Source organism: Brachyhypopomus gauderio, chromosome 1 (genome assembly GCF_052324685.1).
Source record: "Brachyhypopomus gauderio isolate BG-103 chromosome 1, BGAUD_0.2, whole genome shotgun sequence".
Taxonomy (NCBI): Eukaryota; Metazoa; Chordata; class Actinopteri; order Gymnotiformes; family Hypopomidae; genus Brachyhypopomus; species Brachyhypopomus gauderio.
The window spans coordinates 17,534,665-17,606,753 of record NC_135211.1 but is presented as its reverse complement, the minus strand read 5'-3'; the positions used below and the strand labels follow the sequence as shown (position 1 = coordinate 17,606,753).

The 72,089-nt window shown below is 41.3% G+C and overlaps 4 protein-coding genes and 1 pseudogene across 4 annotated transcripts in view; 2 read left to right on the top strand and 3 right to left on the bottom strand.

Annotated features, from left to right (window-relative positions):
• atp6v0d1 (ATPase H+ transporting V0 subunit d1) overlaps positions 1 to 3,530 on the bottom strand; it is a 5,838-nt gene extending 2,308 nt beyond the window's left edge. Inside the window, exons 1-6 of the mRNA XM_077000037.1 lie at positions 3,289 to 3,530; positions 1,934 to 2,105; positions 1,634 to 1,812; positions 1,349 to 1,428; positions 1,158 to 1,235; positions 1 to 11 (exon numbers count right to left, since the gene is read on the bottom strand). The exon at positions 1 to 11 is cut by the window's left edge and continues 166 nt beyond it. Of these exons, the coding sequence (XP_076856152.1) occupies positions 1 to 11; positions 1,158 to 1,235; positions 1,349 to 1,428; positions 1,634 to 1,812; positions 1,934 to 2,105; positions 3,289 to 3,415 (647 nt within the window). The 5' untranslated portion in view covers positions 3,416 to 3,530. The remainder of the gene's footprint in view (positions 12 to 1,157; positions 1,236 to 1,348; positions 1,429 to 1,633; positions 1,813 to 1,933; positions 2,106 to 3,288) is intronic.
• A 3,668-nt stretch (positions 3,531 to 7,198) lies between these two features.
• agrp (agouti related neuropeptide) lies at positions 7,199 to 9,583 on the top strand. Its single transcript, XM_077021547.1, has 3 exons — positions 7,199 to 7,380; positions 7,812 to 7,891; positions 8,603 to 9,583. The coding sequence occupies exons 1-3, from the start codon at positions 7,248 to 7,250 to the stop codon at positions 8,801 to 8,803; spliced, it is 414 nt and encodes a 137-aa protein (XP_076877662.1). The 5' UTR covers positions 7,199 to 7,247; the 3' UTR covers positions 8,804 to 9,583.
• A 2,618-nt stretch (positions 9,584 to 12,201) lies between these two features.
• On the bottom strand, positions 12,202 to 14,977 carry LOC143490533 (uncharacterized; annotated as a pseudogene).
• Positions 14,978 to 30,163: 15,186 nt separating this feature from the next.
• On the top strand, positions 30,164 to 53,009 carry galr1b (galanin receptor 1b). Its single transcript, XM_077000023.1, has 3 exons — positions 30,164 to 31,508; positions 33,628 to 33,693; positions 51,766 to 53,009. Exons 1-3 carry the CDS (start codon positions 30,834 to 30,836, stop codon positions 52,081 to 52,083), a joined length of 1,059 nt encoding a protein of 352 aa, XP_076856138.1. The 5' UTR covers positions 30,164 to 30,833; the 3' UTR covers positions 52,084 to 53,009.
• A 1,283-nt stretch (positions 53,010 to 54,292) lies between these two features.
• On the bottom strand, positions 54,293 to 56,507 carry ddx28 (DEAD (Asp-Glu-Ala-Asp) box polypeptide 28). The gene has a single exon (XM_077000009.1). The coding sequence runs from the start codon at positions 56,215 to 56,217 to the stop codon at positions 54,499 to 54,501; it is 1,719 nt and encodes a 572-aa protein (XP_076856124.1). The 5' UTR covers positions 56,218 to 56,507; the 3' UTR covers positions 54,293 to 54,498.
• Between the last annotated feature and the right edge of the window lie 15,582 nt (positions 56,508 to 72,089).

The following is a 72,089-nucleotide window of genomic DNA, read 5'->3' as shown; positions in this document are numbered from 1 at the left end:
TCAGCCTCAAACTGAGCAGAAACACTCAAAGTGAGCAGGAACACTCAAAGTGAGCAGGAACACAGTCAGCTGGACATCTTAACATTTCCAAAGAATAAAAAGAGGACTGTCACATGATAGGTGATGGGTTTTCACACATGTATTTCCTTAGAAAAATCCACAAGTGTGATTTTTAAAAAATCACGTCATTTTAAATGTAAAATTAGTGATTATAAAACCATGCCCTCTACGCAAAAATGTATAACAATATCTACATGTAGCTCCTACGTGCACCATGTTGTTCATCTACAGGTATATGTAGATTAACTCTTATGCTTGGCTGTTACTTTTGATAACTTTGAATTTTCCCAAATTTGCCCAACAGAACAACATATTGTGGTATCATCAGTACTTTGTATACCTCCATGGCATCAACATCTGGGTTGCTATACAGATATCTTCTTCTCACAGAACTAGGGCAGTTTTGTGTTCCTTTGTTTTGTTGAGTTTGAAAAACTCAAAAAAACCTGTGCACTTAATTTCAATACAGCTGCATAAATCATCATGAAGCAGCAATGACAGGAGTTTTGTTCTCAGAACACATAAGTGACAATTTCCTTTTAGCATACAAAATATTTTTTCCCCATTAAGCCTTTTCTGTCCTGCTCAGCGGGAGTGATTTCACATTGATTAGTTATGAGACATTAGTCATGAATAGTTGTTTTTGCCCATTTTATATTGAACCTTTTTGAAGAATCCTATATGATATGAGTGACTTTCATAAATTTACAAATTGACCATAGAGACTCCATAGAGTTCCAGAGATTTGGTGGACTTGAGTGGCTGGTCGTGCCCCAGAACCACTATTCCAGTGAATTAGAAAACACAGCTACTTGGACTAGTGAATATTTCTGGAAGCTGATCTCAGGTAATGAAGTGGTGCTTGTTAATCCAACATGAGTTCTGTTCCTGTATGCTGGCAGAATTTTAGGGATTTGACAGTACTTGAAAAGTGAGGTATGGCTTTAAAAATGAACCTTACATCACTGACTGCCTCTCACTATGCGAGACAAAAAACGTGTATTCTAAGAATTATAGATCTTGATCTATATCTATATAGATCTGACTAAATTCAGATGAAGAAACATCAGAACTAATGGGAGCAAAGCGCAGCACACCTCCAGAATAGGGCACATAGTGTCAGCTGTGGTTCCACCTAGATTGCTGCAGAACTTGTAGAAGGCTTCGAGATAGGCCTGGGGGAAAAAAGAAGAAGCATATCCAGTTATTTTTATCTTGCGGATTCGTGAAAACTGATCACATCCACTTATTTGAGTGATCTCTTTGTGACAGTCATCACAGTTATTACCTTGTACAAGGTGTTACGAATTATCTCAATGTTCATCTCATCAAGATCCTGTTCTGAGATGCAGTCCTGGAAGAAAGCAGCTACAAACAAAGGAAGAACAGTGATCACAATGCAATCACATTCATAACAAATCAAGAGGTCTGTTCAACAAACTGCATAAATCTCTAAACCACTCAGAACAGAAAAGACAACATCCAAAGCTTCTTTGATCTTAGCTGACTCAAGCATGCATCTGCATATTGTCAACATGAGCCATGAGGCTAACCTACACAGGTAATTTCTCACCGAGGGGAGTGTCCACCAGAATGGCGTTGTAAAGTTCTGCTGGGGTCTGAGCAATGTTCACAGCCTCCATCTGCTCAAAACTTCCCAGCGGGTGGCATTTGGGCACCAGTTCAGAGATGGCTCTCTGGTGCAGAGTACCCGTGATGAGGAGGATAACATTGTCAATCATGTAGCTGTATCTGCAAAACCAAATGAGGAACACTTAGAATGTTGGATATAGCATGTTGATAAGTAGAACATGGCTTACTGAAGAATTTTTTATTTTTTTCAAGTTCAAAGCTAATTTTGTTAAGTGCTCACGTGATGAAATCCATGAAGCTGGCCAGTGGCTCATAGGACTGGTTCCTCATGTGACGAAATTCCACTACCATCTTCTCCTTCAGTTTGTCATCGATGACAGACACAGTGAGGGGGGATGCCTCATTGGCTAGAAAACTTCCATAGTCTGTACTCTGCAGATGCAGCTTCAGATCTAAAGATTCATGAAATGCCAACACCACAATCAAAAATAGAGGTTATTCCAGGTTGAGGATTGTTGAGCATTCAAGCATTCATGCACCCCTTTAGTTAATTTTACATTCGCTCTGGTTGTTAAACTTGACAACGTGAGAGGAAATACTTAGCAGATTAGTCTCGTTTTCCGTCCAAAATTGAGACATAACCGTTTCCAGTTCCTCAAAATGAAAACCAGAAAATTCCCAGCGATTCGGAAAAAAACAGGAAGATACTGGCATACTGGTAAAGATGCAGTGCATCTTAATCAAGCTAACCTAGATTTGATAAGAGTTTATCTAACTTAGATTTCGTCTGCCCGCCATTTTACATTCATTTACTTTAACATGTCTCATGAATCATCATATTTTAATTATTGCCATATAAAAGAGACACTGAAGATTACGGCGCATGAACATCGCAGTGTAAACATATGTAATGTTAGCCGGCTAAGCTACATGACGGTGAGCGTAAAGACTCTTTCAAAGTAGCGGCTGACTGACACTGAAAACAAAGAACAAAATTGAAGCAGAATTTACATATATTCTCGTTTGGTCACACTTGCCAGAAAAATATTTACTAATTTATTTATTTACAGTCAAAGCTGGACATAGTGTGCTGGCTGTCACAGCTGGAGAGGCTTCAATGCTAGCTGTTATGCTAGCTAGTTATCAAACGCAGAAACGACCTGCGAGGTGATTCACAACTTCAACACAACGCAAATTAAGAGTTTCCCAAACAAACAGGGCGGTTAGATGAAAGGTGGTGTCCGCGACACTGGACAATTAAACGACCGTCAGGAAACTAGCTAGTGTTAGCTTGAGCCATAGCGTTGGTCATATCTTTAGCCATAGCGTTAGCTTTAGTCATAGCGTTAGCATTAGCCATAGCGTTAGCATTAGCCATAGCGTTAGCATTAGCCATAGCGTTAGCATTAGCCATAGCGTTAGCATTAGCCATAGCGTTGGCCATCTCAAATTGCGTTAGCTACCTGCTACCAAGCTAGGCAGCTATTCGGTTAACATATAAAGATGTGCACACCGAAACTATCATCAATGTTATTCTTTGGAAACTGCAGAGAAGCGCAGAGTTCGAACAAGCGCTAACGCTAAGTTAGGTTATGCGGCTGGCCCACAGTCTTGGTCAGTCACCATGAAGCTCACCTTCCAGGGTCTCACACTGGACGAGGTTGAGGTAGTCCCCCTGGGTCAGGATACCAGCCTTGAAACCTCGAACCAGCCCTTCCAGATACCCATTATCTACATTAAAGTATAATTCGGAAAATGGCATATTGGGATATCACAAGCTATATTCCTGTATGAAATGTAAACGTCTATCTCGGATGCCCTACACCGCCTAAGGAAGCCAGCTAATACCGGGCTGAGGAGACACTCATGTGACTAACCATCTGATCCCAATGACGTAGACCCAAAAGTCTATTTATATTGACCTTCCCACCATAATAAATCTTTACATCGAAGGAAAGCATACATGGGCCACAGAATAACAAGGCAAACAATAAAAGAATAAAAATAAATAAACACAAACAAAAACTGGACGAATATATCAAATGAATTTATTAGAAGATGGTAGACAGAACTCTAGATGTAAGTATACCATGTATGAGTTTATTGTAAGTATATTTACAAGAGACTCATACGTGCATACAAGTACAGAAGTATGTATATTTGGGGTTTACGTTTCATTCATCATGTATAAATGTAATATCCCCCTGGGGTGATAATATAGCATCATTCAAATATTTGCACCCTGTATTACAAAATAAAAGCAACACGATGTCGTGATTAATATCAAGAAGCTTGTTGAATGCTGAAAAAATAAAAATAATCTCTTTCCCGAAACAATATCACACAAAAAAGTAAATGTTTAAAAGAACAGTTAATGGGAACATTAAGAATTTATTTCAATAATGAATTACTCAAATAAACTTTCAAGTGTAATTAAGACTTTCAAGTATACTTGACCATTTTATGTACACAAAATGTACAACCATATGTCCAGAATTTTTTAATGGGATGTAACCATAAGAGATTCTCCAAAATATATTTTGGTTGAGGGGTGTTTACAGTTAAAAAATGTCAAATATGACATTTGTGATTACAAACATCTATCCCTCAGGTCTACCATACTTTTAGGACCCTTTCAGTAAAAGAAAAATGTGTGACAGGTTCTTAATAACTATATCTTATTTTTTCCTTATCAAGGGATTTGAATACTATACATCAACTTTTGAAAAGAACAAAGAGCTCCTGTGTTATTCATAAGAGCCATCATAAAAATGAGACCCATATCTCCCCAAGACCTAATGTATGTAGTCTTACACCACCACAGAATATCTTGATTATTACAAGTAAGCCAGGTGTGTGAAAAGCAGTGATGTTTAAAAGATCCAAGGCTTGTTTCTGAACATGACACATTACTACATTTCATAGGATGCTTACTACTCTTAAAACTGCATGAGAGTAGAAACCACACATTGGTTAAACACAAAATGAATAAAGTTAAACCATATTTATTTTATGAAAAAAAATGAAGGGAAGTCTCTAATATCAGGTTTACCCTGATGTGTAGATGTGTTTGCTAAATTACAATATGTTTTTTTGTTTTTCAGTGGACATTGTTACTTGGACATTGGACATTGTTCAGTGGACTGTAGCCTAGAATATACATGTTTAACATTCTGCAGCAACTAAAATAATTATGGTGAAACTATGGTTTAACCTTGTCTTACATATCTGCTAACTGAAAATCTTTGATGTGTGAGTTTTCCTAGTGATACACTCCCAATAACAATTTTTAAAACTATTTGTGTCATGTGGATGAATTGCTCCCTGAATCCAAAGCACACAGAAGTACCTCATAAATAAAAAAAAGAACAAGGTCACCCCGCTGAATGACACCTGAGGAAATGTGTGAGATATGAGGTCCCCTCAGGAACCCTGACTGTGTATTTGCAATTACATCTTGCAGACAAATGTTTAACATAATAGTGTAAACTGATGCAAGTAGATTTTAATCACAATTCAGCAAAGTAATTGGATACCAATTATCATGAAGGCATCATTTTTGGAGATAAATTTTGTCGAGACATTGACAGAATGTGTATGTTCCTCTTGATTGAAGTGTTGAAGTGTTTAATTATTTTGGGCTTTTTCTGATTCTTTATGTGTCTGCTCTTTGTATGAAGACATTTTTCAAACCTACTTATAAAAGAAAATTAACCTGAATGTGCCCCCAGTGGTTTTGGTTTGTTTGTTTATATTGAGACAACCTATTTGACGTGGCACTGCCATCTAGTAAGAATTCTACATCAAGAAATGATATTAGGTGACACCCCATTCAACAAAAACAAATTCAGAGTACTTATTATTTTTCCACTGAGCAGGAAATGAATTGAAATCACCTTAATTTAGATGCAGTAAAAGCTTGTTTTGGTTGTATTGGTTGAAAATAGATGTGTGTAGCGCCTGACCTTTACACCTAATGAACTGCAGAGTGACAAACTGGTGCAGTAGAGCGTTGTGTGTGGGGTTGTTTTGAAGAACGCACAGCTGAAATCTGCATATGTTCCTTACAGGTATATCTGTACTCTTTGTTATAATTTTTTTATTTGTCCTGCAGTACACAGTTTATTTAGAAGGATATGGTAAATGCAAATAAATATACAGCACTTTGCAATAAAGGACAATCAAGAAATGATGGTTAAAGTTTTCTTTGGTGACCTAAGTCCTTTTTGGCATTGTTTGATACGTTTTTATAGACTGTTAGATGAAGTAGACAAGTGGCTTTTTATGTGCAACCTCTGACCTTATAAGAAATTCATCGAAATGTAATTCCTTAAAACCTTTTAATGTTATTTTACACAATGTTCACAGTCAAACTAAATATTGCGCATCCATGTCCATTTCCACATATTTCATGTCTATCCCTTGAATTTTTGATAAAAATAAAACTTATGGAGCAGAACTGATTAATGTTTATATGCAGACCCATTATCTCTTAATCCTCCTATTGAAAGCATGGGCACTTTATTACGTCACCCATTAAAGAGACCAGGCAGAGTTACTGTCTTATGGAGGATGTACTAACCACAGTGCTACAGGAAAACACTGAACTGTTTACCCACCAGTAATGAACAAATGGAAGGAAGAAATGAAATGGTCACTCTGTACCCTGCCTGTCTCATATTAGATCACAAACAATTGCATACGTGCGTTCGCGCGCACACACACACACACACACACACACACACACACACACACACACACACACACACACACACACACACACACACACACACACACACACACACACACACACAGGGTACAAAGAGGTAACAGGAAGACATGGAAATTCCACAAAGTGGTCAACACTGTCCTTAAGGGTTAAACACAAATTTCATTAGACTGGTTCAGGATCCTGGAGACCATCGTATTTCTTCCATATTAAAACAGCTCACAGTTGTCATAGAACAGAACCAGATAACTGCAAAGATGAGTAATTTGTAGAGAAAAATTTTGCAAGAAATGTCTTTGTAAATATTTTGATACTTTGCCAATGAATGAAAAGTATCTATGTCGTAAGTATCTAGTCATATAGTTATTCTGTAATGCATATTAACATAATTGGTAAGTTAGGTGTGTGTGTGTGTGTGTGTGTGTGTGTGTGTGTGTGTGTGTGTGTGTGTGTGTGTGTGTGTGTGTGTGTGTGTGTGTGTGTGTGTGTGTGTGTGTTGTGTGTGTATGTTGAGGTGGGGGGCTAGATCTGAGATAAAGAGATAAAGAGAAAGAAAGAGAATATATGAAAGAGAGAGAAACACTAGGGGAAGCCTGGTATGATAAACCACACCCCCACCACTGATTAGCATCATGTGACTTCCCTCCTGCCCCAGGAATCATATAAACCAGACCAGGGTTCACATCGTCAATCATGTTTAAGGAACCCTGCAGGTAAGAGAGACATAAGGATTCTTGTTTTCCTCAAAGAAGTTCTGATATGGGTTACGTCCTACTGGGTTGAAATCTCTCTTTACTTTGTTTGCTTGTATGCAGTCAACTGCATTTGCTGAAAGAGTTGAGGAAACATCTGTGGGTTACTGGCCATGTTGAGTGCTGTCATCTTCTGCTGGTTGACTCTCAGCGTGGTGCAGGTAGCATCAGGTTTTGTCCGCACCAACCGAATGGATTCACAACCAGGCATGAGGAGAACAGACAACTCTTTTGTCTCAGGCATCAGTATGTGATATTTATGGATTTTTATTCAATATTCTTATTTCTCTAATGGTCTTGGAATTACTTGCAGGCATTTTTGAAGTTTGACATTGAGTGGCCTGCTAAAAAGACCCACTCTACTGTTCCAGAACAATGATTCAGTAGAGGTGCTATTTATTTTAGACATTGTTTAAGGATTATTAATACTGCCTTTCCTGTATGTCAGTGATAACTAATGTTGTAAATAATGTTGGTTAAGGAAACTCTAATGCACAATGTTGCAATATTACAATGTTACAGTTTACTAGTCATTATTTTTATTCTTTGAATGACCTTTGTTAAAAAACCAATATGATATTTAAAATATAAACAACTAATGAAGTGATGTTCAAGGATGAAGAATTAGGTTTGATGATGATGATGATGATGATGATATTCTGACTGTTGTTATGTAGCTGTACAAGACTCAGTTCCTGTGGACTTGGCACAACCCAGGATTGATTCAGTGGAAGTGATGGCAGATTCTTATGATGAGGTAGGCTTAGAATGCCATTAGGCTTAGAATTTTTTTACTGGACATTACTTTCCAATAATTCTGCTGAATCAGTATTTATATTATTCGTTTTCTTCAGTTTAAGGGAGGTAATCAAGATTTCATATGGGAAACTACATTTCCAGATTTTTGGGAAGCTGTGTTCTTTTTTGTGAGTTTTCCTCTGTGTGTAGAGTTAGTGAATGGCATAGAATAATGAAACCCACTCTATTGTGGTGTCCAGATGTCCAGATGTCCAGATGGCTTTTCAGTAATCCTGTTATGATCCTATTTTATTCAGTCACAACACATAAAAAGAAATTACATAGGTAAAATTTTCCCTTTTTCATCAAAATGAATTCTGTAAATAATAAATGAAGGCTATTAAGACTCTTTCAGTGTATGGCTCTGTACATAAGCATGTCTGTAAATACAATCAGATTGCTTTGATTGTACTGTAATTAGCTTTGAGTGATTTATTCTGGCATATTAAATGCTCTTCAACATTTAAAACAGATCTTTCATTTATCTTCTGTTTATCTAATCATCATAAATAGTCTTTTCCCAAACATGAAACATGAATGCATGCATTACAACAGAGCACTGAAAACAATATGCACCATTCCTACACCACAGAGCTACAGCATTGGGAAGTGTCTGGGAAGTGCTTTGTTCATAACAGTGCTACACAGCTCAGTGTGATGCATCTTGCAGTACGTGCAGGACGTGACGGACATGGTGCAGCTCCAGAGGAGAGGCTCGCGCTCTCCAGGACGCTGCATCCCGCACCAGCAGTCCTGCCTGGGGCACCAGCTTCCGTGCTGCCACTCCTGTGACACCTGCTACTGCCGCTTCTTCAAGGCGTTCTGTTACTGCCGCAGCATGGACCACACCTGCAGACACGGACATGCCTAGCACTGACCCCCGCCGACCGCAGACCGACCGCCGCTGACCCTGGACCGACCCCTGCCGACCCCCACCGCACCCAGACCCCTGCCAAATCTGCATACAGACCACACGTGGGTGTGAACAGAACATGTGCACAGGTGCTCATGAGGCCACACGTGTGTCAGCCTGCCCACAGGTGTAGTGTCAAACCTCTAAAAGATATTTGTTTATATACACAAAAACAAACTTTTCCTCTACGTTTACCAACAGCACACATATAGTATCATACCTCAGTAATTATTATACTGTATTGTTATATTATAGTGCATTGTTGTCTTTGGTTATTTTGCACATCTATTATTCCATTCTACATTTTTTTCTTTATTTTTGATTTTGTTACAGTTCTTTTGAATTCAATACCTATAGAAAATGTATTTATAATATTAATATAGGATGGTAATGTGAGCGAACTGAAAATTGGCTACATAACTCATAGCACAATGATTCTAAGTCATAACTGGATAATTTGAAGAATTGTATTAATCTTAAATATTTATGAAAATCAGAAAATGTGATCTCAATCTGGCCCTTAAGTAATTTCATTATTTTTTAGTATTATTTTACTTCTATAATTTAATTATTCAAACCTTTTTGGGGGTTAAAACAGGTAGTGCCCTCAAGCAAGCACTGAGTAACCACTCAAACTGATGACATATCCCAGAGTACCTCTTATTGTTAATTATGCTTTTGTACATGCTGCCGCTTGAAATTCTACAAGAGTGTCATGAATAAATAATTGTCAAAGCACATGGCTGTGATTATAGGTTTGTTTGGTTTTGCTTTAAGCATGCATGATTCTGTGGTAATAGTTCAAAAGAAAATAGGACTTAAATTGGGAAGGGGAGGTTACACACTCTATCTCCATAGGGTGCTCTGGAGTGACATTTTTATTATAACAATAAACTCACCAACAGTAAGCTGATATACTCCAGTAACTTTAGTGGTTATGCTGAAGGTCTTCAAGCACCGAAATGTTTCAATGTTGATTCAGTAAGACATATATGTATAAATTTAATTGGGCCTATTGGAGCTAGTTAAGATGTGAAGACTATCTTTTGGACACAGCGCCCTCCCCCCTCAAGGTCTCAGGAGCTGCACATTTTGCAGGTGACAGTGTGCACTCAGCAAAAACCTTGAGGTGACTGTCACCTGTGTTTCTACACATCTGCAGAATTCTCATACATACAGTGGGGAAAATAAGTATTTAGTCAGTCACCAATTGTGCACGTTCTCCCACTTAAAAAGATGAGAGAGGCCGGTAATTGACATCATAGGTAGACCTCAACTATGAGAGACAAAATGTGAAAAAAAATTGAGAAAATCATTTTGTCTGACTTTTAAAGAATTTATTTGCAAATAATGGTGGAAAATAAGTATTTGGTCACCTACAAACAAGCAAGATTTCTGGCTGTCACAGACCTGTCACTTCTTTTTTAAGAGGCTCCTCTTTCCCCCACTCATTACCTGTATTAATGGCACCTATTTGAAGTCGTTAACAGTATAAAAGACACCTGCCCACAACCTCAAACAGTCACACTCCAAACTCCACTATGGTGAAGATGAAAGAGCTGTCGGAGGACACCAGAAACCGAATTGTAGGCTGGGAAGACTGAATATGCAATAGGCAAGCAGCTTGGTGTGAAGAAATCTACTGTGGGAGCAATAATCAGAAAATGGAAGACCTACAAGACCACTACTAATCTCCCTCGATCTGGGGCTCCACGCAAGATCTCAGCCCGTGGGGTCATCATGCTTTGGGGCTGTTTCTCTGCAAAGGGACCAGGACGACTGGTCCGTGTACATGAAAGAATGAATGGGGCCATGTATTGTGAGATTTTGGGTGCAAACCTCCTTCCATCAGCAAGGGCAATAAAGATGAAACGTGAGGAGATCTGCATGGAGGAATGGGCCAACATACCAGCAACAGTGTGTGCCAACCTTGTGAAGACTTACAGAAAACGTTTGACCTCTGTCATTGCCAACAGAGGATATACAACAAAGTATTGAGATGAACTTTTGTTATTGACCAAATACTTATTTTCCACCATTATTTGCAAATAAATTCTTTAAAAGTCAGACAAAATGATTTTCTCAATTTTTTTTTTTTTCACTTTTTGTCTCTCATAGATAAGGTCTACCTATGATGTCAATTACTGGCCTCTCTCATCTTTTTAAGTGGGAGAACTTGCACAATTGGTGACTGACTAAATACTTATTTTCCCCACTGTATCACACCAGTATTCATTACACAGTAGCCTATACAGCCATTTTGGACAAATTTAATTGATATTTTCTCTTCATTCAAGAACTAAACTGGCTCATCAACATTAGACACTTTGAATGACTTCATGCTTATGCCTCTGTTATTTCTTATTCAGGTGTGACTATCACATTTTCAACACAACCACATTGAGATATGTAAAATATGGTCTTCTAGCATCAAATATTAAAATAGGTGGATTTTGTTTAGTGGAAAAGTTTATCAACTTTCTTGTTGATAAAAATACACTAATATTCAGCAAGGTAACTTCAGTTAGCAGCGATGGTCTGGTCCATCCAGGTGTGAAGGTGGAGCAGATGTTGCTACACACACACACACACACACACACACACACACACACACAAACACACACACACACACACACACACACACACACACACACACACACACACACACACACAGGATGTGCAAATAGTTACTGTTAGGAAGGGTTACATTAAAGCAAGACAAAGTAAAGGAGACAACACATAAGTTCAGTTCTCTGAGCAAAACAAAATGTGTTGCTGTAATTGTTTTCTATTATGTAATTTTTGTAGAGACAAACTGAAGCTCAGAAGAAACACAGTCATAGGATAACATCAGGAGTTTTTGTGCTTTGTTTTGTTTTTACTGTCAGCAGAATGATGTACAGTCCTCTGGCCCGTCAGGGGGCTCCACCAGCCCAAAAGCAGATCCAGAATTAACTCAGAAAAAGGATAAATAACAAAATAAGATGAACACTAAAGCATTGCTTTTAGCCCAAGATGTTCTGCACCATATGTTGCTAATTTAATGCGAAGACAAAACAAAGCACGCAAATAGAGATCACAGATGTTTTATTTTAGGAATAGCTTTTATGTGTTTATTTATTTTACGTGTTTGCTTGTTTATTTATTTTGGAAAGCACACCTTCTTGAATTCATAATCCACATGATCTGAACTGAAAATTATGCAGTTGCGTTTCTGTAGAATCTCATCATGAAGTCCTGAACTTTAGAAGTTACTCTAAATTAAAATTTTGAGGCAAAGGTCAGTACAATGTTTTGCTTCTGTCTCATGTTAAACGTATGTGAATGAAAGGTATATTACATCAGAACTGCTATAATCCAGATATCTTCGGCGGTCACTCGAAACAAGTATGACTGCCCTCCATAAATCCATCTATTTGTGGGTCCTAAGATGGCTATAAAGTCCAATCCGGGACCTGCACAATTTGGTGCAGTGAGGGCAGGGGAAGTTGTTGGTGGTGGAGGATGGCGATGGAGCCTTTTTGAGAGGTTCTTTACGGAATTGCCGCTTTGCCTCTGCAACACTCCGGAGGTCCCTCTCATGAGCTGCTGCGCCTTCAAGAACGGTTTTTCTCCACGTGCTCCTATCCATTGCCATATGCTCCCAGTTGTCCAGTGGTATATGAAACATCTTTAGGCTGAACTTGATGTTGTCTTTATAGCGCTTCTTTTGCCCGCCAGGGGTTCACTGGCCTTCCTTCAGCTGGGAGTAGAAGATCTGTTTGGGGAGACGTGTACTAGACATACGGATGACATGGCCAGTTCATCTGAGCTGGTGCTGCCTTATTATGGTGGTGATGCTGCAGATCAGCATACTGTAACTCAATGATGGAGGTGTGACCAACCTTGCTTTTGGCCTTAAATCTGTTGAGGTTAAAGAGTCCGCCATCAGTCCTGTACAGGATTGGAATCCCTTGTGGCAGTTGTTCTTTGCCAATAAGGTAGAGTACAGCAGCAATGAATATGGCAAATAAGCTGGGTGCAATTATGCATCCCTGCTTAACCCCCATCTCCACAGTGAAAGGCTCAGACTTAGTGCCACTGTTACTAAGCACTGTGGCTGCCATTCCATCATGTAGCAGCCTTAGGATTCTGATGTATTTAGCATGGCAGCCAAACCTTGATAATATGCTCCACAGAGCCTGGCGGTCAACAGAGTCAAAGGCCTTTGTCAGATCTATGAAAGCTATATATAATGGCTTTCCTTGTTCTCTACATTTTTCTTGCAGTTGCCGTGCTGCAAAAATCATGTCAGCCGTGCCTCTGGAAGAACGGAAACCGCACTGAGACTCTGGGAGTATTTCCTCAGACAATGGTATCAGTCGGTTTGCGAGGATACGGGCAAGAACTTTACCAGTTGTTGACAGAAGTGAGATGCCTCTGTAGTTCCCACATTCCGCCTTGTCCCCTTTTTTAAAAATGGTGACTATCAGAGCATCCCTGAGCTCTGGAGAGATTTCTTCTTTTTCCCAGACCTTGAGGAGAAGGGTGTGGATGTGACACAAGAGCTCTGGCCCACCTTTCTTTAGGACCTCTGCTGGTATCCCATCAGGGCCTGCAGCCTTGTTGTTCTTTAAGCTCCTGATGGCATCTTGCACTTCCAAAATGCTGGGAGGTTCACCCATATCTTCTCTGATGAGACGCTGAGGTATGAGGTTTATAAATCCTGGATCTATGGTACTATTTTGGTTAAGAAGTTCCTGGAAATGCTCTTTCCATCTAGCATTGATGGACTCATTGTCCTTCAATAGCACTTGTCCATCTTTTGAGCGCAAAGGGGTTGGGCCTCGATAGTTTGGTTTTCCTCTTAAGTTTGATGGACATTGTGCAGCGTACAAGACGATGATCTGTCCAGCAATCATCAGCACCAAACATGGCCCGTGTGATGTTTACATCTTGCCGGTCCCTGGTTCGTACAATAGCATAATCAATTAGATGCCACTGTTTAGAGCGAGGGTGCTTCCATGATGCCTTGTATTTATTTTTCTGCCGGAAAAGTGTGTTGGTGATGGTGAGATCATATTGAGCACATTTGCTGAGAAGAAGAGATCCATTGGAGTTGATGTTCCCAATGCCCTCTTTGCCAATGACACCCTGCCAGAGGATGCTGTCCCGGCCGACCCTTGCATTGAAATCACCAAGGAGTATGATCTTATCCTCCCTGGGGATCTTAGCAAGTGTCTCGCCTAAGCAGGCATAGAAGGTCTCTTTTACTCCCTCTTCAGAGTCCAAAGTAGGGGCATAAGCACTCAGGACTGTAGCCATCCGACAAGCTCATTCTTAATGGCAAAGCCGACTCCATGGATCCTTGGTTCATCAGCAGGTTTTCCTTTCCAAAAGAAAGTGTAACCCCCTTTCTCCTCCTTCACTTGCCCTTCATCTGCCAGACGGGTTTCAGAAAGGGCAGCAGAAAGTGCGGATGTTCCAAGCTCCAAAGTTAAATTTAAAGTTTCTGTATTTTCGACCGTAGGTGGTGATTCCACTGGACACGGTAATCCAGTCAGGGTGTTTGAGGCAGGCTATTTTTAGGGCACCTTTTCTAACCCCTTCCCCAAAAAAAACAGGGTGAGCAGAGTGGATCCTGAAGAGGGCTGCTCAGTCATGGGTGTAGCAGCCGAAGGACTCTTCTGCCTCAGTTCCAAGAGTCCGGCGACTGATCTTGCACCCACCACCTACTGTGCCAGCTCATGACTAAGGGCTTCCAGATTTCACAATCCTGCCCCCGTCGCCATTTGCTGATCGCCAGAGGACTTTAAGCCAGGATGTTGGAAGATCCCATTATCCCTTTATGGAGGGCGCCTGTGCGTGATTTTGTTTAACGTGTAGAGGCTGGTGCACAGACAGCCACCACATGGTTCTTGACAGAGTTCGGGTCAGGGCCCAGTGGCATGGAGACCAAGACGACTGGAGACCCATTTCTGCTGCAGCCTTCTTCCGACGTCCCAGCCGTTGTGATGCCATCCAAAGTAGAAGCCACCATCCTCTGCCTGTCCCACCGTTGAGGTCTTCTTTGGATCGCACTTTGTCTGGAACCTCCCCCTCGACCTTACCGCCATGGGTGACCCTACCAGGAACCTTGATTCCTGACGGCATCGCTCTCAGGTTCATTGGAACACACAAGGTTCTCCACCAACGACAAGGTGGCGATCCATGGAGAACAATCCAGATATAACTGTTAAATGACTTTGTCTTCTCATGTGGTGTGAAAGGGATTTTCTGAGCTGCCTCAGGGACACACTCAGCACATCATCTCTAATCTTCTCTCATGAGGCATTAATCCTGGTCTTTTAATGTTTGTTTCTAAAAGCTGCTGCATGTGCACACTCACTTCTCACTGCAGAAGACGCCATACCAGCCCACCAATCACAGTCCAGGGCATCCCTACTGAAGGTCTGTGTTTAACATTAGTAAGTAATGGAAAATATTTGGAAATTGAGTTTAATTATTATTTCAAAACAAAGCACATTTTTAATAACTTTTAATACTTTTTAATATCTAAAAATATTAGTTTCTAGAAATGTCACTGGTTTCACATAGAGCATGCAAAGAGAAATTCATTAGCCAAACAGTGTAGTTCTCTGGCCAAAACGTCTCAGTCATCACTCTTCATAAAATATTGTAGCCTATACCTGACAGGTTTCGCCCAGACGGGTCCTCAAGACTGGGATTTATATTGTGGTGTGGTGTGCTCCCTAATGAGAAGGCTTAAATCTGCCTAAAGCCTGTGTTCCCGCTCAACCTGTTTCTGAGACGTGGCTCTTCATTGGTCGCCTTTTTGCTGCAGTCTATACTGACCCCTCCCTCCTGTGATCAGACTGTATTTTGGAGAAGACCACTGTAAAAATGAATGGTCTGATTCTTCTTATCCTGCTTCTGTAAGTACAAAATATTAAGATGCATGCTTACAAATAAATAATTTATATAACAGCCAAGTTGACTAAGGGTTTGTAACAATGACATGTTCTATTTTGCTGTATAATTCTCTGCTATACAATCTCAAACTGATTCACTCTTTCTTTTCTCTCTCTCTCTTTTGTTTTATCTCTCTCTGCCCATCTCTTTCATTCTAGGCTGTGGTGGTTGTGCCACCCCCTCTGTGGTGAGTAACTCTGGCTTCATTGTTAGTGGAGACGAGCCTGCACTGCACTCCTGACCCTGGCTGGTCTCTTTACAGGTGTGGGCCTTTACCATGATTCACCTGGACCGACTAACTCTCCCCAATATCAGAAGCATTTTTAAAACATTTATTTATGCATGTACAGAATGAACTGCAAACAGCAGGCTAAAGGCAAGAGTGAAGAGAACGCTCAGACCTTGCACATGGGAGATGTGAGACAGGGGGCATGGGACAGACAGGTGGGACAGGTAAGACAGGTAAGATGGGAGAGAGAGGTGGGACAGGTGAAACAGGTAAGATGGGAGAGAGGTGGTACAGGTAAGACAGGTAAGATGGGAGAGACAGGTGGGACAGGTAAGACAGGTAAGATGGGAGACAGGTGGGACAGGTAAGACAGGTGAGTCTCAGTGAGACTCAGGAACTTTAGCACCAGCAGTTCTAAAGCAGCAGATGGTGCAACAACACTTGGTTTAATGAAGTAATCACAAAGCATTAAACCCATGATTAATGCTCCCATTAATCACCACATGATGCTTTTGTCTAAGGACAAATTCCAGTATGTTTTAGACTTAAAATCTTGTTAAAATACATATGAATAAATAAATATGACAAAACATTGTTACACCTCTTCACAGGTGTTCACCTATCCCAAATTCAGTTACCGAAACATGAACCATAAAATCGAGCTAATCAATTTGCCTCACTCCGTCTCTCTGAATACCCACATTTGCTCTGTGTGTCTGCCTGTTCAACTCTGCTTTAAATGTGTGGTCTCTGGATGGGGCCAGATTTACCCTGATGGCGAGACATTGGACATAACACAAACTTGCAGTCCTGACAAGCTATCCATCTGTCAACAATCACTATATTTCACAACAATCACTATGTGTCAACAATCACTGTCAAAAATTACTCTATATGTCAACAATCACTCTATATGTCAACAATTGCTCTATACGCTCTATAACGTGACAGACCCCCCGACCAAAGCTGCACTCCCCTCCGGACGTGCGGCTTACAGCGGCAGCACACAAAACACAACAAAGGGGCGGGAGGGCGGGGACAAGACAGGGACCCGTTCCCTGCCGTCCTGAGCTGAAACACAAAACACCTAAGCTTCTCGTCATCGGACGCTGACAAGGCAGGGACCCGTTTCCTGCAGTCCTGGAGCTGAAAACATAAAACACACACATACAGGTTAGTTCGCCTCCTGGGCGGGACCCTGGACCCTGTGAGGGCCCTGTGAGGGCCCTGTGACCGACTGGGCTGTCAACAAGACGATAACCACGCCCCAGTCGGTCACAGGGCCCTCACAGGGCCCTCGCGCCCTAACCGGCCTTAGGCCGCTTAAGCCCCACCGCTGTGTGCGGACCGGGAGCACATGGCACAACACACGTCACAGGTGTGGATGTGTGCAGGCCGCCACACTGGGGTCACCCTGCCCATACACCCCAGGCATCCTCTGCCTACATAAAGGGGTACAGGGGCTCCTCCCTGCTCAGGGGTCCCTCCCAAAGGTCAGGTCTCCTGACGTAGCAGTGCCCCCATAGCTCACCCCCAAAAACATATTTAGGGGGGCCCCTCCGGGGAATAACAAAACAAAAAACACAGACACAACATAAAACATATACGCACCTACGATGCCCTCCGTACCACACCCAGTGGCACGGGACCTCAAATGGGCCCCTCCCCACACACAGTGAAGAGGGGCGCAAGAGAGGAATTACACAAAACAAAATCACGCTACACGCTAGAACACGCAAAGACAGAATACAAACAAACGGACAGGACCCACCAATGCGCGCGCTCTGTGGAGCGTGACGCGCCTACTCCAGCTCTCTCTCTCCCTCACCATTTTCGCAATGGGATCCGAAGACATTTGGAGAGAGAGAGCTATACGCGAGCGGCTATGCGTCACGCCCACAGCGACGCGTCTCTCAGGCTCGCAGTCGCTCACCCCCGTCACCACGGGATATCGGGTGAGCGAGGCGAAAAGAGCCGAGAGACTCTCGCGTCTAAAGCCTGGTTTATACTTTCGCGAGCGACCGTAGCGCGCGGCTCCGCCCACCTCGCGCGACCCTGCGCGAGCGGTGTAGGCGTTTATACTTTCGCGAACGTCGCGAGCGTCGCTGCAGTGTTCTCCGAAATGATAGGTGGCGATAGGTGGCAGTGGAGAATAAAAAACCCCTGCAAAAACGGGGAAAGAACATTTTTACCTGACCAGAGACCGTATATATACACATCAGGCATCAAACGTAAATATGGCTTTGCAGTGTTGTCCGAAGCGATACGTTAACAAATACGAGCCTCTTGTAATTCCAGGGCGACACATGAGAGAACGTGAAGACGTTAAGATTGGGCGTTTTGAAAATAAACAACCATAAACGAATGTGATAAAAAAGCGAATTATTTCGATTCATTTCGAGTATATGTATAAATATTTAACTTAATTAAGTTTAACGTGCTGGGAAATATTGAAATGGACCTTTAAAGTGACGTACAAGTGCATTAATTCCACCTTGTATAGGTGTATGAACCCGGCAAACATGACTTTGTCCATCGCGCTGAAGCGCGGCGCGCGCGCGAAGTTACAAAATTCGGGAGGTGCACGACCTCGCGCCGCGACAGCGCGCGAGGCCCTCGCGCACGGGCGGAGCCACCGCGATTACGTCATTTTCGCCGCGCGGACCCTCGCGCCGCTCGCGGCGCGTCGAGTATAAACCAGGCTTAACGCGGTCTAGCGTGCGGCACGCACCGGTGGACCCGTCTACGTACACACATGAACACCACCAGCGAAACACACACACCACTGCACACTCACACACTCGCTCACGTCCGCGTCGTTATTAAAACAAAACACTACAACGTACACACACACACACACACACATATACAGACGATAACGGACAACGGACGAGCGTAATGTGAGGTACCGGTAGTTTCGCTGGGTGAGAGCGGAGTCTACAGGTCTCCAGCTCTAGTCACCACCGTGTTACTTACGGGTCTCAACACAAACAACATGTAAACACGGTGGGACGAGTGGGGACAGACTCAACACACTCTCGGACAAACACGACAAACACACAGCACGTAGACAAACACTTACCACGAGACATGACCACGAACGAAGGAGAAAGTAAAAGAGACTGGCGGCTTCCGAAGGGTGGCTGGTCATTCTGTGACGGGCAGGGTGAGCAACTAAAAAGGAAGCGATCACGCCAAGTCTCAGGGAAATAGGATGGTTTAATAGAAAGTGTGCAAACCAAAAACCCGTGCATTGTTCCAAATGAAGGAAATAATAACCAGCAGTCAACTGGTACAAAGACAAGACATATATAGACGAACAAACGACCCTCAGGTGAGACGGATCACGGGTCCCGCCCACCTGAGGGACGAACATCACGTGACCAAAGACAGGACATCTGCCGCTGTAAACGGGGCGACCGGCAGGGGGCCCCCCCACAACGTGACAATATGTCAATAATCACTCTATATGTCAATAATTATTTTATATGTCAGCGATCTCTCTATATGTCAACAGTCACTCTATGCCAACAATCACTCTACAATATGTTGTCACTCAATGTCAACAATCACTCTATAGTATGTATCACTGTATGTCAGGAATAATTGTATAACACAACAATCACTCTATGCCAACAATCACTCTTTGTTAACAATCATTACATATTAACAACCACTCTATATCAACAATTACTCTGTATTACATCAACAATCACTCCATGCCAATAATCACTCAATGTCAACAGTCATTCTATATCAACAATTGCTCTATAATAAGTCCATCTGTTGTAAGACCTGTTGTAAGGTGGAGTGGGCTTAAATGGGAGCGTGTCCTTGATGAATGCTGTTGTTCTCCCTGACCAGCTTCAGTGGGCCACCATTCTCCTGCTGACCAATGAGCACAGCGGGCACTATTGGGGCATTTGCTCAGGTTTTCTCTCTAGCCCTCTAACTTCCACCATGGTCTTTTGGAGACAGAGGCAGTCTTTGCATAGAGGCGTGGCTAGGCAACTGCCTTGGGCCCCTCAAACTGCAGCCCACTGTAGGGGCCCCCTGATTAACTGACTTATTTCACGCATATTAGTGTTGATGGGCCCCCTAGCTAAATTCGCCCTGAGCCCCCAAATTGCTAAGTCCGCCACTGTTTGGAGAGTGAGCCTTTGTTCCACTAGGCCTGTGTGGACTAAATCCTAGCTGCTAACTAAAGCCTAACTAACTAACATAGGTCAAAGATGCTAAAGGGCAGTGACAAAGTCTCTTATTCTCTGAGCCTCAATGTCCCACTCTTTAAATCCTAAAACACGTTCAAGTTGATTTCTTTACAATGGCAAGTTTCTGACAGATGGGGGCGCTGGTTTTCCATAAGACACTGAATGAAGCATAGGTTAAAAATGTTGTCCTTGGCACAATGCGTGTGCGTGTGCACTATAAATAATTAAATATTTAAATTTAAATTTAGTTTTGACATGGTAGTAAGAACATAATATGGCTCTTCAAGCAAATGTTTCAACTGTGCCATTATTGGTGACAGGTGACAACAGTTATGTGACAGTTTAAATTACATCAGAAAATGCAACTCAAAAAGAATTTTCATGACAGAATTTATTACAGAATTTTCATTAATCCACAAACAAAAGACACTCAACATTTGGTTCAAGGCCTCTCATAAATGTTACATCCCCAGATCATGAGCAAATTCAAACACTGCAGACAAGAACAAATGTCACCAATAAGATACAAGGCACCAATAAGGTACTGTCACCAAGATACTGATTATACTCCCCCCCCCCCCCCCCCCGTTCTCCCCCACAAAAAAATATGTTTTCATCAGTAATCCCAAACCTTGGACACCACTCTCTAAACAACAGGAAAATCAGTACAAGCTATTTCCATGACAACAGTCTGATGCACATTGAGAAGTGTATAACATAGTCACTTGCTGAAGAGGAGATGAAAGAGAGTGCAGCGATGGCATGACGCAAATAACATACAGTAAGAGGGGTGCGTAAACTCCGCCTGTGATCCTGTTCAAAGCTATTTATACACAGGAAGTTCAGTGTACCGAGAAAAAACAAAGCATTCTTTCCTCAAATCACCTGTGTGGCTCTTGGCTTCGTCATGACCTACATTAAGACATGTTGTCATGGACTTTATTTATGTACACAAGCGTATGTTTATGTAGAATACATTGGTGCATTAGCTGCGGTGTGTTGTTCAAAACACTTATTTCTCTCATACTGTGCTGTTTGGGCAGCTCCCAGTTAACATATGTTTATGTAGAATACATTAGTTGCAGTGTGTTGTTTAAAACACTTATTTCTCTCATATTGTGCTGTGCTTGAGAAGCTCCCAGTTAACATATGTTTATGTAGACTACATTAGTACATTAGTTTCACTGTGTTCACATTTATTTCTCTCATATTGTGCTGTGTTTGAGTAGCAACCAGTAAACCGTTGTTTCTTTCCCACATGTTTCTTTTTCCTGAATGCTGATGCCCACAAGCCCCTGGCCGGACACCAGCGGAGCTCCATGTTCCTGACAGAATGAGCAGAATCCAATTCATCTCACAGCCCTTTGTCTATTTTTACAATAATGCACCACCACACCACATACACCTGATGACTGAGATCCCAGACTTCACTGGGACACAGGAATCTGGGGGTCGGCGTCAACAAGGAAATATGGATTAATCATGAATTACTGGCTGATATAGGACACAATGTCACGGTACGGAGGGCCCCCTACTGGTCGCCCCCGTCTACAGCGGCAGCTGTCCTGTCACGTGTTGCGTTGTGTTCGTCCCTCGGGTGGGTGGAGCCCGTGATCCGTCTCACCTGAGGGTCGTTTGTTCGTCTTTATATGTCTTGTCTTTGTACCAGTTGACCGCTGGTTATTATATCCTTAATTCGGATCTAAGTCACGGGTTTTTGATTAGTGCACTTTTTTCATTAAACCATTTTCCCTGAGACTCGGCGTGATCGCTTCCATTTTATTTCGCTCACCCTGCCTGTCACACACAAGAGATGTCCAGACCAAACAGGATCTGTTTTCTTGAAGGATCTTGTGGGTTTTTAGAATTTTCTAACAAATAAAACAACAAAAAAATATTTTGTATCTGTTGAATCTGTTGGATCTTCAAGCAAGATTACCCAAATGTTGTTAAATGCATTTTTAAAATTAATATTTTAAATATAAGAATTTAGTGTGAAATATCCACCACTGAGAGAAACGTCACTCTTTCTCCTTACAGGCACTCAAATGCTCATGCACTTGTAAAGATACATTGGATGTATAAAAGCGTCCAACATTTCACTTTGTTATTATACAGAACAATGATGCATTTAACGCTTTTTGAATTTTTTTCACTATTAATTTCATAAGAATTTGTGGCCCTGTTTGATATACCTGAATTAGCTCTGAAAAGAACTCTGAATCACAGTTTGATTGGAGTCCACACTAAAGGTGTTTCACACCATTTAAGAATAAATACAATTGTTTCTCAAAGGCTTGCAGATACTGCACTTCCAAAGACACACAGTCCTCTGGCCCCACCACCAGCCTTATCAAGGTCCAAGGTCTCAGTCCTTGATGACTGAAATGGGGAATGTTGGTCTACGCTACAATGACCAAGGAGCAGTCCCTGTAGATGTCTAAGGCAGTACATATACCATTAAACACATCTGACTCTGGCATTAAACACAGACAAAATCTAGGACATCAAAACTCAGTGTCTAGGTATGGAGAACTGTGGTGAGTGTACCAAGCAAGAGACTCCTGACCACTGTGTTGTATTTCACATTTATACCGTATGTGTTATAGCCTTCTGTAACTCAGAAAGGAGGAACAGTAATTTAACAACAACACGCACCATCTCTAAATCTTGCTAGTATGGATCCATGGGTCTCAGACCTCATCTGAATTTTTTTTATAGATATTAAACCTTTTTGACCTCAGCACTGCTGTATCAGCAAGATGCCTCATCAGAAATAACACATCACACTAACACCACCACCTGTAAAGTGGAGCACTGATGTAACAGCAAGATGCTTTATCAGAAATAGCACATCACACTAACAACCCCACCTGTAGGGTGGAGCAGTGATGTATCAGCAAGATGCATTACATGATGCTTCTCTGTAGCTTTCTCATGATAGAAAGGAAAATGGGTGGTGTAAATACAAAACAACAACAACAACAATATAAAGAAATAGATACAAATTAAGCAAAATCCTGATGCCTGTGAGATGCCTCATCTTTGAACAAGACAACAATACAACAACACAAGGCCCACTACAGCTGTGTAAACCCAAACAGGTTAATGCACAAGGATGGCCTAGTTAATCCAATATAGCATCTGAAGGATGACTTCAAAATTGTTGTTGAAAAATGGCCCCCAAAAAACCTGATGGAGTTTGAACAATTGAACAAGAAGAAAGGTCAGACATTCCAGTGTGAAGACGTACAACACAGTTGTCGACTTTCTCAGAGACACTCACAAACACAAAAGACAATCTGGGCTGTAGTCACTATTATGGTTGAATGCTGGCTGTCAAATATGCAATCAAATGTTGTTGACTTGTTGTTGTTTCTTGTTGTTCTTGTTCTTTAACACATTTGGGAAAATGTGTGGATTCTTTCCGCTTTGATGATGATAAAGTATTGTTTTGATAAGTGGTAAGATAGTTAGTTAAACCCATTAAGGCTCCTCATCGTGCTAGGATAGAACAAGACAAAGTCCAGCATGGGTGAATAGGCTCTATGTCCACTGCAGATCATATGAGTAGAATAGTATTTTTATTTTCTCCACCTTTATGCATGTATGAAGAGCCTGGTAAACCCTTTCAGCAAACAAGTAAACTCAAGATGAACTCTAGAAGTGATCTTTAGAAGCTCAAGATGAACTTTAGAAGTGATCTTTATAAGCTCAAGACTAACTTTAGAAGTGATATTTAAAAGCTCAAGATAAGCTTTAGAAGTGATCTTAATAAACTCAAGATAAACTTTAGAAGTGATCTTTAAAAGGTCAAGATGAACTTTAGAATTGATCTTTATAAGCTCAAGGCTAACTTTAGAAGTGATCTTTAAAAGGTCAAGATGAACTTTAGAATTGATCTTTATAAGCTCAAGACTAACTTTAGAAGTGATCTTTAGAAGCTCAAGATGAATTCAAAATGACAGGGCTGATTTAATAGATGTGGCCTTGTGTCTCTAGGCAATGCTGTTACCTGGAAATGGATGTCACAATCTCATTGTCTGTGTGAGGCCAGAGTAAGAGTGCACCCCAAAGACATTAAATAACATAATAATCGATCATCATAATCAATCCATTATCTCTTCAATCCACTTCCAAGGCCTCTGCTGGACCTCACCCAGGAGAGTACTATACATATAAAGGTATGATGACTCAAGACCGGCCACAAAGTTGGAGGCATATAATTGTCTAAAATGTCTTTATATGCTGTGGCATGCCTCAATGTGAAAAGGGGCCTTGTCCAAACCCTGAAACTGCACCCCTTCCAGACTATTATCCCTACCCCTCCAAACTTAACTAATGGAATATTCCAGGAGCCAGTGTTCTACCAAACTCTGATGTGATTCATCACTCCCAGAAAGACATGTCCACTGCCCCAGAGTGCTTTGCATTACTCCAGTGGACACAGGGTATTGCACATAGTGATGTTAGTCTGGTGTGCAGCTGCTTAGTGATTGGACCCCTGTATAGCATACAGTTCTAGTGCATGGGGTTACTCCCAGAAAATTCTACATGGTGGACTTCTTTGTGACTGTTATTGTTGCTCTTAGATGCCTGGTTATGTTCTTAATATTATGCACCAATTAGCAATGGGTGTGGCTCATACACCTGAAGTAATTAAGAGGAGTGCACTAATTACATACTTTTGTTCATATAGTGTATCTTGTCAATCCCTTCTCCAGAGAATGTAGAACTGCCCCACCTAACCCATGGGTGTAAAGTAATTTAGGTGGTTTGGTGGCTAGCATATTAGCTTTGCAGCACTGGGGTATTGGGTTCAAGTCCCTATACGTCTGGGTGGGTTTCCTCATAATTGCCTAATGAACAGTTGTCTGAGTGTGTGAATGAATTTATATCTGCGTTCCCATGGTTGGTGATCTGTCCTGTATTGTCTACTCTCCCCTTCACCGGATTCAGTCCCCCAGGGGACTGAGGTATGCTGTATACAATTGGTGCACATCTACAAATTGATGTGCGACTAGATGCAAAAGATGGTACCTAATTGTAAAGCCATCGTGGATATACTGAAAGGTGCAATGTAAAATTCATTAATTCAGGTTAACAAGCCTCACAGGACACATTCAGAGAAAGCTGAATGATTCTGTGGTTCTCCGTGTGAATCCCAAGTTCTTCCCAGGTGCACAGGAGACATGGTCATTATGAATCACAGGTATTCAGAACACAACATTACTGTTTGACAAAGTAAAAAAAAAAAAAAAAAGCTTATGAGTAACATTACAAATTATGTAATCTAATATCACTCAAAATGTGCTAAACTCAGTTTTTGAGTTGCTGGGTAACATCTGAATGCAGTATAAAAGGACTTTGGAAATCTGTACATCACAGACCTGAGCCACAGATCGGGCTTAGGAGAACACAGGTGCAATAGGAGGCAGGGTTTATCCCACACTGGGCGAGGTCCCTGGATGGTCACCATGTCCACACAGGACACATGATCTACTAGGCATATTTGGTTGATTGAACCAATATGCTAGACCACCCGCAGAAAAACAGACAACTATACAGCAAGAATACAGACAGCACTGGCACGTTAGAATATGGGGATATTTATTAAAAAAAGACACAAGGGACATAACCAAGTAGAGGAACCAAAACTGAGATGAGCACACAGACAGACCAATCAATAACTAAACAATCTATACCAAACTATCAATCACATGAACAGGAAGACAATAGCGTTGTAAACTTAAGAAAAACAGAAATTGCTAAATTAACAACCATGTACAATGCATCAGGATAAACACAAATGGGGATTGATTAAACAGGGAATAAATGAACAGAGAAACTAGCCAAACAAACATGAACTATGAATAGGAAGAAACACTGACAGACTGACTGACTAACCACAGAAACCTGAAGACAACACCTAAGAACTGACAACACCTGAGAACATGTACCAAAAACAGCACACAATGTGTACCAACATTGACCCACAAAACAACACTACAGGCACAGGGACTAAATAACAAACCAATTAACTACAGAACTAGGGACAGCTGGAAAGTGAACAAACCGAAGTGAAACAGAGGCAACAAAAACAAGGGCGGAGCTAAAGAGAAAACACCAGACTGACAGGTAAGGGTGGAGCTAGACGTGACAGTAGAGCTGTAGATCTGCAGAGCTTTAGAGCTGGAGAGCTGTAATTTGTGATCAAATGGGTCACCTCAGCTGTGAGGCAACACACGTCCGATGCTTGAAATTTCAAGATAAATCCACTAATCTTGATAAGCCTAGTCTGGGGATGGATAAAAATGACAAACAGGCTTTTATTTTCTTCTATTCATTCTTTTTTTCATCCTTTTTCATCCCTCTATCCCTACATCCCTCCATCCTCCCATAGGAAACCACTGATTTTATTTCATCAGCTGTATAGCTAGCACAACTAAATCTGCTGTACTCAATTTCTCAACTCAAAATCTGCTGTAGCACATTTGCCTCTTAGCACTGGGGTCTTGGGTTCAAGTCCCTATCTGAGTGGAGTTTCCATGTTCTCCCTGTTTCTGTGTGGGTTTCCTCCCACAGTCCAAAAACATGGAGGTAAGGTAAATTGGCAGTCCCTGACAAATTCTCTATTAGTGTGTGTCTGTGTTTCTCTGTTCAATTAAAAGCAGTTGTCTGAGTGTCTGTGCATGAATGTGTGTGCCCAGTGGTGTATGGTGATCTGTCCTCTCTCCCCTTCCTGTGTTAAAATTGTAAAGTGACCTTGGGTATCTTGAAGGGTGATATATAAATTGAACATTCATTCATTCTTAAACAGTCTTTTAGTTTCTTCTATTAATTAGTTTTTCATCCTTTGTCATCCCTCCATCCTCCCATAGGAATCAAATGATTTTGTAACTCCAGCAGCTATCCACATAGAACTAAATTTGACAAGCTGATTGAACTACTGGGTAACTGTGATTACAGCACACTCACACTGATGGCACTCATCTATCCACCCCTTCTATCTTTTCATTCATCCCTCCATCCTCCCATAGTAAACCCTAATCACCATACTGACTATCAGTTAGCATAGTTAACATCGTTTTCATGCTGTTACAACAGGCTTTGTCAGGCCAACTTAAAGTTTGTTCACAAACTTTACTTTCAAGTTCATGTGCCATCTAACAGTAATAAAAGAGCTCCACTGCAGTACATGTGTATGTAAAGGCTGGAGTGTGACTAGTGCGGTCTTTAAGGTCTGACGTGTGTGTGATTCTGGGGAGCATTTCTGCTCTGCTGAGAAATGGCTTGCTGTTGTTATTGTGCTCTTCTCTCTTAGCAATGTTCTGTATTCCTAGACATGGGTTAACGCCAAAGCTTTGACTAAATGCCAAAGGTAATTCACCTTAAAAATGTCAATGTAGTCTTCACTTGTGTTTATCTGCATCTGGAATCTGCCTTTTTTTCTGGTTGATTTAGGCAGATTTTTCAGTCTTAGGGTGGATTTTTTTTTAATTATATTGATAAGCTGTTTCGGCTTTTGAAGCATTAATACTCTGAAACATCCAGGTGTAAATGCTTTCTAAGAACAGTGTTCATATTCTCTAATAGCCTAATGAAACGTCTGAGTGTAAATGCTTTCTAAGAACAGTGTTCATATTCTCTAATAGCCTAATGAAACATCCGAGTATAAATGCATTCTAAGAACAGTATTCAGTCTCAGAAACATCCATAGGCACAGTGTTCATACTCTCATCCTCTCTGACATTTCATACTCTCTATTGAAATGTCCAGGTGTACATGGGTTCTAAGTACAGTGTTAATATTCTTTGATAACAGGAGACAAGTTCTTAATAGAGAAGCTGAGAGTCAATAAGGGTTTCTGGGGTGAACAAAAGCACACCTATCATAGAATGGTGCCGACACTTTAGGTGGAGACAGATTCATCCATAGTGTTTTTGTAGGACTCACCTAGCTCAAATTCTACAATAAAAGTCCAGATTAACTAGATCAGTTGTGTTGTCCTAGGGCTAGAAGTAAACAGCCATTTCAGATTGCCAGGACTGGGTAGCGCTAGGTAGCACTGGTTTACAGCAACAAGTTAAGAATGCAAGTTATGAATGAATGGTATTTGAGCAGTTTGTTTTTCAGCTGAATTTCCATAATTTTTTACAATACATTTATATACTCACTTCAACAAATCAGGACAATTTTAAAATGTGATTAAAATGAGAGGTCGTTAGAAAAGGACATTTTTTAGGTACCCAAATCAGCACATTTACTGATTTACTGATAGCATCTCTGTTAGTAAATCTGCAAATACTGACCTGCTCTTCAGGGAACTCTATCAGAAGAGACCTTCAGTGAGGAGAGGAGAGGAGAGGAGAGGAGAGGAGAAGTACTCGGCAAAAGCAAGACAAATAGTCTCTATTACCCCATTGTCAGTGACATCTAAATGCAGCAGAACCCTGACATAACAGTGGATGACATTGCAGTACAGTTGTGATGTAAGAGACTAATGAGATCTGGTTAGGAATTGTGGGTCAGTTAAGTGTGGGCATGTGGGTGGTACTGTGTTTATACTTAATCATGCTAAGATCATGTAGCATCTCTACTGATTTGGAGTTCACCATAACCTCATGATACCAGACAGACAAAATATGATAGTAATGTCAACATGTGTCTGCTTTGAAAGAAAATAAACTAGCCATTAAATGCATCATGTGTAACATGAAAGCAGGTCATTCTGGCCTGGTGCTGGCTATGGGCTTATAACCCACTCATTGTATTGTCAACATATGATTTTCATAGATTTGTATGTTTCTCAAAATGCTGTCTTGACCAAGTTAAAGTTACAAAGGTCCTAAAACTTGTCCCTTCTAAGCTTAACCTAATATGAATTTCATGAGAAGTGAGCTTATCTACAACAAACAATAGTGAAGCCGTCTGCTGATAGCAGGAAGGGTTTCAAAACAAGCATCAGCCTCAGAAGTTGGTTTACAGAAGTTTTGGTATTGCTGCCTAAGAAATAAACAATTCTATTTTAGATTGTTTATTGTTTTAAATGAATGCAATGAACTTTTTCTTTTTCTTTCTTTTTCAAATTTTCCTTGTAAGCTAGCATTCCAAGTTCTTCATGTTATTTTCCCATTATTAGTAATGTGTGGACGATATGCCCCTGAGCAAAGCCCTAATAAAAGTTATTCATCAAATGATTTAAGCAGCTTGTGTTTGCTCATGATATATTAAAAACAAACAGCAGACTGGTAGAAAACAGATGCAAAACATTTGGAAATGCTGGTGAGGAATAACCCATAATGGGGCAGCAATGCTAACAGTTAGAATATATATTTCACATTTGAAGGTTTTCAGCAGAAGGAAAATTGGGATTCATACATCCTACTGCACACTGACTAAACATGTAAGCAATGGATGTAAAACATAATAAAATGAATTGGTAACCAAGGTAAATTTATGCTACATTCTAAATATGCCATCCAACATTTCTTCTGGGGACAATGAATAATTTACTTGCAGTTCACTTCAGCGGTTTATAGAAAGCAAATACCTTCATACATTAAATGCATGCACTTTGAAATACAAAGTGCCTTTACCACATTATATTAGACATTTATTTCTTGAAGATTTAGCAAGTCGTTTGTTTTTGCTACTGTCAAAGTGCACATTGGTTTTGAATGTTAAATAAATGCATTTTCCCCATTGTTAATGTTTATTTATATTTATATGTTTATTTATATTTCCAAAATAGTGACAGGGTTTGACTTGGAAAGTGTATTTTAGTAGTATAACATAAAACTGTGTTCCTATTTATGTGTGTACACGACCTACGTGTAATACTTTTATATTGCTGTGGGGTCTGCGTCCTAAAGCAGCGATACACGACCCTCCATTTCATTGCCGCTGGGCTTTGAACACCGGGAATTTCGCTGACAGCGAAATTATGGGGTTGTGCGATTGATGGCTCATAACTGATTTTATCCGGTTAATGGTCGGCTGCGCGAGTTTGTTTGTACCTTGTACTCAGTAAAATAATGTGAGACGTGAGCTTAAAGGTCCTTCGGCGTTTTATGGATGTAATGTGTCTAAAGCTGTCAAAGTTCAACATTAGCACGCCAAAATAATTGCTTTACAAGAGCTGGTCGTCGCCAAATCACGACAATGCGAAAGAGAAGAGAAAACCATGGAGATATATGTGAAAATACGTTTGGTTATTCCTATACTTAGGAAATGCATTACCTACATTACTTACGAGTAATGTATCTGAAGCGATTCTGAAGAAACAATGGGAAAACGAGTGTGTGCTTAACAGAAAGTCCACTGAGTCACTGAGGAGTCGTGCGTTAGAGAGACATAAGGGGACGTAAGGAAAGGTCTTCTGCAACACACACACACATCGATTCGCAATGTTAAACAGCAATGTATCACATTATGTACGTTTATACCAGAAATTAGTCTACACTTTACTCTGATTATTTCCATCGCAAAGGAATTCTATGTTTGGCAACGTGAAAGGGACATTTCAAATAACTATTTTTATTTACTTTATTCGAGACCTAATTGGATTGATGTCTTGTTATTTCAAGAGGAATACATGATGCCAGAAAACATGGGTTTCTCCAGAAATGAAACGATGTTTTGGTCCGAGGATCAACTGGACACGAACCATACAGCAAATGACCCTTTTGGTCCAGAGGTTGTGATCGTCCCCGTTGTATTTGGATGTATATTTTTCCTGGGTGTTGTTGGAAACACTTTGGTGATGGTCGTTATCGGGAGAATCAAGTCAAAACGCTCAAGAAGTACCACCAATATTTTCATCCTCAACCTCAGCATTGCAGACTTATGCTTTCTTTTCGTATGCGTCCCGTTTCAGGCGACAATATACTCTCTTCCTGAGTGGATTTTTGGCGCTTTCCTGTGTAAATTCGTGCACTATTTCCTCATGGTGAGCATGCTGGTGAGCATTTTCACGCTTGTGACCATGTCTGTGGACAGGTATATCGCCGTGGTTCTCTCCAAAAAGTCCCCGTGTATACGGAACCGCAGGAACGCTCTCACGGGAGTCTGCATCATTTGGGCGCTTTCGCTCATTTTTGCGCTGCCAGTTGCGCAGCACCAGGTTTTGACAAGTCACCCGCACGCCCCGAACAGTTCGTTTTGCTGGGAGATTTGGACGGAACTAGTTGCCAAACATACCTATAAAGTGACAATTCTGATCATTGGGTATCTCTTACCGCTGGTTTTGATTACATGCTGCTACGCTAAGGTAAGGTTTAGGTCCGTGGGGAAAGTTCACGCGCTCTCTGGTGTTGGTGTGATCTGCAGCTTTGCATAGTTTATAAAAGCGTCAGAACTGGCAGTGTTGCCATGTAGATTCCAGTGGATCATGTAGTTTACCGTCCAGCGTGTTTTCATTGCACGTCCAATAATTTTGAAATGGCAAATGGAGAAAGGACTAAGCGTAATTTTGGACGCAACAGCGATAAGTACTGTTATGATACAACACCACACACGAGCGTTTGGTGGAAGGACGGGTAGAAAGGTAAAAAAGGGTGGTCACGATGTATTTAAAAATGTATATAAATATGAAGCAGTGTCAGTGTACCACACAACGCGCTAACTTAAATATTCTCAGTTGTGTAGTAGCGGAAACGCACGGGAGAAAAATCCAGAGTATATTACTCATAGCACGGACGTAGTTTTGGGGGGGGACGGGGGGGACATGTCCCCCCCACTTTTTCAAAAGCCGGTTTTGGTCCCCCCCAGTTTTTACAGTTAAAACCAAATATTTAAGTAGCGACGAAGTCATGTCCCCCCCACTTTTTAACGGTTAAAAGAACAATATCCAAATAGCGACAAATCCAGCACTAGGATCATGCAGCTCCGAGCTCCCCCCCCCCCCCCCCGCTCAACAATTTTTGTTCACAGCGCTCAACAATTTTCATTCAACCCCCCCCCCCCCCCCCGCTCAACAGTTCGCCACCCCAGGTTGTGTCCCCCCCACTTATGAAATCAAAACTACGTCCATGACTCATAGTACTCATAGGATACTTAGTTTTAACTTGTAAAGTAAGGAAGCAGCAGCAAGGCCACACAAGCTTGTCTCCTGTGATTTAAACTGCCTCAGTTTTACAGATACAGTAGGCATCTTCAGCATGTGTTAAAGTATAGCCTACACTTGCGAGTTTACTTTTAATTGTTTTATTTTTTTTTTCCTTCACCTATTTGTGTGTATACTGATTCTGTGTCCAGCAAAGCAGCCAAGTTGATTTTTTACCAGTCAGGTACAGTGAGGTATAGTGATGTACAGTCAGGTACAATGAGGTATAGTGATGTACAGTCAGGTACAGTGAGGTACAGTGATGTAAAGTGAGGTACAGTGACACAGTGAGGTACAGTTACGTACAGTGACATACAGTGAGGCACAATGAGGTACATTCACAAACTGAGGTTCAGTGATGTACAGAGATATACAGTGACATACAGGGAGGTACAATGAGGTACAGTGATGTACATTGAGGTTCAGTGACATACAGTGAGGTACAGTGAAGTAGTGATGTACAGTGATGTACAGTGACGTACAGTGAGGTACAATGAGGTACAGTGATGAATAGTGAGAAACAGTGATGTATAGTGACATACAGTGAGGTACAATGAGATACAGTTAGGTACAGTGAGATACAGTGATGTACAGTGTGGTACAGTGACATAAGCCTGGAGTGAGCACATTGGCTTCCTCCAAGTACTAAAGTCATCCAACAACATATACATCTTCAATACACAAAACAAATAAAACTTTAGGAAATTAAAAGAGTTCCTACACAACTACCTACAACTGCTGTACCATCTCCACACAATGAGCCAGTTTTAGTGAGACACAAACACTGCACTAATGATATTAAAGATTTTAAAAATATTATTATGGGCCTCAGTGGCTTTGAACATCACTGAGTTTGAAGCGTTTTGTTGTGCTGAACAGAATAGCTTTCTTTTCATCATGGGCAATGATAGATGTATTACATAGATGTATTACATAGTCCTAGCTTTTGTAAAACTATTCACATGACCCTTTAAAGTCAAGCCCAATGGTTTTAAAAGATCCAAAAACAAAAGGTAATCATGTGAGTGAAAAGCGTTACTTACAAAAATTGTGAAATATATTATTTCTTATTGCAAAGATTTAGCTTCAAAGGGCACCTCTATTTTTTCCTATTTACAATCCATTTGGTATTGAGGATTAAATGCCATATTGAGGAACTATTGGCCAACTACTAATCTCCAGTTACTAATCTCCAACTACTAATCTCAGTTCCCCAGACATGTTCACTCCTTGCACTGTGAGATGTTGCACCTCAAATGTCACCTTGATGTCTGTCTGCTTGTAGGTTTTATACCATCTTCATAAAAAAATCAAGAATATTTCCAAGAAGTCTGAGCGTTCAAAGAGAAAGGTAAGAATCCCAGCTCTGATTTCTATGCAGTTGTGTTCTTGTATTGTGCATAGATATAAGGCACAGATCAACATAAAAGATAATATTGACATTCTTAAAGCAGAAAAGCACTGTGTCCTTGGCACCCCAGGACTGGTGGTCTGCCAGGGAAGAACATGCTCAGGGTAATCTTCCATTGGGGCAGATGTTTGGACCAGCTGTTGCTGTTTTGTTGGTTCTTGTTTATGTATCAATTCCTGATTGGCTCTGAAATGTGCCAATTAACTGATGCGTTTTTCTTTACGTTTATAAACGTGTAGATTATGAAAGCTGGAGTCGAGTTCACCTACCAGCAAAGCTGCAACCCCTAATGAGTATTTTAGCATTCTCAGCACATACGTATTAGGCACTGCCCAAGTGCATTGTATGCTTTGATTGCACATGAGTGTGTCAATATCAGCCAAAAGACATTCGCTCCTTCATGCCAGGTGTGTCAGATACAAGGAGTTGGTCATTTTTAATCAAGCTCTGTATCTGTATCCATTTAAGACAATTCCATCGGTGGCCTCAGCCCTTCACTGTGACTTACACGTCTTAATAGAGAACATTTAAGATTGGCTTCTGTTACCAATGGCAACAGGGTCACCTTGTTTGTAGCGAGCAAAGAGAAGGTGTTTTAAGAAGCCTTTTACCAGTTGGTGAGAGTTAGATAACCTTAACCTGTAGAGACGGTATTATTTCCATATCTCACTCAGAAGCGCCTGATTTGGAGTGAACTGTAATTATTATAATGAGGTTAAATTGTCTTCTAATGTGTTAGCGAAAGGCAGCTTTCAGAGCATAATGACAGTGCAGGGGGGCTGTATCTATAGCAACAAATGTCTGGTTTTGAGTCATGTCAGAGGATGCTGCATTCTCGTACAGGATGATGTGGACAGAATGTTTGTTTGCGTCTTTGTTTGCTGCCGCCCCCCCCCCCCCCCAAAATAAACATTTGTGTGTACAGAAACACAAATTGAAATTGTGATAGGTAAACTATTGTTAGGGGAAAACATTCACTCTGAAGCCCATTATACAGTCAGTCATGGCTGAATAGCATATCTGCATTAATCATTTCACAGGAACTGGAGGAACACCGGCTTAGTAATTAGAGCAGTTGAACAGTTATGAAGCAGAGCAACGGTCTATTAGACAAAGATGATGATCAATGCCCAACTGGACGTCCGTGGGAATATGAGAAACGAGCGTGTGGTGCTCATTACCCATGTATACTGCACACAACAGGACCGCTGACCTTTGACAACACTTCAATAATTACAGATGTGCCATGTGATATCACAGCAAGTGGCACAGAGACATTGTGCATTTCTCAAACTTTCTCTTCTGACCACAGTGTTTGTGTTTCTGCTGATGCAGACGTGTCCCCAGTAGAGTCCCAACAGAGCAGCAAAACAACATCAACAACCCTACCTAATGCCTGACCATTAAAACATACTGAAAATATGAGAAATACTCTTATATACTCACTGTCTGAAGCACGCTTCATTATCACACATTCATGCTTGTTGACAAATAACATGAAGCTCACATTCACCAGGTCATATTGCCGTGAGAAGAAGGAGCTCATTCAGGAGTTTAACTGAGAATTCACAGTGTGTATCAAATTGGCAGTTTACATGACAGTAGGAAATAGATAATAACCACAAGGGTTTTTGTTTTAGTTTGTTTTTAGTCTCACTGATTGTTTGATTCTTTTTTTCTGTTCAGTGATGAACATGTTAGCACATCAGCCAGCCAAGTATGGTAGATATGGTGGATTTGTTAAAAGAGAATATGAGAATAGAGAAAAGTGCTCACTGAATGAAAAATTAATTTTCCCAAAGAAGCATCTTTAGAAGAACTTTAATTGGTTGTGCAACACTCAGAGTCCTGAAATGAAATCGAAGCATCCCTACTGTTCAGATTCAAAGAAGAATAATCAGAGACAAACACATGTATTTATTTGACTTATTTAGTTTATTTTTACCTAATTAGTAAATTATTTTTTTTCTCAATTTTGTGAATAGAGATTTTTCCATGGGTGATTAATCATAGTTAACGAGGTTATGCATGTCATTTTATCAAAAGCAACTTACATTTATGACAATATCAGCAATTAAGGGTAAAGATCTTTGCTCATGCTCCCAGCAGAGGTGACCTGGTGGTGTTGGGGTTGAACTGGTCATTACCACTGAGCTACCAATGTCCCAGGTTCAGACTCTAGATCAGAAGAGAACACCACTTGATATAAATAATTTTCACAAAAAAAGAGACATTTTAACATAACACTATGCATTAAACTACATTAGCATGTACTTTGGTTCAGCAGTTCCCCAATAAATCATCATAGTAATAAATGTGACCATATTAGAGTGTACAAGTCTAGGAGGCAAACTCTTATTATGCTTCTGTGGTAGAATAACACAGCAATAAATTAGTTCATTTCAGCACATTGTGTACAGTAATTGGCTGTGAACGTGACACTGCTACAGCCAAAAATAACAACAGCATGTCATAACTGTGTCTGTGTCGTGACTGTATGTGTCAAAACTGTGTCTGTTTCATAACTGTGTCTATGTCAAAACTGTGTCTATATCAAAACTGTCTGTGTCAACTGTGTCTGTGTCAGAACTATGTCTGCGTCATAACTGTGTTAACGACAACACTGCAACATTAGCATGGTTCCCCAGGTCCTGAGTCATGCCTGGGGTGCTGGTTTGAATGTTGTGTCCTGCATGCCTGGATCAGCATCACACTGCCATTACGATAAAGAACCCTCCCACGTTGGAAATGACAGAATTGTCCCTGTGGGAGGTAATGGTGAATTTATTGTGAAATCAAACTTAATCAGTTTAATGAAAGAAATATACATCTGGGAGACAGGGGAAAAACAGCTAAATGAACCCTGTCAGGGAAAAACATGATCTCACTAACTGTGTTTTATCATCACCTACTCTCACTGTCACTTAAAATGCTGCAGAATGAAAGTGTTTTCTGCTAACTATACACCAGTCCAGAACTGATCTATGTTAGAATAACTGAGTCTGGTTTGAGTATGTCCAGGAAGACTGTTAGGATTTTCCCTGCATGTTGAGTAAAAAAACTTTAGCCATGACAGCACTGAATAGCGTTATTAACTCAGCATTCGAGCAATGTTGGAAAATCCATATCTACAAGATTTCTACTGAGAAAATAAACATGTCAGTCAGAAGCTTAGTCAAACTGGCTAATGTATACATTACATTTGAGATGGTGTAGCGCTCGGATATATTATAAGGGAAAAAAATGCCAACCACATTGTTTTATGTTGATTATACATTTATTTCATAATCAGTAATGCATTGTTTAAGAAAAAAAATAAGTTACGTGAGAATATTGAAATATCTCTTTAAGAATGACGAACAGGTTGATGGGAAGCGATGCTCGTGGGGGGGATGCGTAGAAAGAAAGCAAGCGATAAGTTGGTTGAAAACTGAATACGCTGTATTACCGAGCCGTGGGTTTAACAGAATAAAGTTGCACAAAACGAGAAGACATACGTGTTTCATTTGGGGGTGCAACAATAACACATCTAGCAGCATTATGAGGTAGGCAGTGGTATAATCCAAAGACTTATGTTAAAGCTGCATCAGGTTGGCCATTCTGTGTGTTACGTTCGGTCAGGAAAGGCTGAACACACATGCGAGGGTGAGGTGTCTTTACTTGATATATACAACCACAGGAGTTAAAACATGCACACAAATACAGACACCAGGATATTTACACTAACACACATACAGACACCAGGATATCTACAGTAAAACATGGAGTGCAGATGAGCATACATCAGCAGAAACCTGAAACTAAACACAGGACTAAACACAGGAATGCAACAGAGTGAACTATGATCCAAAAACTAGAAACATAAAAGAAGCTCACAACCTTTGAAACATTGAAAGCTCACAGCATGACACATACATAATGTGATACCAAAAACTGACTGACAAAGTAAGACAGCAAACACAAGGAATAAGTACCAAACCCAGAGAACAAGACAAACTAGAAACAGCTGATAACTATCAAAGAGGGTGGGGCTATAAACAAGAAGGCATGATTGACAGAACAAGAAAGAAGAGCCTGGCATGACACTGTATGTAGAGGGTTTCTTTATTTATCTGTGTGATGTGCATTCTGTAGCACCCACGGTCACACTGCAGAAATCAGACAGCAGGCCATACAAGAGTCATGAAGGAGAATCAGGGTGAAGTCTTCAAGACGAAGGAGTGTCCAACTTTGAGGAAAAAGCTGGTGGAATTGTAAGGTGTCCGGACCATGCTGTTGGGTTAATAAGCTGCAAGAACTCTTCGTACTGAGAGTGACTGACATATGCTTTAAAGCAGGTAAATGGTCCAGGAAACTCAGAGGACCACAGAAGTAGAGTGCCAGGTTGCCAGTAACTATCTGAAGCGATGCTACCGGCAGGCAAGACGTGACAGGAGCGCTAAACACCCTGAGTCGGATTATAAGTTCAACCTAATATATCGCTAGGCATGTTTGGACCACAGACTGTAACACAGAGTAGCATGTGTTGGTCAGACTGCAAGAAGCAAATCTGGCAACCCTAGCCATGATAGTCAAACTAGGAAAGAATATCAAGCAGCTGGCACACACATAGTGGGACGCAGTGACTGTCAGCTGTCTCTTATACATGTCATAAGCGTGGCTCAAATTCAGAACATTCGGAGGCAAGTAATATAATATATATATATATATATATATATATATATATATATATATATATATATATATATATATATATATTAGTGGTGGGCCGTTAAAAAATTAAAATTATCGCCGTCTATTCTTAGTTATTCTAGTTTAGCTCGGCTGTATTCCTAACCAAATTGCACAGTAGGGGCGAGGACGAGTTTTCAAACCTGTCAATTACAAATCGTTTGTGTGTTTACATGGATGCAGCCACGAAGTCGCCAGGTTTGCTTCATGGAAAATTCATTTTTAGGAAGAAGTGTTACCGGAGCGGAGCTCGGAGCGGTCGTTTTCTGCATGGTCCTAGCGCTAGATTCGTCGCTATGTAAATATTTCTTTTTAACCGTTAAAACTGCAGAGGACCAAAACCGGCTTTTGAAAAAAAATTACGTAATTACAAATTACGTCCGTGAGGGTAAATGTACCATGGACGTAATTTTGATTTCAAAAGTGGGGGGGACATGGATTTGTTGCTATTTAAATATTTGGTTTTAACCGTAAAAACTGGGGGGGACCAAAGCCGGCCTTTGAAAAAGTGGGGGGGACATGTCCCCCCCGTCCCCCCCCAAAATTACGTCCGTGAAATGTACTAAATGTTGGCTTACATTTCAAATATCATGTTTAGCTGAATAAGGCTTACAAAGTCATGTTTAACTGAATAAACCGAACATGAGTAGCCTACATTTTATTGAGCATGCTTCCTCAAGCAGTCATTGAAGCATTTTGGAAACAGGAGATGAGCCCCTGGTCTAACGCACCCCCTGTATTAAGAAACCCTATCTCAAAAACTGACTTTTAGTCATTACTTGGGTAGCACACATATGAGCCATTTTAATATAGATTAATCTAGATTAATCTAGATTAATTTCAAGATTTCAGTGAGATTAATCTAGATTAAAAAAATTAATCTATGCCTCATTACACTTGCTCCCTTTCTTAAGCCCACAGGTTTGTGCAGTCAGTGCCTTCTGGACATGCTGGACGTCTGCCGCCATACTACTGACATCTAGGCCGAGTTATAGTGACTGCGTGAGACAGGTTTAGAGCACGCTACGCTCCTTTGTCTCTTTATTCCCTATTTACTGAGCTGTGCTGTGTAAATTATTATGGAAATGGACATAACGGACATTAAAGAGAACATGGCACCATTCTCTGTATCTGCTGCTTCTGTCACCCCTATATATACTATATTAATACCACCTCCTTTTTGTAATATAAATTGCTTCCTCATCTAAGAACTTCAGAAGAACTTTGACACACAGCTGTTATACATAGTCTGCTTTCCCAATAAAACAGCTTGCTAATCCTAACTTTGACCCAGAACGTGGGAATCCGTTTGTGTATTTCCATTTTGAAGTCAACAGTAATCTCCTTTATTTATGACACCTGAAGCCAAATCGATGCTCTAATAACTCAACTTCATTGTTGTGGGTGGATTTGTTGTTCTCCTGTCTTGCCGCAGTAGCACGATCAGAAAGTTGAACTGTGTTTGCTGCAGTTTTAGCTTTTCATGTACGATATGCACATCTTCTGATGAAGGGCCACTAAATTCTGGTTTCTGGTCATAAAAAACTAACTGAGGTTTTTTATGACAGATTTGTAGTTATACAGAATATACTGAGAAGATCTGATGAATAAACTGAAGCTTTGTGGTATACATACGCTGTCGGTCACAGCAGTCATCAGGGAGAATGGTTAATCAAATCCTGTCTTCAAGACTCTGGGATGCATTTACTTTGTTTTTATGTATTCGTATTTTTGTTTTTCTCAATTTTGAGATTTCTTTTCAGCATCTGTTTACTGAGGCTTGGAGGCATGTTTAAGAGTGAGTGGTGACAGCCAGTAATTATTATAAAACACTCTCAGTCAAAGACTTTGAGAAACGATATTCAGAATTTCAGGGGTTTGTTAGTTATTACTTATATGGGCCAAGGAGAGTGGAATTTGTAATGCACAATGGCTATTCTAATTCTAACCAGCATAACTATATAAACAGCATAGAAAGTTTAGAGAGCTACCACTTTCTGTGCTGGTGCATGGTCTGAATACAACAGCCTGCTGATCGTGGTGTGAATGCTGGCCTTTCAGATGTTCCTCGGGGCACCTGATACTTTTTTGTCATCAGTTACACAACTGTTTCCTGAAGTAGTCCGCTTTTAGACCTTTGTACTGGTATTGCTATTAAGTCACGTGGTTCAATGGGGAAGTACTGTATCTGCACTTTGTGTGCTTCTGTTTTTGTGGGAATTCAGATTTGTCTAACAGTTCTTACAGTATTGCAATGCACAGAACTATCAACCTGAAGAGCTCCTACAACAGGTGTGGAGCACTGTGCGTTTTATCTCATCATGAATATGCAAGACGTGCAGATGCTAGAGTGCTCCTGTGACACTGCCTGCGCGTCAATCAAACGAGGCAACGCAGAACGTTGTCAAAAGTTGATACAAAAGTTGTCGTTTATTTTCTGTGAAGCGCAGACAGCGCACAATGAACACTTACACATAGAGACGTGTAGGACTCTAACAAAGACGAGCACGGGACACTGTGCATTAAATAGACAAACCACACAATCCCCCAGTGATCACGAGATGAGCCACAGGTGAGACCGATGAACATGCTCGCTTACAACCCACATCCACGGAAATACATATACGGACATAACCAGACGTAGTTGACATAGACACATGCCCAAAAGGAGGGCTCCAGCTTGCTTATTGTAGCTTAGGGCATCTTCCTTGATGAAAGAGTTGATCTGGAAGATTTATAACTGCAAAATATATGCACATGAGAAATGCAGTCTTCATTGTTGCTTTTAAATTGTTCACAACAGGTGTAGTGATTGACAGCATCCATGCTAGCAGCTAAGGATGAATCAAATGTGTGACATTGACAATGACAGGTCTGAGATTTAATAAGAAAAACATTTTTTCCATTAAGAACAAAGGCCTCCACATTTATCCTTGGTTGTTGATTCTGCAGTGCTGTCTTAATGAGACTGAAGTCTCAGAGCTCTTTGTCTCAAATCTCAAGATGGCAGTCCTGATGGCCACAAGGCCAGCAATCCAGTGAAGTCCTTCAGTCTTACTGTCAAACAGATGGAGCTGATAGCTCAGATGAGATGTAGCTAGTGAGGTGCTTCTGTTTCCTAGTGGGGTGGTACAGTATAGTGCTACTGTTGAACTGTTGCTTCTCATACAAACATGCAACTTTTTGGCATTTTTGTGAGAATGTAATGTGCTTAAGACCAAGTACGTTAATTTAATTTGGTTCAACTCATTTTTTATTTACTGTAATTAAATCCTCAACCAGAAGCTCAGAGCAACAGATTATGGAAGCTATCGACAACTTACTGTCTCACAGCTTCTGCAGTGCTGATGAAAGCATGAAGTTCTTCACACTCTGCTCTTCACAGATATATACAACTAGTCAGACACTTAATAAAAGAAGTAAAACAAAGAAGAGGATATAAGCATTATTTCACATTTTAATAACAAAAAGGATAGTGAAAATATCCTTGTTATTCACTGTGTAGTTGGATGAATACCAAGAAGTACCAGAGTACCAAGAAGTACCAGAGTACCTAGACGTACCAGAGTATCTAGATGTACCAAATACCAAGAATTACAAGAGTACCAAGATGTACCAGAGTACCAAGACATACAAGAGTACCTAGATGTACGAGAGTATCAAGACATACCAGAGTACCAAAAAGTACCAGAGTACCAAGAAGTACCAGAGTACCTAGATGTATCAGAGTACCAAGAAGTACCAGCGTACCAAGATGTCCCAGAGTACCGAGACATACCAGAGCGCCATGATGTACCAGACTACCTAGATGTACCAGAGACCCTAGAAGTACCAGAGTACCAAGACATACCAGAGTACCTAGATGTACCAGAGTACCAAGAAGTGCCAGAGTACCTAGACATACAAGAGTACCTAGATGCAGGGTTGCCAACTTTTGACGTTCGCTTAGAGTGAGATTTTAACCTGGAGGAGGTGGCGAGTGTAAATTGTTGAGCGGGGGGCGAACGTAAGTTGTTGAGGGTGGCAAGCGTAAAATGGACACAAATTAAGTGTTATATCGCGATCTATCGATCGCCGGTGGTTGGCGCCAGAGCGAACTAGTAACTCATTGAATCATAGATGTGGATCAGAGGTAAATAAACTAGATTTTTTTTTTCGGCGTGAGATATCGGAAGTGTGGCGTGAGAGCGTGTGAAAACGTTCAAATGCGTGAGAGTTGGCAACCCTGTAGATGTACCAGAGTACCAAGAAGTACCAGAGTACCTAGACGTACCAGAGTATCTAGATGTACCAAATACCAAGAATTACCAGAGTACCAAGATGTACGAGAGTACCAAGACATACCAGAGTACCAAGAAGTACCCGAGTACCTAGATGTACCAGAGTACCAAGAAGTACCAGCGTACCAAGATGTACCAGAGTACTGAGACATACCAGAGTGCCAAGATGTACCGGAGACCCTAGAAGTACCAGAGTACCAAGATGTACCAGAGTACCTAGATGTACCAGAGTACCAAGAAGTACCAGAGTACCAAGAGGTACCAGGGAGTTCTTGTATCCTGGAAACAAATTGTGACTGATCAGCTGATCTCTTGTTATGGGAAATTATTTTGTGTTGAAAATGGTGGAGCAATATAATATGTGGAGAGACACCTCAGAAACGCTTTTTCTCCTTGTGCCAGAAACGTGTAGTGTTTGATTCGGCCCTGTGCTCTTTCATGTAAACATGTAGTGTTTGTTTCGGCCCCATGCTCTTTTATCTAAACATGCAGTGTTTGTTTCGGCCTTATGCTCTTTTATCTAAATGTGCAGTGTTTGTTTTGGCCCCATGCTCTTTCATGTAAACGTGCAGTGTTTGTTTCGGCCCCGTGCTCTTTGCAGTTAGACCACTCCACAGGCTATATGGCAGAGTGGCTCTGACTGCCACACATGCATTGTCTGTGTCTTATTTGCCTGTGGTCTGTTCTAAGTGGAGATGCCAGGTGTCAAATGATTTCATGGTTGAACAACACTCATGATGGCATTTTCTCCCCAGAGCAGCTACACAAACATCTGTAGCACAGCACAGTGGCAGTCAAGTGACGGTGCCGCTTTCACGGTTTTAATTGGCACAAAATTATTTTACATGTTGGTTAACATATACCAGCAGGCCAAAATATATACCAATGCCCCCACTCATCAGACCATTTTAGATATTCCAGGCATAAAAGATCAACTCAAGCGCAGTGTTAATAACAGGGCCACATTTGAGGCATGTTTTAATATCACGCGTTAATGCACAGGAGATTTTTAAATGACGCTCTCAGCATGGGAGATTGGTTTAGGGAAATGACAGGTATGCATACGAATCCACCGTGTCTGCGCAGCCCAGTTTCCACACAGTTCACTGTCTACTGCTGTCTTTGATATTTGCACACCCGGCTGTGTCCGTCCATCCAATCCTCTGTACTTTCAACTTGCGAATTGATAGTGCCTGAAAAGAAGAATAAGTTTGCATGCTGATTATGATGCCAGAATTGCTGTATTAGCCAGAAAGTATCTATCATACAGAAGATTCTAGAACTCAAACTCCAAAAGGAAGGAGACAGAAAGAAATGCTCTCGTTAAAGTATGCAAGGCTACACAACTATGATTTGAATAGTGTCTGTGATAACAGATAACAAATGCATGGACTCAGATTTCTGTGTTTAAATGGGGTTCAAAGCATTGTCCTCTGTGTTTGCACATTAAGTGGCAGATTTGTTTAAGCTGTTAGCAGCCTGCAGTGAGATGGCTAGTGCAGCTCCCTTTACGGACATCATATCTCTGAGGCTCATGGGGCATTCCCCTCACAGCTGTCCGTTGTGATGTTGTGTTTGCTCTAGTTAACCAACTTGCCTGTGCCAAATTTTTCAGCAAATGAGACTTTGCAAATGTGCATATCTAAATTTGCTTAGTAATGTTAGCCATTCAGTTAAGGTCTGCGAGAGAGAGAGAGAGAGAGAGAGAGAGAGAGAGAGAGAGAGAGAGAGAGAGAGAGAGAGAGAGAGAGAGAGAGAGACTGCTAGGAGAGAGACTGATAGGTGACAGTATCCTATGGGAAACTATACTACTGACAAGTAGATAAAGTTTTAGTGAAGCACCCGTACATTAACATGACTAAAGAACAAGAAAGACTTCAAAAATTATCTTTATGAATGACCAGAGGATGACAGTGTTATGAATGACCAGTGAATGACAGTGTTATGAATGACCAGTGAATGACATAATATGAAAGCATATTATGCATCAGAAAAAGACACACAGAATGTTGCATATCTAGAAGTACAGGTCATATGCCGAACTAAAGCTCTCACAGACCCTTTGTGAAGATGTGCACTTTTACCTTGAAGTGGACATGTTGAGTGCACTTCAGACCTGCAGAATTGTACGCACTCCCGACACTTCGCTTTCCTGTGCCACAGATTTAGTTCGCTTGGGCTGAAGACTTCCTGTGCATAATGTTTGGATGCAGGGTTGGCTCACAGCGTGATATGAAAGGCCAAACCTGTGCAATGAAAACCACGGTGTTTCCCTTTTTGCATCTGTGCCACAGTGCCAACTGAATTGTGGAACTGGACCTCAGTGAAAAGACTGACACACCTGAATGGCTCTTTCCCAAAGCATTTAGCCAAAAGAAAACTGTAGGAAAAGGCATGTGAAAGAGTCACAAAACGTAGCAGTAAATAGTGCTCTGTTTGATAAAGACATTCTGTCCAAATTGCAGGGCTCAGTGATTTTCTCTTCACTTTATCTCAAAAAGATGTATCACCATGGTGGAAGAAAGAACAGACAGCCTTCACATGCTTCTTTAAAGGCCTGCAAAGGTACCACATGATTCTGTGGGTCTCCAGAAAATGACTGGAGCGAACCTCAAAGTTTCAGGGCCAGTGACGTAATATGTTGAATGTTGCAGCAGGATCATGAAACTACCCTTAGCACAGAGTAATATCTGTTCAGTTAAGCTGAATTGAGCTTTTATGGCAGCACATTTTCTGTGGCTGGATTGTTGCCTGATGGCACGTGTCATTTGGAATGTTCCCGCTCCAAAACTACAGGACTGTTGCACACCTTCCTTTGCATATGTACACTGTGCAACAGTTTATTTTTTGTGCTATTGCAGTCATTCTTTTTGCTACTGCTACTCAATTCTACTGACGGCAGTAATTGGGAAAACTGTGTTCATCTGGGCAGTGCAACTTAAACAAATCTAAACCAATCAGCATTAATGTAATGTGGCCTCTCGTTACACACAGTTTTTTCTATGGATGCTTCTGCCTGTGGACCAGGGGCAGTGGCTCATGACGCAAACAGCAGGTCAGAACAGAGGGTTGCTGCTGGCTGTCACAGCTTTACAGAAGCTATTTGTTTTTCCTATTCTGCCTACAGCCCACGAAGACACATTACTAACATGCAATATGGTATAATAAATCAGTATAATTGACATTAATACACTTCTCCAGGTTCCAGTGCATAATGACATACGAACATGCTGGTCCAAGGAAAATCCATCCAAGATTGGGGGTGGCGAATCGCCAGTGGAGGGCGATATATATATATATATATATATATATGGCATATATATATGGATCACTAGATTTTTTTTTTTTCGCCGTGTGAAATCGGAAGTGTGGCGTGTGAAGACGGTAAAACACTGAACACTGGCTAACCTGTATACCCTAACCCTAAACCTAACCCTAAATTGTATACGCTAACCCTAAACCTAACCTTAACCTGTAAACCTAACCCTAACCAGAACCCAGAATACGTAATACAGCATCTCAATGAATCTGCTAGGAAACAGGAACAAGATTAAACCAAACAAGACAAGGTGAACAGACCCACCTGCTGACAGACCCACCTGCAGAGGTGAGCTACTGACAGGGCCGGAGTGGGCCGCTTTTTCAGCCCAGGAGTTTCATACCCAAATCCGGCCCAAAATTATTTTTCCCTCCCAAACGGCCCAAACTAGAAATTGCCATGAGCCGGCCCATCGGGAATCCTCCCGAATCTCCCGATTAGCCACTCCGGCTCTGGCTACTGAACTGGGTGAAAACAGCAGAGTGAAGAACACGTGGATATGGATGTATCCACCAGGGCCTCCTAATCTTCTATGGTTTGGCTGGCTTTCCATTGGTTGACTGTTACATTAATACTTTGTGACTCAAATGTACAGCTGTGAGTGCCCGAGGAATGGTTTCACACTCTTTTTCAAATCGAAGTGACTCTGTGTAGCTCAGAGAATGAGTTTAATCGACACAGGGCTCGACTTGTCTGATCTGCTGCAGCTCTGACGTCAGTATACGATCGCACTCATGGTTCTTTCTCCATGGTGTCTTGTTGCAGAACGCCACAGCCTACTTGGCCCATAGAAAATATATGGAAATCCATATGAATGTCGTGTTTGAGTGTTTTAGGTGTGTTAGGCTAAAGTAGACACGGACGTAATTTGGGGGGGGGCTTTTTCAAAAGCCGGGTTTGGTCCCCCCCAATTTTTATGGTTAAAACCAAATATTTAAATAGCGACGAATCCATGTCCCCCCCACTTTTTATTACAAAATTACGTCCATGAAAGTAGATATTGTATTACATTTTAAGAGTTGTTCTGCTATTCTGTATTCATCATTCTGTAACCTTCTTCCTGCCCCTTTATTTAAACAAGCATAAGAAGGATTTGCTAAGTAAAGCTACATTCATGTTTGGAGGAACTGTACTGAGCTTTACGGAAGTCCTTTATGTTCTTTCGTGGACATCTCCTACACAGTTCCTTCATGGAAGTTCTTTATGTTCCTTTATGGAAGTCCTTTATGTTCTTTGATGGATGTCTCCCAGACAGTTCCTTTCGTGAGCTAGTTTCCTCAGATTTACTTCCCTAAATATGTATGAACTGTAGCGTCTTCAAGAACTTGAACAAGATCTGTGCAGTAGCAGCCAAACTGCAGTGTCTATACTGGTTCTGGTTCTGCACAGACCAGAGCTGAGCTCACACCTTAATAACACACCTTCATGCTCATCATGTGCTTTTTGATTGGCAACATTCACATGGAAAATCAACACAGCGGTGTGTCTGAATGCAAATGGCTTTGACCTGTCTCTACATCACCAAGCAGCTTGCATGCTCTTTACTTCTCTCTCTGTGTGCCTTCCTATATGAGACAGAGAGAGTCTCTCTCTAATTGGGCTCTCTTAATACCGAGAGTATGTGCTAAAGTATTTAATATATTGTCTAACCCAAATAATAAACCCTAATGTTCATTCTTTCTTATAGCTAGAATATAAAGTGTTACATAAACATAAAGCACATGGGACTGCACAAACAAAGAGTTTGACGAGCAAAACAGGAATATCAATCAATCAATCAAATTTTATTTATATAGCGCTTTTTACAACAGTTGTTGTCACAAAGCAGCTTTACAAGTGCCGAGTCCTAGCCCCCAGTGAGCAAGCCAAGGGCGACAGTGGCAAGGAAAAACTCCCTAGTTTTTTGCATGAGGAAGAAACCTTGAGAGGAACCAAGACTCAGGGGGGGAACCCATCCTCCTCTGGCCGACACCGGTCACCATGACAACAACAACAACAATTTAGACAGAAAGAAGAGAAAGAAAATGAAAAATATGTAATAATATCCATCATGATGTATGCATCCGGTTAGGCAGGAGGTGGCTGGCTCAGGATGGATCGCTGGTCTCCTCATCTCATTATTCCTCAAACAGGCGGGCAGCCATGTGGAGAAATGAAACAGGGAAAATTAGCTCTGTATGAGGACATATACAGGACAGGTAAAATTATAAACATTTCCGGAGTGTGGCAGCAACTCCGGCATTTAGTTAAATTATTACAGCCTAGCTAAAAAGGTAGAACCAGAAGGTAACATAGGCTTGGGGGTATTCTGAGACAATGGCATCCGTCCACTGCACTGTCAACAAACTTGAGTGACCACGAGCAGTGACAGGACGACAGCACCAGCGCCCCAGTCTACCATAAAACCCTTTGTCTATGAACCCCTGGATCTGTACTTTTATCTAAGGGGGATATTAATTATCAAACGCTAAACTAAATAAGTGGGTTTTCAACCTAGACTTAAAGATTGTGACTGTGTCGGAGTCCCGGACGCATTTAGGAAGATTATTCCAAAGCTGGGGGGCCTTACAAGAAAAGGCTCTTCCCCCTGCTGTTACCTTATTAATTTTTGGAACTAATGAAAGACCAGCACCCTGTGATCTTAGTGGGCGTGGGGGTTCGTAATAGGAAATAAGTTCCTGAAGGTACTCAGGAGCAAGCCCGTGCAATGCTTTATAAGTTAATAAAAGAATTTTAAAGTCAATACGGAATTTAACTGGGAGCCAATGCAGGGCTGATAGGACTGGACTGATATGCTGAAATTTTCTAGTTCTGGTCAGAACCCTGGCTGCGGCATTTTGAACTATTTGAAGTTTATTTAGATTCCTATTTGAACATCCTGACAGTAGTGCATTGCAGTAGTCTAATCTAGAGCTAACAAAGGCGTGCACCAATTTTTCCGCATCATCCTGTGATAATGCATTTCTTAATTTAGCAATGTTACGGAGATGTAGAAAAGCTATCCTAGTAGTATTATCTATGTATTTATCAAATGATAGGTCAGAGTCGAGTATGACGCCTAGGTTTTTGGCTACTGTGCCAGGTGTAATGGGGTAGCCTGCGAGATTAAGCATTAGATCTGGAATTTTCTGTTTTGAGGCCTTAGGGCCCAGAAGAAGAACTTCTGTTTTGTCCTCATTAAGTTGGAGGAAGTTTAGAGACATCCAGCATTTAATATCTTTTACACAGGCCTCAATTTTTCTTAAACTGAGTTTGTCATCGGGTTTGGCTGATATGTAAAGTTGAGTGTCATCTGCATAGCAGTGAAAATTGACACCATGTTTGTTTATAACTGTGCCCAATGGTAGCATATATAATGTAAATAATAGTGGTCCTAGAATGGAGCCTTGCGGGATCCCATATTTAACTTTTGTACGTTTGGATGGAATATTATTGAGCTCTACAAACTGATAGCGATTTGTTAAGTAAGAATGAAACCATGAAAGGGCTGTGCCAGAGACTCCAACCCAGCGTTCTAACCTTTCTAGCAAGATCCTATGATCAATTGTGTCGAAAGCTGCACTAAGATCAAGAAGCACTAACAGCGATACATAACCTTGATCTGAAGCAAGGAGGAGGTCATTTGTTACTTTAACTAATGCTGTTTCAGTACTGTGATGGGGCCTAAAACCAGATTGGAACTTTTCAAATATGTGATGCCTATGCAGATATAGGCATAATTGCTGGGCAACAGCTTTTTCTATGATCTTAGATATAAATGATGTGTTTGAAATGGGTCTATAATTAGATAGTACAGTAGGATCAAGATTTGGTTTCTTAATCAGAGGTTTAATAACTGCTAATTTACATGATTTGGGCATGTGACCTATTGTAATGGATGAGTTAACTATAGTTAGAAGAGGTTCAGTTACCGCTGGTAATACCTCTTTTAATAACTTTGATGGAACAGAGTCTAGTGTGCAGGTAGCACAATTTAAGGAAGAAATTATTTTCTCTGAATACAGAGACATTTACTTTAATGCAGCTGCTTGTTCACAGGTCACAGTAGGGCAGCTGATGTCCCCCCTACAGGTGGCACACTGGTATGTCTGCCTTTTGTTCAGTGTGGCCTGCAGAAGAGCCACCTGTCTTTGTAAAAGCTGGCATAAACAGAAAATAACAGCAACAATTACAGATCATTCAGACACAGCTGATCTTTCACTCCCCCTCCTATACAATTTATTATGGAGCATATGGAAAAAAAAGCCCTCTGTGTTCTCAGAATGTCTTTGATTATGATGTTCCTAAAGCATTTGGCGAAGAACAGCAAATGAAGGATCTGACACTCTGATTGAGACGTTCTTTGTTATATAAGTCATCGTGTCCCTCCAAAAGACTGACTTCCCAAACGCAGTAGGCATCTTCCACTTCTACTCATCATTTCAAATTTTTGCATCTTTGAGGCAAACACTACAACCATGACTTCTAATTGATGCCAGACGTTGTGTTTATGTCGGCAGAATGACTTAGAATATGGTCACTTGCTTAAGTGCAGAGTGACTTTCTCTCAAATCAAAGAAACATTAAAAAGTGACATGACTACTGGAAATGGTAGAAAAAAAAAAAACAGTGCTAAAATTGCCCTTACAAAACATCCAGAATAGCTCAACACATCATTGCTATTCAGATCTGAGATTCAGAAATGCCTAGAGATACAAGAACATCTTGTGGTGTTCACATGTGAATACAGGCTGGGGAAAGTGTTATTCATTACTGGCATTGAGAAGATGTTAACACTGTTATTCGTGCACAGGCAGAGAGGAACGGATTGCTTCATTAACCTATTCACATATAGAGCTGAAAGTATTTTTAAATTGCTTCATTGTGATCATCAGATGTTTCAGTGCCGATTCATTTTGAAGAGGCGGGGTGGTGCCTGACTGCATGACTGTGCACTGTACTAAAGCCGCCTGTCAGTAGGGCTGCCTTGGTGTTGTCACCTCATGGGGTACAAACCTGTCGGGTTCAGGTATGAGTGGTTTGACATGTTTTAATAATGCATCCTTTCTCTCTTTTGTTTTGTTTTCATGGTCATCCCTTTTAAAGTCTTTTTTAATTTGCTTTTTGCTACATTGGACAAATGAACATAAATTCAGGTTTTCCTAAAACCCCTTTTATGTAACTGTTCCTCCTTTTGTTGTGGTAAAGCAAAACTACTACGATATCCAGCTCTCACTTCTAACAGGTAAAACTCAAAAAGGTCAGACATGAGTCAGTAAGCCATAACATTAATTGGCTTAATCCAAAGCTGTTGCCTTAGTTCTTAAAATGTGTAAATACTGTTGTTTTATTCATCAAGCAGAGGACTGGTTTAGCCTAATACAGGATCAGGAAGAAATCTCATCCATAATGTGTGATTTCATTTTCAATACAGAGAAACAGGTCATTACAGGTCATGTCTACACAAATCTTGTTCACAGTCTGGTTGTGATCTGGTTTGTTCATTCTTTTTCATATTCTAGGCTTTATCATGGAGCTGTTCCTCTCCATATCCACGGATCAGACCGAGCTTCAGCTGTGCTTAGATCGTGTGTATGCACTGTGTCTATTTTTTGTTATGGAGACATTCTATGTATATTCACCCAGCTCTCTCTCTTTCTGTCTCTGTCTCCCATTCTGTCTGTCTCTCTCCCTGTCACACAGACAGCTCAGACAGTTCTTCTAGTCGTAGCAGCATTTCTCATCTGCTGGATGCCCCACCACATCATCGCCATGTGGGTGGAGTTTGGCGTGTTCCCCCTGAATGACGCATCCTTCGCCTTTCGCATCGTGTCGCACTGCATGGCCTATGGAAACTCCTGCGTCAACCCCATTCTCTACGCCTTCCTCTCTGAGAACTTCCGGAAGGCCTGCCGACAGGTCTTCACCTGCCACCTCTTCTACCCTCCTCCACCTGTGAAGAAAATAGCACGTATCAGGATGGAGAACTTCTCCACCACGCACTCCACTACCAACGTGTGAGGGGCCAGAGCCAGAGCAGCATCTCTGGACAGTTGAAACCGAGCAGCCGTTTATACTGAATACAGCTCTAAATTCACACCCAGCCAAGATGACTAGCTCCATTACTGTTCTGTCCATTACTCTGTTCATAACAGAGACTACATGAGATAGCTATACCATACACACATGCATGAATGTTCAGCCACTGGCTATAGGAAGTTAGATATTCCAGTAACACTAGGAAACATTTGTGTTTGCAAGACGTCTCAAATTGCTTCATTTCCATTTTCAGTCTGTAGAGGGCGAAGCTTCAGGTTTGCAGTGGCTGCACATGGCCGAGTAGAGCCAGCAATGGCCCTGAGACAGAGCCACAATACAGGCGCAGACACTGCGAGAGCTGCACAGAACACTGCATTATCCGAATCACGTGGAGACCACTGCACTTAAAAGCATTTAGAGGAAAGGACACTTAGAAGTGTTCAGAAGTGCTGGTGATCTCAGTGTTTCGTGACAGAAAAGCCAGCTACTCCAAAGCTGACTAAACCCTACAAACTTTCAAGGGGTTTTGTAAATCTCAAGAAAAATGTACAATATCGTAATATTTGATGTGTTAATAGGTGTAATAATTTGTACATGTCTGAGAAAATTACAAGTTCATGAGTCTGTGAATTTGTAAGAAGTTGCTTAGTTGATTGTGCAGTGTTTCAACATGAGCGACAATAGTCAGTGTGGTGTGTTTGCAAGTTGATGTGTTGCCATTGTTAAATGTGTGTTATCTATAGATCTTTAGTCTTTTAGGCATCATCACAATAAATGCATAAATGGTTATGGACATAGTTCCTTCAACAATGCACTTTTACCATATCAGACTACAAGACTACCAAAACAGCTAAGTTTATGCTTCTGGATGGCTACACTGTATATATTCCTGAAATAAACACTTATGATAAACTGTCAGGTGAATACTTCATTATTCACACACAATACATCATGCACTGAAATTAGTAAGGTGAGACGACATCCCATGCAGATCCTAATCCCTCTTCTTACACACTCGTGCTGCAGAACACACTAAAAAGCCTCAGTGTATCTCCCTTTGATGTGCAAAAGGCACAAATATCTCTACCACCCAGAGAAATGACAGGTCACCTTCCTCTAGACTCTGTACACGTAAGGCAAAATAGTCTACCTTTAGGATGAAGCCACTCATCTTCCAGGAAAAAACAAACCCAGCATGCCATACAAACTACAGCCCAGAGCATTATCAAAGCCCAGAGCATAATCAGGTGTAACTTCAGCAAAGCAGAAGGAAGCCTTAAGCTCCTTTCAAGGAAAATACAGGAGGCTTGCTTTATTCATGTCATACTCGCAGACTCTGCCATACTGCACTGCTAAATGAAACCCACATAAACATGTGGCTCTTATGTTTAAGGTAAACGCAGCTTTCGCCTGGTGCATCAGAGATACGCCGACTTCATGTTTATGTTTCAAATCAACATTTATGAAAGCTCTCATCTCTGACAACATGCAGCACGACTATATATATAGGGCCTATCTCCTTAACCCTCCTGGTTTTACCCAGCAGTGCTGTGATAATAAACAGAACACTCATTGCTCCCCAGACTTGATGTACACACAAGCTGACTCTCCCTCGCTCACATGCGGCGAGTATTCATTCAACATTATGGAAAGTGCACATGTACCTATTCATATTATACAGCAACCAGAACATTCTACAGAAGCAAGCATATTAACATTACCACTTCAGCCCATTTTACAACTCTGGTCAGATTTTGGCTACTGGACTCCTGAACATTTTCAATAAATACTGCAGAGATTTAAACATCCTGTATCTGAACAATCCTGCCACACTGCAACAAAATATTAAGAATATTGTCTAAAATGTAGATGTATGTAGTTCAACAGGAAATTAGGGCTCAAAACAGTATGCAAGTAAAACAAACAAACAAAAAATACAACCCCTCCCTTTTGCATAGTACCCAGGTGCCACGCACATAGCATGATGTCCATAGCTAGAGGACATCATGCTACTGACAGCTGATGTAAAGACTAAAGACATTTAGCTTTGCTATGTAAGGGACGTTCCTGTATTCATGTTATATGTGTCTATGTGTTCTTAGTATCACACCAGAAACAAGTTAAGCTGAGACACAACATTTAAAGGAATTACTTCCCAAACCTTAAATATAAGCCAGAGACCACCCTCATCTGGCAGCACTTTAAAACATTTAATCAGACAATTAGAAAAACAGTTTTATCAATTGAGGCATGAATACACATCAGAACCTTGTAATGTATTACTGCAATTACTTCATCTCTTTATTTAACATATAAAAATTTATGTTTCATCAACACTTCAATCAGAGATGGTCATTAGTATATTAAGAGCTGTAGCATGTTAATGTGTTACTTTGATCATGTATTTATGGAAGTGTCACTGGCAGCTCCTTTCGTGCTGGGTTTGCGGATCTCTGTCTCCAACCCTGGTAGAGTCATTCTCCTCCTGGCTGCTGTCTCGATCTTCTGCACCAGTTCTACATCCCACGGGTGGGTGACGAAATTCAGGACGTGCCCTTGACCTAAGCCTCCTGCCCTGCCCACACGGCCCGCTCTGTGGATGTAGTCAGTGTAAGACTCGGGGAAGTCATAATTCACAACCATTCCCACTCTCTGTGTATCAAGCCCTCGGGAAGCAATATCAGTACAAATGAGGACATCAACAAGGCCTTTCTGGAAGTTCCGGAAGATTCCTTCCCTCATGGCTGCTGGCATTTCCCCCTGGAGTCTCATGTGACGCAAGCCCATCTCCTCAAGGGTATAGCCCAGCCAGTTGACGGTAGCCGCCGTGTTGCAGAACACTAACACGCCTTTCTGCTGAGGCGCGGCCTCCTTCAGTGCCTGGTGAAGCTCCAGCACCTTCTCTGGGGTCCTCACCTTCAGGAAAGTCTGCTTGACATGTGGCATTAGGTGATGAAGCATCCTGCTCTTCACCGTTACCATGCTTCCCAGGTCGGTCACTTTACTGAGGAGATCCCCGACCCCTGCGGGGAATGTGGCTCCCACCACCACCAGCTGGGCCTTGCAGATGAAGCCCTTGGTCTCCGAGAGGCTGGCCGCAATCTGGGTCTGGAAGAGGATTTTCTCCAGCATACTCACAAAGCTGGGGTCAAACATCGTGTCGGCTTCGTCAACCACCACAAAGCGCAGCTCGTCTAGGTCCACCAAGCGTCTCCACACTGCTTTCAACAGGGCACCAGGGGTGGAGACCAGAATGTTGGGCTGACCGTGGCAGAACGCTGCTCTGATGTTGCCGATCCCTCTCCCTCCTCCGACCACCTTCACCATGAAACCAAATGGCTGGCACATGGCCCTGGCCACTGAAGTGACCTGCTGCGCGAGCTCTCGTGAGGGCACGAGGACTACAGCTTGAGTCTTCCGTTCAGAGTCCATCACTTCATCAAATGGAGTCTCCTTACATAACTTGTGGATAATGGGAAGCAGGTATGCAAGTGTTTTTCCACTGCCCGTCTCTGCCGCGCACAGGACATTATGTCCCCGTAACAGTTTGGGAATGGTTTGCATCTGCACAGTTGTGGGATGAGTGATATTGTGACTACGTAAAGTCTCCACAAGTTCAGTGCAAAGATGGAGACCACCGAATGTTCCTCTGTGACCAGTTTGGTCACGTGCATCCTCCGTGTTCTCCTCCTTACACTCTGTGATGAAAGGCGGAACATTCTGGGTGCTGTTTATGGTAAAGTAGTCTCCAAATGATTTGTTGCTTTTCCACCCCTTTGATGTGAGAACTGGCTCTTCAAACTTCCCCAGCGTATAACCAACAGACTGGTCGAGAAGAGGGTTCTTGCTCTTTATCAGTAGTCTACCCGGCTTTGCTGTTGGCAGCTTGGCAAGGTTCTTCCGTTTCACCTGTTTGACATTGTCTATACGCTCCTGCGTGCGCCGTGGGACACGGATAACTACAGGCTGTGATGTTGCTGTAGAGGCGTTGCGTACTCCACCATTATACGTTAAATCATGATCTACAGCAACTAAACATCTTGATGCAAAACAGGTTTGTGTTAACAAGTGCTTAGAAACGGTGACGCTAAAGCCCCCGACCTTAACGAAATGCATTTTAACAGCTTCCTTATCTGTCAGCTACATTCAAATGAGCTAGCTAGCTACTTTAGCTATCAAGTTAACAGCAATTATGTTTGTACAACAGGAGATTATAGACCATATTAAGACTTGAGCAGTTGCAGTTTGAATGTCAGGTTAAAGCGATAGTTTACAAACAAAGTTCTACATTTCCACTTAGCTTTGCTAGCAAGGTTAGATAGCCAACTAACTACGACCTGGATGTTTTCACGTGCGTCCCTGCATGTCAGCGGCGCAGTTTGATGACGCAATCAGTGCGCCGCACTGGAAAGGATTGTAAAACATATTGTAAAGGCAATAAAAGACGGGGTTTGTTTTTTATTTTAATTCACATCAGTAAAAAACACCAACACTGGTTCTGCATTACTACTGCGCAGATGTTAAGAGGAGCTTGGATTTTATGTATCGGCGATTTTTCTTTGACTGGGTGCCTTTCTGCCAGTAATAAGAGAATATGAGAACATATGAGAAGTGGCAGAAACCCCAGTGGTTTCAACGCAGAATCACAGTAGGGATTTAAATGGGTTCTTCAGCCACAAGGGTTGTGCTACATTTTCCAGTGATGAATGGATGTTTGAAATCGGATGTTCTGCAGCTGGTTATTTCCAAGGTGACTCAGCGTTCACTATTACCTTTAATTAATTAAGTGTTTCAGATTTCTCTCAGCAGGCCTTGAGTTGTGTTCAGTGTCCTGAATTCTATGAAATATCACAGCAACGAAACTAATTTAAGATAAGTGGATGATCAGAGAAATTATGTTCCAAAATAAATAAAAATAAAGGATTTTCTTGCTGGTGACCTAATTTGCTAGGTGGGATTTCCAGAGCTTTCCCCAGTACAAGCAGACATTCTTTAATCTATAACAAGTTCATTAAGTCCTATTTAAAAACAGCAAAATTAATGAATGTTTTGACTGTATCACTTATTTTATTGGCCTACTCATTGTTCAATAAAATCTCACATGATATTTAGTAGACATTTCCAGAAGGTGCTTGGTTGTCTACTTAGAAAGTATCATCATCTAATACAAATAGCCCAAAATACCCTTAACCCAAGGTACTACCAGAAACAAGAATCAGTGCTGAACCATATACTGAAAGATGCAATAGAATTTGAGGGCAATTGCTAGACATTTAGTACAAAAACACGGCAATCCAAGTGTTAATATAATACTGCAAAGTGCCATAGTTTTATGATTAGGTTATGAAATGAATGAAATGTGCCATATTTGTCAATTGTGATTTTATTTAATTTTTTGTCCTCCACATTTACCCATCTGTGCAGTTAGAACACACACTAGTGCCCAGTTCTCTACCACAGGACCATGACTGTCCCATGTTGAAGAGCGTTCAAGGAGATGTGTCATTTGGCGCTGTTTGAAGACAAGGAAGAGTTTAGCTGTTTGGACAGCCAGTGGGGCAATAATGTTAAAGGATGGCGGTTCACGTCAGGCTACTTAAAGTTCAAACAGCTAGAGGTAAGAAGCACAGGTGGACCACTGTCACCAAACAGGAAGGAGCAAGACAATGTTTCATTTTGTAGGTACCAGGGTTTTAGTCTGACATGAACAGCTACAGGAAGGCAGTAAAGTGAATGCAGCAGTTGATTAATTGGCATGTCGCCCTTATACAGTTTAAAACTCAAAGTGGAAGTAAGGAGATGCTTTGTCATCACATTCTTGTTTTGTATATCGTGTTCTGCCATTGGCAGCCTAATGACTTTTTAATGGTCTCCATCTTTGCACTTTATGACTTTTGCACCCTAGAGAATGATGAGTTACTCATAGTTCCTCGTATCAGAATCATACTTTCATGTCACAATTTTTTTTTTTTGGACACAAACAAAGCCACATCATATTCTGCTGCCCTACCTCTCTGTGGTAGTACTGAAAAAGTTTCTGTCAGATAGATCTGTCAAAAATGAATAAAGATGTCTTGAATATGATGTCTTGAATATGAATTGTCAGTGCAGTCTTTTTCTACTGACATATGTCACACTGATGATAACAGAAAGAAAGAATTTGTCAGTCTTTTATGCCTTAGGATAGACAAAAGAAGCACCATTAGCACAACACTGAAAATGAATGTTTCTGATTAATCATCAACAATCATTAGTGTCCTGCCAATGTGTTGACATTGATGTAGCTGAAATTGAAGTTCCAGTAATTGCAGTATTGTTCTAAAAGATAAATCTCTTTCCACTTCCAACACTGATTAGTCTTCAATGAAAGGCACTTTGATAAAAAGGACAATGATATGTGCTGTTCAGAACATCTGGGAAGTGATTGTGTATGCGTGTTTGTGTGTGTGTCCAGGTAAGGACCTTCCTGGAGATTGCTACCAGCTTTTAGCTGTCTCTGTATAAAGAAAAATAGACTTGTGGTTATGGTCTTAGCAAAATGGGATTTGTTTGAGGTAAACAGAGATGGTGGAAAGGGACAGAAGAAGGGAGTGAGAGAAAAGGAGAAAGAGGGAAGGAATAGGCAAGGAATGCTAGGAGCTTCATTCTGATGTCATGGTTTGGTCATTGACAGCAGGCCAGAAATCAGCACTGTGATATTCACTTTTGTTATAATGCATAAGATCTTAAGCTTGTAAATTCTGCAAGTATGCAATTAAAAGTACTCAAACAATGACTGACAGGTTTTGTCATCTTAACTCATCCTAATGACCTTATTGTATGAGATTTAAAATTCCCTCATGCAAAGATAATTTATTTTTGCATTAAGATTTTCTCAGTTTTAGAATGAAACCCACTCCTTGAGTATTACACAATTTCGTCTGAATTAGTCTAAATAGATTCCATCACAGAACTGATCGGAAAATGTCAACACCAGTATGAATCGACATGTTTTGGAATAGATTCAGTGTGATGAAGAGGCATGTGGCCAGTGCTCAGAGACATCACTCAGGTGGAGAGTGCCCTTGCATGTTTGCCTTCTCAACACTCAAGAGCCCCTCTGGCTTCCTCAGTGGCCCCTGATGCTGCATGAAGAATGATGGCTAGTGGATGAAGAGAAGGGACTGGGTCTCCCTCAGGACCTCACAGAGACAGTCACAATGATTTGCATCACTGAAAACAACTTACTGTCTCTGTCCAACCTAATAAAGTATGTAAATAACCAGGAGTGGTTGGCCTGTTTACACACCAGACATTTAGCAGTGTACACAGTGCTATATATTATTTTTATTATTGGTACATTAAAACTATTTCAATAGGTATTTACATAAGTGCAGTGTACTGGTCCTGGATAGCACTGCGTTAAAGCACTGCATTAAAGCAGCACTGATCTGGTTTCCTGGCCCACACATTGTTTCCACATTTCCTGCAGGAGTTTACTCAGACTTTATTCTCTTCCCTGTGTCCTAGTGCCTGTTTTGGAGATAGTAAAATAGGAGCAATATGATTCTTTATGGCAGTAAGTGTAAATCAACTAAATTTACTCCAATTCATTTCACCAAGGCATGATGGCACAGCATTACACAACCAAAACCTTTCTCTTTACAGTTGTAGGCTAACCCTAGCACAAAAGGACAGAATATGCTTGAGAGTGACAACAAAATATATAATTTGAGGAAAGAATGAAGCAAACTTTCTATAGTTATATGGCAGTTTTAGTGACCCAGGCACAATTTGCAACACTATGGAAAATGATAAAAACACATGAGAACATAGGAATGATTTTGCATGCGGCAGAGTGGGGTGGTTGGCAGTTTTATTCATTTTGTGTCTGTGGCATTAAGTATGATCGTTTATCAATCAACAGTTGATTTGACAGGTAGCATAGCTTTCCTTTGAGTGCTTTTCAGTACTACAATATTCACTTCATCTACTTGTATTGTCTTGTTTAAGCCTATTGATTTAAATTGGCTTGTTTATGAGCTGGCGCAGATACTAATGATCTCATGGGACCTCCTTTCCTCTCGTCACCCATCCCCTCCTCTCTCCTCCCCTCCCATCTGTTCTCTCTTCATTTGTGCTTGGGTCTCATGGGTTTTTATTCTGCACGCTTATATAAATTAACAGTGTAACACAGTCTCAGAGATCAGGTTATAAATGCCAAAGAAGAGAAGTACGTGGAATAAAATGGACTAAATGACCCTCTAGACACATATAAATGCCTGTGAGGAGAGCGGTAATGTGAATATCAGCTCTTTATATTCTTGCATTTCTTTTCAAAGTAAACAATGAGGGGTCTTTATCTCACTTTACCTGGAGATGATACGGGGGGGGGTGTGGATTCACTACAGTCACTAAGTATTCTAACACACACACCTCTTCTGTCTTCCTCTTTTAAACATAAACCACGACATTTTAAAGTGCACACCTTACACACTGGATTTTAAAATGTCAGCTTGAATACTGGGGCTTTTAGGGCTGCATATTCCGATCCACACTGGAACCGTGGCATTTTTACAGTGTTCACATCTGTAGTTCCTCTGTCTCCCATGTCTAGTCACCATGTAATTGGACAAATTAAAATAATATCCACCGAGATGATGCAGGAAACCTCTGATGTCATGCTGGTGTGTTCTCTTCACAGTAGAGCCTAATAAAACATACTTCATCTAGTGAGTAAGTGGCACTTATTTCTGTAGAACAACTGATGTTGCACCAAAGCTCTCTACTGAGCTTAATATAGAGATCCATCCATCCATTTTCATCCGCTTATCCGGGTCACGGGGGCAGTAGCCTAAGCAAAGAAGTCCAGGTTTCCCTCTCCCCAGCCACCTCTTTTAGCTCCTCTGTGGGGATACCGAGGTGTTCCCAGGACAGCCGAGAGATACAATCTCTCCAGTGTGTCCTGGGTCTTCCCTGGTGTCTCCACCCAGTTGGACATGCCTGGAGCGCCCTGGTGGGATCCAGACCAGATGCCCAAACCACCTCAACTGGCTCCTCTACTCTCCTGGATGATCGTGCTTCGTACCTTATCTCTAATGGAGAGCCCGGACACCCTGCAGAGAAAACTCATTTCAGCCACATGTGTTTACGATCTCATTCTTTTGGTCACTACCCAGAGCTTGTGACCATAGGTAAGAGTCGGAACATAGATCGACCAGTGAATCGAGATACTTGAACTCCTCTACTTGAGGCAAGGACTCACTCTTGACCCAGACAGGGCACTCCACCATTGTCCAACTGAGTACCAAAACTGAGTAGCAATTTTAGAGGTGCTGATTCTCATCCCGGCCGTCTCACACTCGGCTGCAAACTGATCCAAGGACAGCTGTAGATCCTGGCCTGATGATGCCAACAGGACCACATCATCTGCAAAAGGAGATGCGGAATCCCGAGGCCACTAACCCGAACCCCCTCTGCCACTTGGCTAAGCCAAAAAATTCTGTCCATTAAAAGTTATGAACAGAATTTGTGGCAAAGGGCCGCCCTAACCCAAGCTCCTGCTCCATTTGTACAGAGACTGGATAGCCCGTAGCAGCCCCAGAGGATCCCTGAGGGACATGGTCGAATGATTTCTCTAAATCCACAAAACACATGTGGACTGGTTCAGCAAACTCTCATGCACCCTCTAGGACCCTCACAAGGTTGAAACGCTGGACCAGTGTTCCACGACCAGGACGGAACCCACATTGTTCCTCTTGTAACTGAGATTCGACTATCGACCGGACTCTCTTCTCTACCTTCTCTCTCTCTTCTCAACCCTGCGGCAACAACTCAAGTCATTGATAATGGATGCACAGAACAAGGCCCACTCGGACTCAATGTCTCTGGCCTCCATCGGGACACGATCAAAGATCTGCCGGATGTGGGAGTTACTGAAGCTGGCTCTTGATATAGAGAGATCCTACCAAAGTTAAGGGCCTTTAGCTAAAACTGACCCTGATCAGGAGGAGAACCTGATCAGCAAATCAGGCACGACTGAGTTGTTTCACGTAAAGGTGAACCAACTCAGACATTTAAATGGGAGGCAGCACACTTAGTGGCCATTTAAGCCTGGCGTAATTGGATCGTGCTTTCTTGGGCCAGTGTGGAGTTGAACTGCATTAGACTAAAAGTAGTCACGCTAACAAGGACTGACCGACACCGAGGAGCAATGAGCCGCAGTACAAACGAGATGACACAAACGCAAGAAATCATCTTTTCCTGAGCGCTCTCACACACAGAATTTTTCTATATGGTTTGTAAATGACGAAGAGCTCAGGAATGTCCCTCGGTGTGCAGCAGGAGTCCCACAGAGGGACTCCACTTCCCTTGCCACCACTTCTCCATACTTTACATAATGATGTGCAAATATACTGGAACAACAAAATTCTGCTAACATTTTTTTGCGTGCATGAGACAAGATCTTTGTTAAACAAAGATCAGAATCAGAGGTCAGAATCGCAATCCTTTTTATCTGAGGTTTCGCTTAAGAAGCCAGGTCATTCAGTTCATCACTGTAGTCACTGATTAGAACAGAAGAACCAAACAGAATAGCCTCAGCCTCATGAATAACACAGTTACTCATGAAACTGTAGGAAAATATTCAGACTTAGTTTAATAAATGATATACAGTAGACAGTGTCACGTTACGGTCCCCGAACCCTTCCTTTGGGGCGTGTGTTAACGTGGTCTGCGTCTATTCGTCTGCGTCAGTGTAGCTCCGTGGGTTCGGGTGCGTCTTGTCATTATCCGTCTCACCTGTGGCTCGTCTCGTCATCACGTGGGGTTGATGTGGTCTGTCTATTTAATGTGTGTTCGCGCAGTGTCTTGGGCTCGTCGTTGTCTAAGTCTACACGTTGTGTGTATCTGTTTGGTATTCGTGCGCCGATTGCGCAATATTTGTAAAATAAAAGTGACGTCTGTCAAGACGAAATACGGATTCTGTGTCTCGTCCGTCTGTCGCCGCCCAGCGTCACAGACAGCAGTTCTAAATTAATATAAGGCAGACCACACTGGGCAACCCACCAAGCAGGTGAGGTTGGCCTGCTTGGAACAATATAATCTCAATTTTAATTATAAATGTCTCCTTAATAAGTCCAGAAAGATGTCTAGAGGATTATACGTGGGTTTTATGTGGGAGACTAAATCTTTCTGCCAGGAAGATGGAAAAACTGATGAAAGGTTGCTGTGCAAATGACACCGAGAGAGAGATCAGACCCACAAGGATTAATACTACATCTATTACTTGGTAGTTTTTTCCCACAAAATTTGAAAAGGTTCTGACAACATTTTAAGTGGTCCAGACGTACATGTAAGGGGTCCAGGATTCATCAGAATAAGAACATTTGGTCTTTGGCAGTTTTTAACAAACAGCAGTTTTTAGACGCAAAATGCTGGTTTCCTGCAAATACAGACACACTAATACAGATATTTTTAGACATGTTTTTAGAAACTGAAAGGACATTTGTAAATTATCTTTCTTCTATTTACACTTTGTTTTGCTGCAACAAAAACACCGCACCAACCTCACACACACACACACACACACACACACACACACACACACACACACACACACACACACACACACACACACACACACGCACACACACACACGCACAGAAGGACTGAGTTCAGTTTCTGTGTTTCTGTCAACCCTGAAAGCCCAGACTTAATGATCAGAAGAACTCATTAGAAGTGAAAGACTTATAAGCGAGAGGTCTGCCATTAAGCAATGCCATTCTCACGGGGCTGAAGTACTTGGGAAGAACACTGCAGGTGCCCCTACACCTACAGCATTTGACTTTGCAGTACTCTTCTCCTTTGCCATTTCACCATTAAGGGCCAGACAAAGAGATCAAAGCCATATCAGTGTATTTCTCTGTTTTCCTGAGTAGGTGGTATGCAGTAATCCTTCTGCTGACACGTGACAGGACTACACATGAGTCCCTTCAGAAAAGTCACCATAATGCTGAGGGATAATTCGATGACTCAACACTGAGCTGACAACATTTGAGTTCCTAAGCTCCGTGCCAGCCAGGATTCCCTTTCTAGATAACACAAACACAAAAGGTCTAAAACCCATGTCAACAGAGCCGCCTTAAATCCTGTTTACTTGTGCAGCAGTGAAGAGTCTCCAGCTGAAGCGTTGGAGCGGGTGGAGCCTCTGTTATGATGCTGGGTGGATTACCACACAAAGATTTCTCCTCTGTGGCAAGGGGGGGAGATCCGCATGATAGGATATCAGCCGCCCTGGAAGGTTGCTGCTGGAAGCAGATTTATTCCTGCCTATTGCCAGGCAGACCTTTGTGCTTGAAAAAAGATGGGTTTGTGTAGCCATATCACCCCCTGCCCCTATGGATAGATATGTGGCCGTAATGGCAAATTATCACGTGTCTCCTTGTGCAACGTTAAAAGGCATTTATCGCTATATTCTGCCATCCACCCCAAAAAATAACACAGACATGGAAAACAAACAGTGGATCCCAACACGCAGTGTTCTCATTAGAGCTGTTTGCTGCTACGTGTGTTTTGTTTGCATGCTGGCATGTGCTGTTCCAGCTCTAAGTGAAGGAGGTGTAATTGAAGGCCACGCTATAAACATATTAAACGAACGCACGCTATTAAAATGAAGACGCCCACTGTAATTAAAAGCTCCCCCCTCCCTATGGTGAGTAGCCCTCCATCTGTCACTGCGTTTCTTTTCTTAGGCGAGCCGGGGGCGAGCGGATGGCGGGGATGGAGTTTGTATTGTGTTTGGATGTTGAGAATGGTGATGGCGAATCTGAAGTGAAGAGTCTCCTGATAGGCACAACAACGTTTAGATCTCGGAAAGCACCGTCATACAGAACAACGTGTTGCAGTGAGGGACTGAGCATCAAACCCCTTTACAGCAGTAAAAGTATCCATTCCAAAAGCATTGTAAAGCAAAGACGATCACTCTGTGGTACAGAATTACACTGAACACATTGTTTCTCCTTTGATATGATCTAACACTGATTTTGGGATACAGGACCCAGAACACAAATTCACATTTAATATTTTATCTTAGAGTAGGTAAAACAATGCATTTGGAACAATCAAAGCAAACTTACTTCATTTATTTCCATATATAAACCGGTTATTTAGTTGGCATAAAGCTAAGAATAAAGGGGATTTTTGTTTATACATTCCCTTCTTTCGGTCTCATGGGCATGTTCGAGTGTGGATGGCCCTAAATGGACAGTTTCCGCAAGCACATCATGCCCAACACGACATTGTTTCCTGTGGTCTCTCTGCACACAGACGAGGGACACTGCTCCAGCCCACACACTCACACACACCCAGCCTTGTCACAGGAGTGCAAGGCTTCACGTAATTCAAACGATCCTCACACTTCAGTTATTGGAAAGCCAATCTCCACTTCCAACTCCGAGCTCTCATCATGAAACTCACAGAGGTTGTAAGTAAATGTAAAAGTAAATAACCCAAAAGAGTCTTAAACCAAAAACAGAGCAAGAGATCTAAATAAAGGGAACAGGGCAATACAGGCTAAGGCTAATTTTAGTACATAAAACAGCCCAGGAACAAAAACTGGTAAGAGGGTAAACATAAACCAGGAGGATTAAATAAGGCATTGACACTGGATAGAGCCACCGAGAATCAGCAGTTAATGGAAGTATTAACTACTTTCAAATGGACTTTAAGAAGCTGCAGGTGAGGTAGGCGATTGATTAGTAGATCTGTGAGCCAGAACACGGAAGGCAGATTGGAGGTGGAGCCATGGATCTGACAAACTTAATTGCTCATTTAAGCCTTAATTAACTATGCCAGACTGCTTCAACTGTCCCCTTAATTTTGTTTACAATAAATGACTAGACATGAGTGTTTGGAATTGAAAGTTAATTGAAGAATGGATGGTATTATTATTGTTTGCTGTAACAGGTAAGGTTATATAAATGTACAATGATGAAAAATAATGATTTGAACATGCACTGGGGATGCTTTCATTTTTATTTAAAAGCTTTTTCTACAAAAAGGTCTTTTTTATCTCTGCTAGTTGGTCTTACCAGCAGTGTGTTCCATTCATGCTACATTTTCCTTATCCACAGGGACAATGGCAGAGAGGGGAGACTGAGCTGAGAGGGGTGAGAGCCTCACCCTGGTTCCCACACACCACACACATGTTGGCTTTTGTGAATGGTTGCAGCCCTGATAACAGGGTAAGAGATAACTGCAGAGATGAAAATGAACACAAAACGACTGACGTCTCACTAAACCTACCAAGCTTAGCAACCTGGACTGAGCGTTGAATATGCCGTATATGCACTCAAGGCTAAAAATTGTATATATATTTGTAATATAACAGCACTTCCAAGACCTCATTTAGGGGCCAAGTACTTGGTACTTGAAGTATTATCAAGTACCTGAGTGTGAAAGGAGCAGAAACTAATTATGAAATGTACAGATAATTATGTGTTATAGAACATTCATTTACCTATATTTAACCCATATGAAACCTTTAGTCATAGACTGACATCCATTATAAACTAAACAATAACATATAGTCTATCTCTGGCAATTTGTTTTGACACTGTTTATCACTGCTTGCACCTACATGGAGTCTTAATATAATTCACTGTGGCCTGTCAGCATTTGTTCATTAGAAGATTCTAGAAGAAAGCACAAGAATGAAATATATCGTTTCCTTTTTATCCCCATGACTGGACTTTTATAGCTCCAAATAAAACACACTTCATTGCTGGATTCTCAGCACACCCACCTGGCATTACCTTTCAGGGAAGTGTTTATTAACCTGTTGTCCTTGTCACAGTAACCTAAACGACCTGCTTGATGGCCTTGTTGTGAGCACACACACACACACATACAGCAAAAGGCTAAAATGCTATTCATAGAAATACAAACGTTTTTTGGCAAACTACGGCTTGCTCTATACTAAGCACCAGCCAGGTCCAACCTTAGACAACACCTTCTCATCCCGGCTCCAATCTTAGATGGACAACAATATATCCTCATCCCTTTCCCTAACCTCTTGATTCATTATCTGGTAAATTATGCCTTCCGTTTGGGAATCAATGCACATCCATACAGCCATTAAAGTCCACTTCAACTGGATACAGCGTGCTCAGTGGTTATTTCCTCTGCTTGGACAGTAACCACATCCATTACACTAAGGTGCGTACATGCGAACAGAGGTTTTGTAAATTCACTTACATTTCTCTGGAAAACCGGTTTTATGTACGAAAACTATGCAATGGCTAGCTTCCGGTCCCTGTACTCTGAATGAGTAGGTCAGGTTCATTGGGCATTAGACAGAGGGAGTCCTGGCTGGAGTTAGTCTGTCATGTTAGATAATGACAACAAGCATTCTACAACTACAAGCATTCTGTGATTCCATTCAAAAACAAAAGCTCTCTGTTTGAGCTTATTTGAGTCTTTATGCATCTATGCAGTTCCACAGCTTTAATAAAACGTCTGTAGAATTCTATGGGATACATGCCTGATCTGATTGGCTTTAACTTTTATAGTGATATGAAAACATGCTGGTGGAGCATTACTGGAACCAATGAGCTTTTACTGTAAATAAGGAGATCAGCGTCCTCACATTACTAATGGCTGCCTAATGGCTTACGCAAAACAAGCTCTGTTGTAAAGGATTGTGTGGAAGGTAATTAGAAATATTAGCTAAATCATCCCCTGGCTAGGAAGCTAAAATAATGTTAAAAAGTCTTGAAGCTCGTGAATAATTAGTTTCTCTCTCTCTCTCTCTCTCTCTCTCTCTCTCTCTCTCTCTCTCTCTCTCTCTCTCTCTCGTTTTCCTTTCCAGCTCTGAGAAGTAAGTACAATGTTGATATTCCACAAGCTGTGCTACTGTGGCAAAGTATCAGGAAGATGAGACCCAGGTTTCATCATTATTAATGTGTTTCACTAATGTGTGAGGAACCTCTTCTGCAAGGATTCTAAATACAGAGGAAATTTCCATAATGAAACTTTTCTTCTTTGACCTTCACAGGAATGGATTGTGTCTAAGGGATAGAAAAGAAACTAATTTTTAAACCAAGATACATTAAGTAAAAAAATATGTAAGTTGCTCCAGATAATGTGCCCAAAGCTGTAAAGGTACGTAAAATGATGTTTGAAAGAAATAGTCTGTTCAGTAGTGGCTCAAAGAACTAAGTTACACATGACACTGACAGTGTGACAAGTAGATTAGTGTCATTTCACTTGTTATGCCAGCCACACATTAAATCGAATCGTAATGGAATTATATTTCAATTCTCATTTCCTTTGTAATTCCTCATCTTGATTTGAGATCGTTTTGCAGAATCATTGAAACTTGTGCCACACAAGGTCAGCAAAACTATGAAATAATGAGTAGAAGCATGGGAAAAGTGGGCCAGAGGTCAGAGGTTGTACAGAGACTCATACAAGTGAATGAATTCCTTTGAAGTGTTGAGAATGTCTTTTCAGTGACTGGAGGGTTATGCTAATGGATTTGAATTGCATTTGAAGTCAGCAGTGTGAGTGTGCAGTAGACACAAAATTGCTGAACTATAACGCAGGAATCAGCAGAGCGTTAATTCAGTAATGGGAGGTACTCTCTTTCTCTCTCTCTTTCTCTCTCTCTTTCTCTTTGTCCCTCTCTCTCTCTGTCTGGCAGCATGTGCGATAATTATGCCATATCTTGTCCCCATTCCTATAAATGGTCATTCATTAACTATAAGGAATTAATTAAGTGTATTATGCTCTGATGCAGTAAAGCATTCAAACTGTGACAGCACTTTACTGTACGGTTTCTTGGCAACCACTAACTATACAATGACAATTCATGAACAAATATATTAACTACTGGAAACTAATGCTTCACTACTAACAAACACACATGAGAATAACATATTCTCTTCTTTAGTAGTTAACTAGTAACTATGCGAGAACAAATCATGAACAAATATAGTAACGGCTAGAAAACATTATATTATACTTCACTGGTTTTTAAAATGTGAGAAAGATCTATTCATTCATCTAGTAGTTAACACCCGAAATAGTTTATATAGCAGTAGCCAGGAGTGAGTCAAATACAATGATGAAAAAAACCTCAGCAGTTCATTACCATGCAAATGGGTTATCAGTGTTGTTTCATTCCAGTGTTTAGATACTCGTATTGTACATCCCTCAGTCTTGGACTGTGAATGCTTTTGTGACATGTACATTGATGCCTGCTTTCTTAACCTTAACATTACATGGATAATTAACAGGATAATTCTCCCAACTTACAACTTGTCATACTATACACCTGATGAGATTTATGATCAACATCACATGGCATTGAAATCACATTCAATCAAAATTGTGTTATCATGCTGACATGGCAGGGAAGTACATGAACATGCCATGTGATGTTGATCATAAATATCATCATGTGTATAGTATGACATTAAAAGAAAACGTGCTTCCCATCACTATAAATTAACACTGGCACATCTAGCAAAATTTTCCTGCTCGGTTTCCGTACATCAATATCAGTCTGGCAAATTAATGCCTTTCCACGAACTTCTGAAATATAATTACCCATGTCAATCCTGACTGTGGAAACATAAAAGATTCCACGTCCACATTTTCCCATTTCCGAGCAGTGATTAATTTGTTTATTTCTTGAACGCTGAGATCACGGCGGAACATGGGTAACTGTCTTCTCAATAGTGTGGTTTGATGTGGACGTACTGGAGGTGCACACCAAGAACTCCTATGATGCGCTGGTGAACACCCTTGTTGGAGGTGCAGAGTACATGAGGTGTGCAGTGATGCACGTGGGAGTAATGGGATCGTGGGACTCATGGGTCTTCTTTGGGATTTATGTTGGGATTTAAGAATATGTCTTTTCAGTCTTATGTTCTAACAGTCTAGCGAATGAAGATGTCTATTTTGATTAAACAATTTTTGAACTACAGTTACACATTTTATGCACGTCTTATTGCTGAATTGGAGAGGTACTGTTAACGTATTATAGTTGCTTTATGGTGATTAAGTTTGCTATAGCTGGGGATATTCTCTGTCATTCTCTCTGCACACGTGTATATGTCTGTGTGCATTGGTCCTCTAATAGTTGGTCATTATGGTATATTATTGATTATTATTGATTTTCATTAGCTTGTCGAATAAGGTTCTGTGGCGGCAGTGAATTACTGACTGAGATAAGTGTCACGTGTGCGTGCAGTTATTAGTGAGGACTGAACAGTGTTCTTAGCTGCAGGGTAGAATGGATTGTACTGAATCTCAGGTACAGATGGCCATCACTGGCTTATTTTATTCTCACGTGGTCCTCTCAGACCTAATGACAGGAGAATGAAAGCTCTTCTTTATCTTCCACACAAAACCCTCTTACAAGAGCTCTGATTACCAACAAATGGTGAGGGATTTTTCCACGTTTTTACCAAACCTATCAGAATAATTATTCTAGTTTAATATCAGGGGTTTCCCTGACAGATCCTTATACAAGTGATCATACAGAAGAGACATATAAGAGATACTCTGATATTCTGTCACAGAGCTGTATGTCTTTGCAGTGCAGTGAGATTGTGAGCGCCCAGTTTCTGCTGACCTGCAGGAAACACTTTAATAAAAGAGCAGGGTAGGTGCATTCACTATAAGAACAGCATTCCGTCCTTTGAAAATAGAACGACAATGTCAGAATAGTGTAAAGGTTCATTCGGAATGTGTTGTTTTTGTCTGTGTGTCCTTGGTATCAGCTCTGTAATTAATGCTTTTGATAGGTCCCCGTGTTGTCTCCACCCAGCCTTCCTGGTGTCCTAGCTGCATCAGACACTGGCAGGGACGGCCTGGTCCAATCAAGGGCACAGTGGGGTTTTGATCTGTGTCATTAACTCTAGCCTCTGCTCTCAGTGTGTGTGTCATTTGTAAATATTCCTGTGTGGAACAGAGATAATTTGACTGCCAATTTTAATCTTTCTCTCTCTCTCTCTCTCTCTCTCTCTCTCTCTCTCTCACACACACACACACACACACGCACACATCTTGCAATGGTTAAATGTAGCACATGTCTTAAAATGGGGTTAACTTTCTTGCAAGTATTTGTGGAAGGAATCTTCAAACCATAAAAGTGATTTGATTTGACTGACTTTAATACATGTCTCTCTCCTATTGGCTCCCGAATCAAATGATGCTTCTCGCGATGCCATTGCCACTATTAGGAACACTATCAAGCATGCAACCAGACAAGATTTACAGACCTTTTATCAATTCAATTAAAGGCAATTGATGAAAGAATAATTTCTTTCATCTGTACTACTTCTGTACAGCAACAAATAAATAAATAAACACCTTCCAGTGTCACAGTGATTTTTTTTTCTATTTTTCCAAGTGTTTCCCATTGCCGTCTGTTTACCAAAAAGAGCATCTTTCTATTTATTCTGTGTTTCTTTGTATTCTGTCTGTCCACCCCACTGGCACATGCAACACTTATGTCTCTCATTATTGTGATTTACTGAGGCACAGATACTTGGTTACTATGAATGTTTGTGTTAAAGGTTTCTCAATGGAGAGATGGAGAAATCATGAGTGGTCTTGAGGCCTGTGCTCAAATCATGTGGGTCGGCTTCACGTGTCTCTCGGCAGAGGTCTGCTCAGGATGACTCGCTGTTGCCCCCTGTTGGACGCAGATTGTGGTTGCGCATTGCACGCTCAAGAGTGCTCAGAGGTTTTCAGTTCCAAGCTTTTAAATCCAGGCCCTAATTCAGTATATGTGAGACCTCCCTGTCAGGGTCCACTTGTTTAAAATAAAAAATCTCTATGTAAAATATCTCAGTGATTTACCTTATGTCTTCAAAGCAAGACCAGACATAAGTACTATTTCACGATAGTGAATCACCTAAAACGTATTGTAACGTGGGCCCTGTGGTAGTTGCCGGACGACGTCACTACCCATGAAGCGCGCGGCCCCCCGGAGATGT

What these genes read in the sequence shown, in the direction of transcription:
- galr1b (XM_077000023.1), top strand. Translation starts at nt 30,834, where the DNA reads ATGATGCCAGAAAACATGGGTTTCTCCAGAAATGAAACGATGTTTTGG. An exon ending in TTACATGCTGCTACGCTAAG is followed by an intron (nt 31,509 to 33,627) that starts GTAAGGTTTAGG and finishes GTCTGCTTGTAG; the next exon opens with GTTTTATACCATCTTCATAA. An exon ending in CTGAGCGTTCAAAGAGAAAG is followed by an intron (nt 33,694 to 51,765) that starts GTAAGAATCCCA and finishes CCTGTCACACAG; the next exon opens with ACAGCTCAGACAGTTCTTCT.
- ddx28 (XM_077000009.1), bottom strand. Translation starts at nt 56,217, where the DNA reads ATGCATTTCGTTAAGGTCGGGGGCTTTAGCGTCACCGTTTCTAAGCAC.
- agrp (XM_077021547.1), top strand. Translation starts at nt 7,248, where the DNA reads ATGTTGAGTGCTGTCATCTTCTGCTGGTTGACTCTCAGCGTGGTGCAG. An exon ending in CTCTTTTGTCTCAGGCATCA is followed by an intron (nt 7,381 to 7,811) that starts GTATGTGATATT and finishes GTTGTTATGTAG; the next exon opens with CTGTACAAGACTCAGTTCCT. An exon ending in TGGCAGATTCTTATGATGAG is followed by an intron (nt 7,892 to 8,602) that starts GTAGGCTTAGAA and finishes TGCATCTTGCAG; the next exon opens with TACGTGCAGGACGTGACGGA.